This window comes from Somniosus microcephalus, unplaced genomic scaffold, assembly GCF_052327205.1.
Source record: "Somniosus microcephalus isolate GS21.2 unplaced genomic scaffold, FLI_Smic_1.0 scaffold354, whole genome shotgun sequence".
NCBI classification, from domain to species: domain Eukaryota; kingdom Metazoa; phylum Chordata; class Chondrichthyes; order Squaliformes; family Somniosidae; genus Somniosus; species Somniosus microcephalus.
The window spans coordinates 252,115-316,344 of NW_028225541.1; the positions used below are offsets into that span (position 1 = coordinate 252,115).

The window sequence follows — 64,230 nt, forward strand, 5'->3', positions numbered from 1 at the left end:
CTGCTTTCCCTCCCATCTTTGTATCGTCGGCAAACTTGGATACGTTGCACTTGGTCCCATCCTCCAAATCGTTAATATAGGTTTTAAAGAGTTGGGGTCCCAGCACTGACCCCTGCGGAACACCACTAGTTACTGATTGCCAACCCGAGAATGAACCATTTATCCCAACTCTCTGTTTTCTGTTAGATAGCCAATCTTCCACCCATGCCAGTATATTACCCCCAATCCCGTGATTTTTTTTATCTTGTGCTTTTGTAAACTTTCTGCAAGGCAACTGTGAAAAGGCAATTCAAAACTTAAAGGAAGCTGAAAAGATTCTGAGGGAGAATCACGAACATGAATTTGAAAGAAGGAGCTTCATCACCTATGGAAACTATGCCTGGGTATATTATCACATGGGACAAGTGACAGAGGCCTAGTCCTACCTCGACAAGCTGGAGATGATCTGTAAATGATTTATTAATGGCTCTCGGTATACAGCACTGATACCTGAAGTATGCGGAGAGAAGGGTTGGTCAGTGTTGAGTTCTGCTAGTCAATACTATGAAGAGGCATAGGAATGTTTTGATAAACATGGAGGAAGATCCTGATAACACTGAATGGAATGCTGGTTATGCAACTGCTCTGTTTCGTCTGTGATGTATCCGTGTATAATAAGACACAGACTGCAGGAGAACGGTACAACAGGTGTTTACTCAACGTGGCTCACATTGGAACTGATCTGTACAGATTACTACTCAGTGCTATAGACAGGTGTGGTCACTGCCGGTACTGCAGTATACATGAGCTGTAAAAGATAGTTCCCCCCTTAAAGGTACATACATTACAATTCCTCCCCTTTTAGATTACCAGTACCATAACACTCATTTAACAATTAAATATCAAACTAATTACAATTAACACTGTTGGAGGAAATTTTGGTACTAAAGGACTTTGCAAAGCTCGTCGGGATACTTGACATTTGTTACAGGCTAAAACTGGACCTTGAGCTACCCTGGGATGAGTAGTGCCAGCTGCATCCTGTTTTGTACTTCGGTTATTTTGCAAGGACAGACAGTCTGCTATTGTTTTATTTTCTGCTTATCATATCTCACGGTGAAAGGTCCGAAGAAGTTTTAGTTCTGCTGAGCATTGTTTTTCTGCTGAGCCTTGTTTAAAATATTTTACTGCTACACTGTCATGAGGCATTTCTGTGATTAATCCGCTTAACCTTTCATTTGTGTATAAAGGTAAATGCATTTAGAGTGTTAAACGAGAAGCTTGGCGGTTGCACAGGGGTGCATAGCACTTCTCCCAGAGCGCTCTGCAAATAAAAGTGTACTCTCACATTTCAATTATACCACAGTCATCTGAGTCTTATTACTCTATTAAGCTGAGGTTGGGTATACGTCGACCTTGTATATCACTTGGTCCGTTCAGGCTCCAACTCAGCGGTAACAAATTGGCGCTGCGAGCAGGGTCACCGAGTGCTCAAACACCCTGATCAAGTGCTAACATGCTCGAGTGATCCAAAGAACAAAGTAAGTGGGCCATTGGAATGTAAGAAAACACTATGTGGTTCTAGACATTTGAACGTCTGCATTTATTAAGTTTTTGTCTCAGGAATACTTAGGTGAAGGCTTAGGTTGAGCTTGGGAATTTCGGCAAAGGAGTCCGGACAGACTTTGTCACGAGCACGTGACGACACCCATCGCTGAAGGTAAAACGGGGGTTTCGGAGACCGTGATTTAGGGAGCAACTGATGTCGGGTAAGAACCTTAAGAGGGGGCCTCCGGGCTCCCTCATTTACAGTTACATGACAGATAGATGTTCGTTAATTGAGAAAATGCAGAGGGACGGATGGGATGTATCACAGACATTAGAAGCACAAAGAAAGTGGCTAGATAAGCAAAAGAAAGAAAGGACCAAGAAGGTAGGGGTACTCTTGGTCCATCAACTGACTGGATTAATAGAACAGGTTGAGAAAGTGCAAGAATTAATCAAAGCTAAAAATCAGGAAAATGCAGAACTAAAAAAGAAGATAGAAATTTTGGAAAGCATTAATAAAGAACAAGAAAGGACATTAGCGTACCAAGGGGGATGGTCCAGACAATGGAATAATGAACCTCTTCCCCCGTACGTCCCTCTAGGACCAAGTGCCCCTGGGATAGAGGAAAGGAACCTTAAAAAATGCTGGAATTTCAGTTTGTGTGAAAGTGTGTGTTAAAGTGTGACTGTTTTTCTGACTATGAATGTTTAAGAAGTTATAGTATTTTTGTTTGAAAAGTCTGTCTTTAAAAGAAAGATTCTGTTATGTATGTTTTAGCTCCACCCACTTCTCTGTGTTAAAAGTGCTTAAAAATGTTTGTCTTGTCTTGGATTTTGGAAGTTTTAAGAATGTGCGAATAAGATTGTGCCCCAAGAGAAAAAATCTTTGAACTACAATTTAAATTAAGCTGGTGTGTAAAAACTGAGAAGAACAACAAAAAGTTTGTTTAACAAAAGATTAAGTTTCAGCCTAAGATTTAACCTTGGAGTCGTGGTTGCTATGGTGAAATCTTCCAAAGCAGTTTGATTTGTTTAAATGTGAAAAACTAATTTTTCTCCAGTTATATTCAATGTTTTTACAGTGTTTTGGAAAGACATCTGAAGAAAGGACAATAAGAAAATTAATATGACGTAATTTACTGTTTTCTGCAAGAGTGTGCTATTTTGTTTTATTTGTCTGTTCATAGTTTTACAAAAGATGGGCTTCTGCCTTAAAGTTACAGTTGCCAATGTGCTTGGAAGAAAAAATTAATTTGAATGTTTACAAGATCTGGAATAAATTGGAGTTGTGAGGTTAATTAACCTATTAAGACCAGACTTTCATTGTGGCCACGGTGAAATTCTGGTTGGTGTGAATTTGTGTAGACCGAATTGAATAATACTTAGCTTGTGAATTTTGCTCAAATCCCGTCTTTGTCCATATTACCTCCGTGTTCATGTTTAGTTAAAGTGTGAAAACACAACTGTCTTTCGATAGGGAAAGTTCTTTTTGATTTACGTGAATTGACGCAGTTGCGTGCATTTGATAATGTGTTGCTCCACCTTCTTAGAATCCTGCAAAGGAGTTAACCCAACTTTAGTATGAAGTTTAAAGATATTTGGACGTTAAATAATTTAAGTTTCTTAATTTTAAGTTAATATTTCCCCAGTGACAGAAGGAATTTATGATTTGATAACTTAACCTTGGGCTCTAAGCAGAGTCACAATGGAGTCTCTTCTTTCTTTTTGTTATATGGAAGTTACCTTGTAAACTAATTGCAGCACTTCTGTCACTAATGTTAAAACACTGTGTAAGCTACCTAGCCTGAGAATTACTTGTTTCTGAAATTGGAAATGGAGGATAAATTGATAGAAATGAAATTGAACATTGATAAAACCTGCTGGTACAATAATACTGCTGTTTGGATTTTGGGATAATTTTGAAATGACAAAATGGACTCAGGCAATATATATATTGGGTTACTTTTGGGAAAATAAAATATCCTCTAAAATAATGATAAATAAAAAGTGTTAATAACTTGGATCAAGTGAGAACGTTTGAGCTATGTTTTCTATCTTAAATATTGTACTGGACAGTAAAGTTTCTCCAGGACTCATGAATGAGATATGAATGATAATTAAAGGAAAGTGATTGAGAGTGTAAGATGTAGTTAAGAATAATAAAAAACCTGCCGAGTGTGTGCTCATTCATCTTCAGTGTACTGTCCCTTTAAAAGCCTGTGCTTCCCTCTTCGAGGTCACAGGCTGCGCGCTTTCTCTCTCTCTCTCTCTCGCGATCATGACTGCAGCTAGAAGTTGTGATTGAAGTTGCATGGTTCGTGTGTGTGTCAACTAATGTGCAATGAATTATGAAATGAGAATGTACCCGATGGCTGAGAAATCGGCTAAAGATGCGAAAGTAGCTGTGGATAAAGTAGAGCAGGATATGTTAATTACGAAACAAGCTTTTGAACAATTGCCATACGATGAAGCATCAGAGTATGATGAAATTATCACTCAAACGTTGGTGAGATTGGGGGAATTATTGGTTTCAGCTCAGTCTCGGCAACAGCGGTGGATTGTTAAATAGATACAAAATTCATTTTGAACCATTTGTCAAGGGAAGGGTATGTTGTATCAAAAGCAAAGATTCAATTTTGCAAAAAGTGTGTCACGTATTAAGGGCACATTCTGACACCAGATGAAAAAGTCCTGCTCTCAGAAAGGATCCAAACAATATCCCAACATCCGGAACCTACCACTAAAAGAGGAATACGAGCATTTTTAGGATTAATAAATTTCTGCAGGACAGATGGATACCAGAAATCACTAAACTCCGAGCCACCAGAAACCGGACAACCGGTTTGACCCCTTATGAACTAATGACAGGACGAGCGATGCAATTACCTGAAGGCATCATAACAGGTGGGGCCGACGTAGGCCCATTAAAAGATAAATTAAGACGATACGTTTTGGAATTAGGCACTCAGTTAAAAGAGATGCGCAAAGAAGTCCGAGACCACCAAAGAGAGCGAGATGAGGAGTTACGGCTCAATATGCTCCCCGAGGTACCCCCAGCGGGAACAAAGGTCATGGTAAAGATGTTGCCTGCAAAACCAGGTTTCGCTCCAAAATGGAGCGGGCCGTATGAAGTTATAATTAGTGGAGACACCTGTGCCTGTCTGGACATAAGAGGGAAGGGGGTTTGGAAACATTGGACTCAACTGAAGGTTTATGAGAAAAGGGCGGGCTCAGTCGAGCCCAAACCATCAATACAGGAAGAAAATCCCGGGGATGGTAATATCAGTAGAGAACCTCAGCAAAGGGAAGATGAGTCTAGTGGGATACAATGAACAAAAGGAGGGTGTGTGTGTGTAGCAAATTACTAATGACACATCCTTTGTACTTGTCTTACAGATCAATAACGGCTGATTAATGTATGATTCTTTGATCTGTGTGCCTGTGTGGGCATTTGTTTTGTGGCTTATTGCATCATTTGTGCTTATGTGCTTTTACTTAAACGTGTTAATACAAGAGTGTTATCGGGAGGGCCAAAGAAAGATTAAAATAACACCAGAACAACAGTATTTAATAAAAGATGAGGAGGGAGACCGTAATATGTTTAGTTGCGATAATATGCATTGTTACGGTAGCCGGGGGGAAGACCGCTACGTAAGCGGGAATTACATGTAAATACTTATATATATATACTTATATATATATGTCATATGAGTATGCTAAGGAAAAGGGACAGTCCAGCTGTTGGGTCTGTAGTCACATAGTAAAGGAGGAATTCCGTTGAGAGCCATCCCGTTCAATGCCTCAGAGATGGCGGAATGGGTCATGCGCCAGAACGTCAGCGGCGACTATAAAGATTCATACAACCAGGAGGGTGACAGAGACAAATGGAAGTCGGCAGGTTATGACCTAACCATTTTCCAGGGGTGGTACCAGCCTAATTATAATCGGAATAGGCAGCCTCCATTCTTAATCATTACTAATACTTCAGGGGCTGGTAGGCCGGAGGGGCCAATATGTTTAACGAAGAATGTGTCCGGAGGCACAGAAGTAGGACGCAGTAACTGTTTCCAAGAAATTAATATAACAAAATGCAACCTCACCGAAGGCTGTGGCCAAGGTTTCTTCCAATTAAATCATATCGGAACCCCCAATAAAACAACTGGGGGACCATGGGAAGGGGAGGAAATCAGATGGAGGTGGAGGATTCGTAAGTCACTGGGCGACAATCTAACCGCATATAATAGGACCTATTTTATATGTGGTCACAGAGCCTACCCGTGGCTCCCCCGGTCTTGGACTGGATCTTGTGATTTGGGATATGTGCTACCATATGTTTACCATCTGTCCTCCCTAACTGACCACCGTCACTATCGAGCCAAACGCGACATTACAGAAACCGAACGGTATTTCGCCATTTTATTCCCTCCTTATGGGACAGGCAGAGCCATAAAAGAAATCCAGCTTGTCGCGTCATTGTTAGAAAAGGTAGCTAATGACACCGAGGAGGCACTGGCATGAATAAGTGATGAGATGACGGCGATACGAACGGTTGCCTTACAGAACCGGATGGCATTAGACTACCTGTTAGCGGAGCAGGGGGGGTACATGTGCCTTGATAGGGCAGGAATGTTGTACCTATATCCCAGATAGCCCCGAGAATATCACAAACTTAGTAGCCCACATGAGGGATGAAGTGAAGAAACTCCATACCAATCCCGGGCAGGGATGGTTGGACTGGCTAGGACTAACGGGATGGGGCCCCTGGATAATGCATGTGCTGGTCATTATTGTCGTGATATGTGTTGCAATATGCTGTCTGTTAACCATCTTAAAAACTTGTTGCAAAATGGCAATGACACAGTTAATGCCAGTCAGTATGATAGACGAGCTATTGCCTGAAGAACAGCAAACGGAGGACAAAATTAATCCGGCCGACTCCCCCTTAAGTCAGTGGTTGTAAGATCGACACTGTGAAGAAAGAAAATTGGTGGTTGCCTGGAGCAAGAGGATCGTGCTCCAGGACCAAAAGGAGGGTTTGTTGGAGGAAATTTCGGTACTAAAGGACTTTGCAAAGCTCGTCGGGATACTTGACATTCGTTACAGGCTAAAACTGGACCTTGAGCTACCCTGGGATGAGTAGTGCCAGCTGCATCCTGTTTTGTACTTCGGTTATCTTGCAAGGACAGACAGTCTGCTATTGTTTTATTTTCTGCTTATCATATCTCACGGTGAAAGGTCCGAAGAAGTCTTAGTTCTGCTGAGCATTGTTTTTCTGCTGAACCTTGTTTAAAATATTTTACTGCAACACTGTCATGAGGCATTCCTGTGATTAATCCGCTTAACCTTTCATTTGTGTATAAAGGTAAACGCATTTAGAGTGTTAAACGAGAAGCTTGGCGGTTGCACAGGGGTGCATAGCACTTCTCCCAGAGCGCTCTGCAAATAAAAGTGTACCCTCACATTTCAATTATACCACAGTCGTCTGAGTCTTATTACTCTATTAAGCTGAGGTTGGGTATACGTCGACCTTGTATATCACTTGGTCAGTTCAGGCTCCAACTCAGCGGTAACAACACTTTTAACATGCAACATTAGCTGAAAATAGTCTATTTATATATTCAGTCTTTGGGGAGGCTTCCTGGTCATTTCTGGATAGCGCCTTTCCCGAGTGTCTTGCTCTTGGTGCGGAGGCGATTCTGGTCCCCTGTCATTGGTTGGTTCATCAGCTTCCGATGCTACTGTTTCTGGGGTAGATGCGACCTGTACGTTGGGTTCATCACCAGGTACATATGGGTGAGGCATGGGGTTGACTTGTTCCTGTGACTCTAGGATCTGGTCAGCATGGAGTCTCACGATGCTCTCCCCAACGTCCACTGTGTACATTAGTGGGCCCTGCCATGTGCATATCGTTCCTGGCTACAATTTTTCTGTTCAGTAGTCGCGGGCCAAGACTGGTTGCCCTACATTGAAGCTCCTTGTTGGCTTCTCATGGATGTGCTGGAATTGCTTACTCTCAACATCTCTTTGTACGTTTGGTCTGAGCAAATCCAGGTGAGATCTTAACCTTCAGTTAAAGAACATCATGGCTGGGACCTGGTTGGTGACTGCATGTGTCGCATTCTGGTAGGCAAACAGGAAATTGTCCACCTTGTGCTGCAGCGGAATGTTGTCATTGTACATAGCCTTTATTGCCTTCTTAAAGGTCTGAACAAACCTCTCAGCCAATCCATTTGTGGCTGGATGATACGGGGCGGATGTGTAATGCCTTACCCCATTCTTTTTCAAGAACCTCCGGAACTCTTCGGACACAAACTGTGGTCCGTTGTCGGGGCCAATCTGTTCTGGCAAGCCATTCCTGGCAAAAATGGTCCGTAGGACTGCAATAGTTTTCTCTGTGGTGGTGGAGGACATTTTGATGACCTCAGGCCATTTCGAGTGCGCATCCACGGCTATTAAAAACATTGAGTCCATGAATGGACCAGCAAAATCAATATGCACCCATTGCCATGGAGATGAGGGCCACTCCCATGGGTGTAGAGGGGCCTGTGGTGGTGCATTTTGGACTTTCTGGCATCCTGAGCAGCTCTTGGTCAGGTCCTCAATTTGTTTATCGATTCCCGGTCACCACACATAAGCCCTGGCTAGGCTTTTCATTTTTACCCCTCCCAGATGACACTCATGAAGCTCATTGAGCAGTCTATCCCTTAACTTGGGTGCAATTACCACTCGGGATCCACACATCAAGGCCCCCCGGCACACTGACAGCTGTTCTCTCCTTGTTGAGAATGCTGGCAACGGTGAGTCGCCATGTGCTAGCCATCCCTTCACCGTCAAATCATATACCCGAGACAGTGTCGGGTCATTTCGGGTTTCCTTTTCAATACAAGCGCTAGTTACTGGTAGGTATTCAACTATAGTCGAATGGAATATTTCGACAGGATCCACTGCTGGTGCTTCCTCTGCAGTAGGCAGTGGCAGGCGTGATAGCCCATCAGCATTTCCATGCTGTTTCGTGCCCTTATAGTCAATCTCATAGTGGTGCGCCCCTAGAAAATGTGACCATCTTTGTAGTCATTGCGCAGTCATCACCGGAACGCCCTTCTTCGGATTAAAAATGGAAACAAGAGGCTGGTGATCAGTCAGCAAGGTAAATTTCTGCCCGTGCAGATAGTGATTGAACTTTTTCACTCCCCACACTAGGCTGAGGGCCTCCCTGTCAATCTGGGCGTAGTTACGCTCGGCTGAGGTTAGTGATCGTGACGCAACGGCTATTGGCCTCTCTGAGCCGTCCGAGAATTTGTGCGACAGCACCGCTCCAATGCCGTAGGGTGACGCATCACATGCCAACCGAATTGGTAATGCTGGGTTGTAATGGGCCAATACCTCTTTCAATGTGATTAGTGTTTTGCTCTTCTGGAAAGCTCATCTACATTCGTCACTCCACTTTCATGGCACCCCAGTTTGCAGTAGGGTGTTCAGTGGGTGTGGTATTGTAGACAAATTTGGCAAGAACTTATGGTAGTAGATTATCAGGCCGAGGAACGACCTCAGTTGTGACACATTTTCCGGTGCTGGAGCCTTGACTACTGCCTCAATCTTCTCTGGGGACTTATGTAACCCCTCTTTATCGATAACATGGCCACAATATTAGATCAGTTTTCTAAAAAAAACTCGCATTTGGGGCGGTTAGCTTGGAGCCCATATTCCTGCAATCTAGTGAGCACCTGCTCCAGGTTGTCAAGGTGATCACTGTCATTTTAGCCCGTGACCAGGATGTCATCCAAATATCACTAGGTCCCTGGGATCCCTTGCAGGACTTGTTCCATTGCCCTCTGCCAAATAGCCGGAGCTGATGCTACCCCGAATACCAGCCGGTTGTATTGGTAGAGACCTTTATGGGTGTTGATTGTGAGGTATTTTTTTGATGCTTCTTCTACCTCCATTTGCAGATACGCCTGGGCCAGATCAATCTTAGTGAAGCGTTTCCCTCCAGATAGCGAGGCGAAAATATCTTCAATCCGCGGAAGTGGATATTGTACAGTGTGAAGGATCGGGTTCACTGTTACCTTAAAGTCCCCACAGATGCGAACCTTCCTTGGTACCCCAGGCGTGCTGCTCAACGACTTTTTCTTCACAAGGACGATGGGTGTAGCCCACTCGCTCCAGTCTACCTTGGACAGTATACCTGAATGTTCCAGACTCTCCAGCTCTGCTTCGACGGCTGGGCGGTTTGCATAAGGTCTGGCCTTAAAAAATTTTGGGCTTGCATTTTCTTCAATTTTAATTGTCGCTGTCATGCCTTTTAGTGTTCCAAGTCCTTGCTGGAACACTTCTTTCGCGTCAGTTAGGATCTTTGACAGTCAGCCAGGTGTGACGTCGTCATCCTTTTTGTCAGCCACAGTCAGCGCCTGTATGGAATGCCAATCCTGTTGTATTTTCCAGATCCATTCACGTCCCAGTAATGGTGGTCCTCCATCTTGCAATGCATACAGGTCTAGTTTTGGTGTTTCCTTACCGTTATATATAACGGTCACCCTTATTTTTCCTTTGGGGTAGACTTTTTGCCCCGTGTACATCTTCAAAATAATTGTTGTGTCTCTCAAGGGTATGTGTGAGAATAGCCGCTCATAGTCCCGTCGGTTTATGACTATTAGGGCTGATCCTGTGTCCAATTCCATCTTTACCTGGACTCCTGCTATTTGAGAGTGACCCAAATGGTTCGGTGATCCTCCGTTGTGATCACATTATGTAGTTTCAGACAACTCAGTTCCCTGCTTTCGGAGTCGTTATCACTCTTTTGTTCGTCTGAACTATTCTCCGTCATATTATGTACCTTCTTGTACTTTCCTTTGGTAGGTTTCTTATTGCTGGTTTTCTTTCCCGACCTGCAGACTCGTGCTATGTGTCCTACTTTTCCACACTGTCTGCACACTTTGTCTTTGAACCAGCAATCATTCTGGTCGTGTGTTGTTCTGCCGCAGCGATAGCTCTTCTCTGTTCCATATGACATTTCGTTTGTGCCATATTCTTGCCGTCTCTGTTGTATCTCTGCAGCGCTCTGTGCTGCTGCTTCATATGATACCACAATGCTGAAAGCCTTTTCCAGCGTAAGGTCCTTATCAGATAAAAGCCGTTTCTGGGTTCCTTCACTTTGAAGCCCACACACAAACTTGTCCCTTAAGGTATCTGCCAGTCCCGCTCCAAACTGGCAGTGTTTCGATAGTTTGCACAGTTCTGTTAAATAATCAGCATTGCTTTCATCCTTATGCTGGTTCCGTTTGTGAAACTTGAATCATTCTGCTATCAGCAGTGGTGTGGGGTTTAAATGTTCCTGTAGTATCGTTACTATGTCTTCAAAACTTTTTTCCATTGGCTTCGTTGGGGTTACTAGATTTCGTAATAAACCATGCGTTTTTGCCCCCATTAAATTTAACAATACCGACGCTTTCTTGTCATCTGACACCTCATTTGCCTTGCAGTATACCTCTATTCGTTCGACATATGTATTCCAATCTTCGACTTCATTGTCAAATGCGGTGATACTGCCACTCTTCAGCATTTTGGGTGTGGCTTAAAATGGCGTCTCCCAATGGCTTAAAATAGCATGTCCCGCGCTTTCCTTCCTCCCCCGCTGCTGCCAACGCCGCTCCTGGCGGTTCTCGTGGCAATGGCGGCGCTCCCTCTCCCTCTCTCCCTCTCTTCAATGCTGCTCGGCTCCTGAACACCGGCTGCGCCCTGTGCGCTCTGCCCTCTCTCTCTCTCCCCCGTCGATGCTGCTCGGCCCTTTGCTATGCCGCTCGGTCAGGCTCTAGCCCGCCGCTGTCCGGGAAGGGTCTGTGCACTGCCTGTTGCCAGCCCGTTTCGCTGGACCACCTCGACTGGAAAGCCAAGCCTGGCTCTCGATAGCCTCCCCCACAATTCTCGAGTCTCTGCTGGATGACTGGGCGGTTGCCCATGGTCGACGCCCGAGTCTCTGGCCTTGACCTCCAATCCACTGATCTCCAGGAACGAATCCCCGGGAGGTGATGCAGAGTTGCAGGTAGGTTCGAACTTGCCTTGTCGCCAATGTTGTGTCCGTGTATAATAAGACACAGACTGCAGGAGAACGGTACAACAGGTGTTTACTCAACGTGGCTCACACTGGAACTGATCTGTACAGATTACTACTCAGTGCTATATACAGGTGTGGTCACTGCCGGTACTGCAGTATACATGAGCTGTAAAAGATAGTTCCCCCCTTAAACGTATATACATTACAGTCTGGAAGGATATTCTTGTGCCCCAGAGAGCCGTGAACCCAGTCAATCAATGAAGCAGTTGCGACGTGTGCTGGAGCTTGATCCAGATGACTCTGTTGCCATGGTGATGTTAGCTCTAAAACTACAAGAGTTCAATCAAAAGGAGGAAGCTCTCACATTAGTTGAACAAGCATTGCAGAAGTCCCCTGACATTCCATATGTAACTCGTTATGCAGCAAAATTTTTGAGAAGAGGAGATGTGGAAAAAGCTGTGGAGCTGTTGAAGAAAGCATTAGAAATTAGCCCAAACTCTACCTTCTTACACCACCAAATAGGTCTGTGTTACAGAAACAAACTATTTCAACTGATCAACAATCCAGGCAGCAAAAACCTTCGCAATCCTGCTTTTCAACAGAGAGCCGAGTTGATCAAACTATGCAAGTACTATTTTGAAAAGGCATTTGAACAGAAGCCATCATTTGTTTTTGCACAACTGGATTTTGCAGGAATCTGTTCATTAAATGGAGAATATCTCAAAGCAGAGGAGATCTACAGCAATCTACTGCAATTAGAGGATAATCGCCCTGATAATAAGCAGGCAGTATATTTGCAGGCTGGGTTATTTGAATTGTGTCACAAAAGATCTGAATCAAAGGCCATCACACATTTTCTGGAAGGACTTAAAATCCAACATGGTTCAAAAGGTTAGGAATTGTGTCGCGAAAGCTTGAGAAACATTTCAACAAAACAAATTGACAGGAATCCCAGAGACAGCAAGGCCTTTGGTGTATTTGGGTTACTACACCAGCTGGGCAGGGAGAAGTGTGAAGCTATTGAGTGCTTTGAAAAGGCCTTGGATTTTGATCGTGACAATGAAGAATATCTAAGTGCTCTTTGTGAATTACGCCTTTCTATCTAGGTCAACGCTGACTTTCCCAGCTGAAACTACACACAGCGGGGTAGAGTTTCTGCTTCGGGCGCAATCGGTAACTTAGGCGCAAATTATGTTTGAAATTGCACTAGATAGGTTACAGTTGAAGTTTCCGCTAGAATGTATTTGCATAATCACAAACATAAAACCTTCAATGAACCAGTCCAATCGATCAGTGTAATAAAATGTAATCAGTTCCTTTTCTTTCAATTTAAAAATATTCATTGATGTATTTAAGAGTGATGACTTGGTGCAGTTTTATTAATACAGCTGAAAGTGGATTTACCACAAAAAAATAAGCATTTTTAATAGAAGTGTCCAGCATTTCACCGGTGAGAAACCTGATGTAAAATGACTGAAAATGACTTTAAAAAGTTGTACTGAACCATTTATTAGTTTCATTGTTGTCAGTTTGTAAGTAAATTAAAATATTTTATTTGTAATAAAGGAAACTCATTTAAACAGCACCTAAATATCCAGAATTCTCTATTAACCGGCAAAATTCATACTCCAAAAACAACACCTCAATAACCGCTAATGTTACCGAGTCCGAGTCCAAGTCTCCTGCGGTGACCGAGTTAGTCAGTGGGGGTAGTTTTCCAAACTGCCACTACTCGGCTTCTTCGCGCTGTCGGAAGTCTGAACACCTCAATAACAGGAGTCTGACTCTCCCGCGCTGCCGGTAGTCTCTTCCGATCTGCCATTTTTCTGTTTACTGTATAAGTTTTGTTTTACTGTTAAGTAATTTAAGAGTTATGGATTACCCTCAACTGGCAGCACTGTACTTAATCAAGCATCTTCCACTGTCCATTTAACACAACATGTGAGTACCCAATTACTGTATACTGCACATTTCTTGATTTTTTAAATTTTTGTTTGTTAAAAATAGCTTCGGTAGATAACCCTCTCCGTCATCCAGAATTTTTAATGAACCGGCACCATCCCGGTCCCGTCGGTGCCGGATGCCAAAGAGTTTCCTGTACTTTTAAATCATGCCCACTAGTGCCTGGGTGCCTAAGAAAACAAGCTCAATTTGAAAACCCTCCTCAAACAGCCACAAACAGAAGCAATCAGCGGAAACTCACCATCCTCAGGATTCCGATCTGGGGGCGTGGCCAGTTTTGGAGGTGGGGCCGGCTTCGGTGGAATGATTTTTAAACCAGCGTTAAAGATCATGGAAAACTCGAGTTACACTTCACATAAATCATGTCCGAGTTTCCGTGATCTTTTGTGCTGGTTCGGCCGATTTCACCCGGATTGTACGGATAAAACTAACACAAATTAGCGAAAACTCTAACCCAGTATTTGAAAGATGCACTGATGCTCGCTGATCTATGGACAAGTTTGGCAGGATACTCATCTGACTTAACTTGTTTAATATAGACTGTTAGTACTTTCATTCCAAGCAGCCTTTACTTTGTAAACACATAAATATTTGTGAGTACAGTCTCCACCGATTTGCCCGCTATGCGTGATGGCCATTAGCCTGAATAAGATTATTATCTCTCTTTCTCTCTGCAATGAACCACCCGGTTAATAATCAAGCTTTGTAGCTGCTGATACAGATTTTCCAATGAGAAATGTGTACGAAAGGCTGATATTTAGAGATATTTAGTAGGCGAGAATCATAAATGTATAAATTCAAGTGTAGCCATTGACTAACTAATATTATCCATAATTATTCCTGGGTAACTAAAATGCTAAAGCTCGTTCAAAACGTAGCTGCAAAGACAGTCTAAAGTAGTTTTGACTAAGCTTTGATAACAAACAGCCACAGGCTGCGAGTGAAGGTTAAATTGTTAAATGACATATCCTAACACTAAGTAGAAATTAGAGTTCGCTTAACAAAACTGATTGCAAACGATAATTAGTATAAGGACATAAACTGAGAGAGATCATGGGAGTTAAGGTATTTATCTGGTAGATTGAAGTAAGACAGTCTGGATACCGTCAAGCCTAGGGAGACAGTGCTGATATGGGCCCTTGGTAGAGAGAGGCCTTGTACCGCTTGTACCAGGAGAGGCAGAAATGAAAGAGATAAAGTGAATTCCAATGGGGTGAAACACGACAAACAAGATAACAAGACAGCAGGATAGGGTTGTGCAAAAGTACTGTAAAAGGGAGTGGCCAAGATGCTAGCCTTAGTCTGAGTGACAGTGGTATTTTGACCATTAGAACCAATTAAAGAAGGTGATTTTGTTAAAGACCATATATGGACACTGGCCAAACCAACTTATGATAAGAAATGGGTTAAAACCTTGATACTTGAAAAAAAACTTCACACAGACTTACTGCGAGATCAAAGGAACAGACTTAAGATGACGTCATCTATGTCCGAGAGGTTCCCGAGACCAAGGGCTGTGAACTACTCGTCAAAACTATCGCCTATTGTTAAGTATATTACATTGTAAGCTTAATAATTCTTGACCTATTGCTCAAATATGCTGGCTGCTGCCTATTGGTGTCTTGTCCAAGAACTCTGAGAGATCATTAAATCTTACAAATGTTAATTTGCTGTACTATCAGAGACTAGTGTTAAAATAACCAATAAAAAGAAACTGTAGCTATGATTTTATTTGTGTCATTGATCTGTGCTAATGCTGACAGTGTCGCTCATAGTCCATAATTAGAGTTGGTGAACTGTACCAGTTATGTATGGAACATTGGGGGAGAAATTTGGTATCACCCCGTTTGGGGCGCTATTATCGGCCGGGCGCAAAGTTTAGCGCTCGTCGCTAATTATCGCTTCCGACTGCAAAATTGGCCCTGGAGGTGATTTGAGAGATAAATCAGACGCTACACACCTCTCTTAAGGTGCTAACGTCGAGAAGTGAAGCTCTACCTCAGAGCGCTGGCGAAGCTCAGGTGATGTCAGTTAGCAATGGAACACAGACAGACTGGCGCCGGCCAGTTCTTAAAGGCAAGGGTCCATGTTGCTGGCCAGCCACACTCTGCTCATTGCAGCCTTGAATCTTGGCCTGGAGAGACCTCTAAAGCAATTGTGCTGGAACCACTAATGGATAGGCCCAGGGAACGAGCTCAGCGCTTCAGCAACCAGGCCTTGTTGGCTCTGGTTGGCGCTGTGGAGCGGCGATGGGCACTGCTCTACCCACAGAGTGGCAGGAGGCCATTGCCAAGTGAATACAGAAGAGTCTGGAAGGAGGTGGCTCAGCACGTCTCCTCGAGGAACCTGGTGCCGAGGACCCACACCCAAAGTCGTAAGAAGTTCAACGACCTAACTCGGGTGAGTGGCTGCTTTTCAATACCTCTACATCCCTCCATCTCAACTTCACTCCGTGCCCAGAGGGTTTAAAAACCTCAAATTCCCAGCACTCATCCAAGACCTATGGCCATCTCATAAAACACACACGCACATTCCAAACCTTGCATACATTAAGGGCTATTCAACTATAGGAGGCACATCAGGCAAGCACATGGCTGCATACATTAAGGGCTATTCAACTATGTGCGGGCACATCAGGCAATCACATGGCTGCATACATTAAGGGCTATTCAACTATGGGAGCCACATCAGGGATGCAAACTGCTGCATACATTAAGGGCTATTCAACTATGGGAGGCACATCAGGTAAGCACATGGCTGCATATTCACTCAGACGCCATCCTTTTTCTTGCAGGCCAAGCTCTCTCATAACTGGTGGCAGCAGCAATGCATGGGAGGAGGACCGGCTGACCTACACACCCTCATCAATTTGGAGGTGCACGTGCACAGGATCATTGCCAGCCAGGTCATAGGTGCCATGGCCGCTGGAGAGGTCGAGCTAAAGCCACTCTTGTACCTCCCTACTTTCAGAAAGTGAACCACCAGCTGACCAGCCTGTCTCTCAAACTACCAGTGGCAGCAACGCCCCAGGCGAGGAGGAAGAGGAAGCCGGAGCCTCACCATCTGCGCCTCGCGAGGGAGCCCATTCCGAAACTGGAACCACGCCTTCCCTGCAGAGGAGCAGGGGCATAGGGTCTGATGAGGGTAAAGCTCCTGGACCAAGCGGGCTGCAGCAACACCATGGGGGTAGGGAAGCTCGGGGGCCAGCTCCCCGGAGGTTGAGGAGGCAAGCGAGTCCTGCTGCACAGGACTCAGATGAGGACCGCGCCATAGCGGCCATGAATAGCCAGGCCTTGAGCATGCACACTGAGCTCATGGGTGCAATGGCAAGGGTGCCCGAAAGCATGGGTGGACTGGCTAGGAGTGTGGAGCTGTCCACTGCAGCACAGGCCGACACAACGCAATGGCTTAGTGCTGCAATTCAATCATTGGCTGGTGCCATCCAGTCTCAGACTGCCCTCATGCAGTCTCAGATTGATGTCACACAAGCACTGACTGCTGCCATCCTCGCTGGGTCGGCCACATTGCCCCAGGGCTCTAGTGGTGCCGCAGCAGGCCAGCAATCTGTGCTCGAGCAAATTGCTCTGGATGCTGAAGTACTGCCCAGTGGGAGTGCCAGTGTGGCAGTCGAGCAGGAAGGTGCTGTCCTCTCTCAGGATGACAGCATTCCTGCTCCCACCACTGCCACGTCCCCATTGCACTTGCCATGGCCTGCAACACAGCCAACCCAGACTGTTGCCGTCCATGCAGAGTTGGTGTTGTCTGCAGCCGGGCCCTCCAGGCCCAGGGCTGGTTGAGGGCATCCTTCAAGGGCATCTGCAGTCTCTGGAACTGACATTCAGCAGTTTTCCACCAGCCTTGCTGCAGCCACTGGGGCCCCATTACGGAGGATCAGTAGGGTGGGAAGGGGGGAGGTGCACAGGGGATGGAGATCACCCTCGAAGGGCAAACAGTAGGAGGCCTAAAGAAATGGTGAGAATGTTTATGGTAAAGGTCGAGGTTCGTGTGATTACATTTGTTTACTGTTTTGCCGTTTTTCTCCATCTTGTGAGAGTGAGTTCTGTTAGTTCATGATTTGTTGTGTTGGTTCTAATTGTTTGTCCTAAATAAATGACACACACACAGTTTGTTAAATAAAAAAGTTTTTGTATTCAAAATTTACATTTTTGGTCTTTGGAATCATTCCAGCTTTGGCCAGCAGGTTGCTTTCCATGATGTTGTTCTTCATGCCAGAAGCCATCTTCTGAGTAGGGGCCTAGAAGCGGCTTCTTATCAGCCATTCATGGACGGCCCTTGCACTGACAACATTGTGCGCCTCCCTCCCACATTGGTGCTGCTTCTGATCCTCATCCTCATCCTCCTCCTCATCCTCCTCCCCCTCCTCCTCATCCTCCTCCTCCTCTTCCTCCTCCTCATCCTCCTCAGGTGGTGCACCAATCCCTGGTGGCATTGGCTGGGTCCTCAGGATTGCCAGGTTGTGAAGCATGCAGCACACAACTATGAACAGCGAGACTCGCTCAGGAGAGTACTGCAGGGCTCCTCCTGAGTGGTCCAGACAGCAGAACCATTGCTTCAGCATGCCGATCGTCTGCTCAGTTATGTTTCTCGTGGCGATATGGCTCTCATTATACCACAGCTTGGCAGGGGTTTTGGGGTTACGGAGTGGTGTCATCAGCCAGGCGCAGAGTGGATAACCCTTGTCCCTGACGAGCCATCCACTTGGGTGATGCAGTGCCTTGAAAACGTGTGGCACACCAATCTGGTGCAGGATGAAAGCATCATGGCTGCTGCCAGGATAGCGGGAATTGATGGCGAATATGAGCTGTGTGTGGTCACAGACCAACTGTACATTTAAGGAGTGGTAGCCCTTGCGGTTTTGGAATACCTCTGCATTTTCATGCGGTGCCCGCAATGCCACATGCATGCAGTCAATGGCGCCCTGCACCATGAAAAAGCCTGCTATCCTAGCAAAGACACATGTGCATTCATGCTATTTGTCCTGGGTCATGGGGAAAGAGATGTACTGGTGTCTCCTTTTATACAGGGCATTTGTCACCACCCGGATACAACAATGGACAGCTAACTGGGAGATATTGGCATTGTCCCCAGTAGCTGCTTGAAAGGAGCCGCTGGCATAAAAATTCAGAGCCAATGTCACCTTCACTGCCACTGACAGAGTCATCCTGGTCCTGAGTTGAGGCTGCAGATCTGGTTGCAGCAGGTGGCGGAGATCGGTGACCACCTACATGCTGAAGCGCAGCCTGCACAAGTACTGCTCCTCAGACAAATGAAGGTATGAGAACTGCTCCCTGAATACCCTGGGAGAGTAAGGTCTCCTGTGTAGAGACCCGTTGGCCCTCCTCCCTCAGGCCATGTTTGCCACTCTCTCTCTGTGTCTCTGTTGCCTCCGATTCTGCAGGTGCAGGACGACGCCCCGATTCAGTGCAGCCCCCATAGTCTCTTCTAAATCACTGGAATGAAGGTCAAATCAAAATGAACCTACAAAGTGCTGCTCAGCACCCAAAACTCCTTCACACAGCGTTGAATCTCTCCAGAAGCCTCTCTCTCTCTCAGAATGCGTGGTGCAAAAACTTCACCGACAAGAAAAGGCAGGAAGCGTCCGCCTTTAAATAGCGCTCCCCCAGCCCCTTCCCAACTGCAAAACGTTCCGTCTACCTGTTGTTGCTAGTGGCAGGTGGAAAGGCAGGGGGTACAACTCAATATCCGGTCCAGGGCGCTACCGGGGCGTTGCATGCTCGACTGATGTCAAGATCTGTGGGTGGAGGAGATTGTGGCGGTAGTGTTTAGCGCCGCCACAAAATGTCTGGTCAATTTCGCGAGCAGCGCTAACATTGCTGCGCTTGGGTGCTACCTTCCTAGCGCCCCATTAGCGCACCCTGGATGCGCTAATGGGAGGCGCTAAGCAACCACATTTTTTCCCCATTCAGTCCAGCCTTTAACACAGGCAGCAAACTTAACAGCTGTTGATTGTGAAGTGAAACAAGGCCCTTGCACTGGTCGCTGTAGCCATAGTGATATTAGAGAAAGTTTAGGAAGGAATGGTTGGGAAGGTCCAGAGGATTCAGACAATGGAAGAACCTAACATTGGGAGAGGCTGCAGAGGCCTCACACCACCCTTAGACCTATTGGAAAAACAGCACCTGGAAGGGTCCAGCCTTTCTGTGGAGGTATTGCCTTGGGTATGTGCAATGCTGGAAATTGCTTTTAAGGTAGTTGAGGTGCTACACAGACACCTGGGGGGTTAAATTGGAAAGCCCCGAAGACGGGCGCAGGGATCGCGAAGTGCGATTAACCCACGCCCGTTGATTGCAAGCCAACTTCGTGCTGCCTGCTCATTTGAATGATCTCTGCGTCCAACCAGCGCTAACTGCGCTGTTCATTGGCTGGGCGCATCAGCAGGGGGCAATAGAGTGAGCACCACTTAAAGTTAGCCTGCACTGCTTTAAGCTAACCTGCACCTCTTAAAGCGGTGAGGCATTGTGGCTGGAGCAGGTGCTGGGAGCTGTGGTTAAAGTGAATCTGCCCTGGGAAAGAGTGAGAAGTGGCCAAGGTCAGTGAATGCATCTTCAAATGCCATATCTTAGCAACTGCAACACTAGCCTCACACACTGCTCAATTCACCACACCCCCATCACTCACCTACCAACAATCTCTATCAATCAGGCCGCATACCTAACATTTATAGCTTCATCTCACCCTCACACACTTAACACTGCCGCAATCCTCACACCCACATCTCACACCTTGCACACGCTGCCAGCTATTCAACCAACAGTCACATCAACCAAACAGATTGCACGAGACTCACTGATACACTCCCCTCTCTCTTGCTGGACAAGGTGGTGCACAACCAGAGGCTGCAGGAGCCAACTGGAGGTGGACAGGTATGCCTGCATGTCCTCACACCCATGGAGGAGATGGTGCTAGTCTTTATTGGAATGACCAATGCTGAGGCAGTGGCCAGGGGCTGAAACCATCCAAGATGGTGGCAAACTCAGTTCACACATTTGTGGACACAACCATGATGCAGCACCTGATGGTCAATGTCATAGCTTACATTGCAGCACAAGCAGCAGCCACCCAACGTCTGAGTGCTGCAGCCGAAGGTCAGTCAGCTGAGACTGCTGCCATCGTGGCTGTGGATTACTGTGTGCAAAGGGGCTTGCAGGGGGTTACAGCAGTCGAGCAAGCTGTCCTCCAACAGATGGCTGTGAATGCTGAGGCACCACCCCAGGGGAGTGGCAGTGGCTCCATGGAGCACAAACCTGCTGTCCTCTCTCAGGAAGAAAGCATTCTCCCACCCCTGCCACTCCACCAGTGCCCTAGGTGTTGCCCGTCAGCCAGCCAGCCCAGACTGCTGCCGCCTATACCGAGATGGTACAGTCTGCAGCCGGGCCTTCTATGCCCAGAGCAGCTTGAGGTTGTCCTCCAACGCCAACTGGAGTCTTCCCCACTGAAAGTCAGCAGCCTTTCAGCAGTCATGTTGCAGCAACTGGTAGAACTTCGTAGAAGCACTAGGACAGGAAAAGGCACATAGAAGACCGGCAATTAGGGAATGTACAAGGATGATTAGTTCACGTTTGTATGGAATATGGCATGATTTGATTCATAAATTTGGTTTGGAATGTTTATTTTGTGGTGGCTATTATTTTTGCATTGTGGCCAAGCAGATGCTGTGATGGTCAGTGACAGAGGGAAGGTAAAGTGTGGGACTGTTGGTGGAATTGAGAATTGGGGTTGTGGTTACTGGTCTCGCACTCAGATGAGTTCTTCACGGACAGCCTGGGCAGAAAGTGACTGTCTAGGTGCCTCCTCCCTTCCTCTTCCTCCTTTTCCTCTTCTTTCTCATCCTCCTCCTCCTCCTGCTCCTCAGCTGCTCGCTTATAGCTGGTGGCAGGCGCTGTGCCCTCATGATGATGAGGTTGTGCAGCATGCCGCAGGCCACCATGATTCTTGAGACCCGCTCTGCTGAGTACTGCAGGGCTCCTCCAGAACGGTCCAGGCAGCGGAAGTGTAATTTCAGCATGCTAGCGGTCTGCTCCAGCACATTTCATGTGGCAGCATGGCTTTCGTTGTAAGCATGTTACACACCGGAGTCACCAACGATGTCATCAGTGGATTGCCCTTGGCGCCCAGTAGCCACCCTTTGGTTTGCCATTTGGGCTCAAATGCAGCTGGCACAGCGGACTGCTGCAGAATGAAGGCTTCAGGACTGCTGCCAGGCTACCGGGCGTTAACGTGCATGATTCGCTGCCTGTGGTCCTACACCAGCTGAACGCTGAGGGAGTGGAATCCCTTTTGGTTCTGGTATGGGGCCGAGTTGACATGTGGAGCCCACAAAGCAATGTACGTGCAATCAATGGCACCCTGCACCATGGGGAAGCCTGCAATACTAGCGAAGCCACGTGCCCGCTCTGCCTGCTTGTCTCTGGCAAGAGAGAATGAAATGTAATCAGCTCTCTTTGAATAGAGAACCTCAGTGATCTCCCCTATGCAACAATAGGTGGAAAACTGTGAGATGTTGCAAGTATCTCCAGCTCCAGCCTGGAAGGAGCCAAACACATAAATGTTCATCACCACAGTCACCTTCACATCCAATGGTAATGCGATCCTTGCCCTGCTCTGAGGTTGCAGTTGTGGCTGCAGCAGGTGGCAGGTTTCAGTGAGGACGTATTTACTGAAGCGCAGACGTCTCACACATTGTTTCTCGCTGAGGTTCAGGTAGGAGAATTGCTCCCCGAACACATTGGGTGGATCTTGTCTCCTGCTGAGGGCCCTTCTTCCCCTCCTCCTCCTCCCTCTTCCAGCAGATTGTCCTGCTCTGCGTGGCCTCTGTTCGTTCCCCAAGTTATGCTGCATTCCATGGGGAATGCCTACTAGTACCCATATCTGGGAGCGACTGGTTTGTGCAGAAGCCTTGAAGTCATTCCTTCAGCACCTGCCACACCACTCTCTGTAGACTTTTTCAATTTAAAACAACTCTAGAAAGCATTAAACACTTGTAGAATCGTAGCAACAGTCAAAAGAAATCAACCAGTAAATAACCTGTAAGTAGTTGATGGTCCCTTTAAATAGCACTGGTGGGGACTCCTTCCTGCTGCTGAATGCGTGTTCAGCTGTGCGAGGTTAAGAGAGAGCGTTGGTTGGACCGTGGAGTTCCAAAACGGCAAATCTGGTGTCATTATCTGCCTGCTCTGCATACTTCCGGTGGACGTTCACTGCGTGCGCACTAACGCCTGCACCTATATGGCGTCCGGCGGGATTCACCTCACAAGTGTGCGCGCATGCCACGGATGCCATTTTAAAGCTCTAAGGGCAGTTGTAGTGCCCAACAAATGGGCGCTAACGAGCCCAATTTCTCATCTTAATTGCCTTTCATTTTCCAGCCTTTGAGATGGTGACCTGCACCAGCCCTGTAAGGAACATTCAGACCATCCTCTAACACTGGCAATTCAATTTACAGCTCTTTGTTTGTGGAGTGAAACATGGCACATGTGTCAGGAGGTGGCAGACATCTGCAGCATCCTAGAAGAAGACCTGCTCCCTGCTGGACCTGGTGGCCACACGTCACCAGTGGCTGTGAAAGTGACCACCGCCCTCAATTTTTTGCTTCCGAGTCATTTCAAAGTGCTGCCGGAGACATTTCCAGGATCTCCCAGTTGGCTGCACATCAATGGGTTGTTTTTCAGGGCCAGCAATTATATCAATTTCGCCTCTGATAAAGTTAGTCAGTATTGGCGGCCACTCAGGTTTGTGTCTCTGGCTGGCTTCCCACAGGTGCAAGGCATCATCAACTGCACACGCATGACAATCTGCGCACCCCCACCAGGAGTACTTTTAAACCGCAAGGGGATCCATTCCATCAATGTGCAGCTGGTGTCGTACCACAAGAAAAGGTTTATGCAGGTTTGCGCCAGATTCCCGGGGAGCTGCCATAATGCTTTCATCCTTGAGCCGTCTAAGCTCTCTGACCTCTTTGGACCTGCAGCAGATTTAAGGGGTGACTATTAGAAGACAAAGGATACACCCATCAAACTTGGCTGATGACACCCGTGAGAAATCCAAGAGCACTATAATAAAAGCCATATGACAGCTAGATCAGCATGCTCAAGATGCGCTTCAGGTGCCTGGACAGATCTGGAGGCGGCTTTCAGTACTCACCAAACAGGGTCTCCAGAATGATCGTGGAGGTGCAGGAGAAACAAAGTGCTGAGCACATATCATCTGCAGATAAATCTGAGGAGGAGGAAGAGGAAGGCGAGAGAGGAGAAGGAGGGTTAAGATGGCAACCCCAAAGCATCACCATCTGTTCACATTGCTGCCCGTGATGATAGGGATTCCCTTACAGCTCTAGGGTTCAGTTCTCTCCTAGAAGAAGAGGCTACAGATTAGTTGCCACCACTGGACTGATGCAACAATCATATCCAATTGCCACTCTCCCCACCCAATGCCACTGAGACAAAACAGTCCTATGACCAACCCTGCACCCATTGCACACCCTGCATTGCTCTCTGTCAATTCATGTCTTCCCATTCATCAACAAGCAACTGAATAGGGGAGTTGCCACCTAGCAACCAAGAATGAGCAACACAGGAAAGTGGTTCAAAGTAATAATTTTTATGTAATTCTGCTAAACAACGGAAACTTAACAACATACCATTTTGTCAACATCCATGTGCATTGTTTAAGGATGCTAATGGTCTGCTCTATCAGATTCCATGTGGCAGCTTGGCTCTCATTGTATGCATGCTCTGGTTGGGTTGCGAAGTGCACTCATGAGCCAGGTGGTCAGTGGATAGCCCTTGTCACCCGATAGGCACCTCTGTGGCTCAAAGACTGAGGGAACAGCGAACTGCTGCAGAATAAAAGCATCATGACTGTTGCCAGGATACCGGGCATTCAGCATCATGATGTGCTGAGCAAGGTCACACACCAACTGCACATTCAGCGAGTGATAACCTTTGCGGTTGTGGTACATCTCAGCATTTAGATGTCGACATCATGGCCTTGATGGAAACCAGACTGAGGGATGAAGGCCTCTTCCCCCTAAATGAATCTTCCCCGCCAGGCTATACCTTTCACCACTGGCTTCACCCAAACGGCTGTGGTGGTGTGGCTTATCACCAAATTACACCATAGTCTGTCTCCATGCTCCTCTGGCACCTTCTCCTCCTTTGAACATCTCACCTTGTTCTAACACTCTCGCATCTCATTTAAAATCCTCGTTTGTTAATGCCCAGCCAAATATCAAGCCAAATTTTCCAGCAAGATTTCTGCATTGCTTTCCTGCCTTAGTCACTACACCGACTGGCTTCTCATCCTCGGTGATTTCAACCTCCATCTCAACTCAGCATTCTCTCTCCTCTGAGTTCACTGACCCCCTATCCTCCCTTAATCTCTCCCTCCATTTAAACTCCCTGACCCATATTCACGGCCACCCCCTCGACCTTGCCACTTCACCTGGCCTCGCTACTCCCACCATGTCAATCGCAGATAAGGCCAACTGTGATCTCTTCCTTGAATTGCTCACCACCCACTTCCCCCTTTCCCCTCCCAACTCCACTTCCTTCTGTGTCCAGCCCTGGAAAAAACTCTCTTCAACTCACTTACAACTGCATTTTCAAATTCCCAACTGCCTAGCCTCCATTCACCACGACATTTCTGCAGCTACTGATCTGCACAATCACACCCTCACCTCCACCTTTGATGCCCTTGTCCCCATTTAAACCATTACTCTCTTTCACCCTAATTAATCTCCCTGGTATGGCCCTCATCGCCGTTACTTTAAGTCCAAGGGATGCAGACTTGAATTTTATGGTGGACAAATGGTTTAGCTATTCATCACCAGATCTGACTGGACCACATAAAGCACTATCGGGCCCTGCTCTCCTCGGTCAAAGCTGCTCACTATCCCAGGATCATCCTGCAATGATAACCCCTGGCTTCTATTCTCCATGACAAACAGTCTTCTTAAATCCTTCTCCCTGCCCATTCCACCCTCATCTCCAATAACAAGTATAAGAAGGTCATGAACTTCTTTGTCACGAACATTGAGACCATCCGTTCAGCGGCATCTGCCGCTTCCGTCCCTTCACCTAGCCCACCGGGACAAACTTCACCTATGGTTTCCCCCTGTCCTAGCCCTGAACTTGTATCTTTCTCTAGTTTCTCTCCAATCTCCCCTCATGCCATCTCTAAGCTCACCTTGTCCATGAGGCGCACCTCCTGCTCACTCGACCCCTATTTCCACCAAATTGATGACCACCCAACTTCCCTTCCTGTCTCCCATATTAGCTGATATTGTTAAAAGTTCCCTCTCCTCAGGTACTGTCCCCATCCCCTTCAAATCTGTTGTCATCACCCCTCTCCTCAAAAAATGATCCCTAACACCTCTGTCCTTGCAAACCACAGCCCCATCTCCAAAATCCTTTCCTCTCCAAAGTCCTTGAATGTGCTGTCGCCTCCCAAATCCATGCCGATCTTTCCCGCCACTCCATGTTTGAATCCCTGCAATCAGTTTTCCGCCCCAGCCACAGTATTGAAACGGCCCTTATCAAAGTCACAAATGACATCCTATGTAACTGTGACTGTGGTAAACTATCCCTATTCGTTGATCTCGATCTGTCTACAGCCTTTGACACGGTTGACCACAACATCCACCTGTAACGCCTCTCCCCCGTCATCCAGCTGGGAGGGACTGCACTCACCTGTTTCCATTCTTATCCATCCAGTCATAGTCAGAGAATCACCTGCAATGATTTCTCTTCCCGCTCCCACAGCATTACCCCTGGAGTCCCCCAAGGATCTATCCTTGGCCCCCTCCGTTTCTCATTGACATGCTGCCCCTCACCGACATCATCCCAAAGCACAGCATCAGATTCCATATGTACGCTGATGACACCCAGCTCTACCTCACCACCACCTCTCTCGACCCCTTCACAGTTTTCAATTGGTCACACTGCTTGTTCAACATCCGGTACTGGATAAGCAGAAATTTCCTCCAACTAAATATTGGGAGTTTCCAACACAAATTCCGTTCCCTAGCCAGCGACTCCATCCCTCTCCCTGAGGCTGAACCAGTCCATTCGCAACCTTGCTGTCATATTTGGCACTGAGCTGAGCTTCCGACCACATACCCGCTCCATCTGTAAGTCTGCTTACTTCCACCTCGGTAACGTCACACCAATCCACTCCTGCCTCAGCTCAGCTGCTGCTGAAACCCTCATCCAGGCCTTTGTTACCTCTCGCCTTGACTATTCCAACACTCTCCTGGCCGGACTCTCATCTGTCACCCTCCAGAAACTTGAATTCATCCAAAACTCTGCTGCCCGTACCCTAACTCACACCAAGTCCCCTTCACCCATCACCCCTTTGCTCACTGACCTACATTGGCTCCTGGTCCAGCAACGCCTCAATTTTAAAATTCTCATCTGGTGAGAAGGCAGATTGTAAAACAGTGGTGGTTAGTTGCATTTAACAGGTTCAGTTTCTAGTTTCACATTCAGGAAACAAATAATCTGGAAATGATAACACACCGAGCACTGTGCTCGATCAACACACCATTGGAGCGAAAGTTGAAGAATGAATTTGTTGAATTTTCCATCCAATCAGAATTATGAGGTAAAGATCATTTAAATTTATTCTGTATTTAAATTTGCATTTGGACTACTGAGCAAGGAGTTTGTTTCCAGAAATAAAATAACATACACAGCAAGTCAGTTGCCAGCTCGGCTCTCCCTTTCTAACTGACTTTGTGGTCCCAATTTTAAATCCCTCCCCCGCCGCCTAGCGGAAACCGGGCAGGGGGGCAATTAAAATGGAGTGTGGTACTTACCACTCCTTTCCTGTCCTGATTTGTGGGCCAGAAGAGTCACAAAAGGTAAGTTTGCCAAAAAAAATGATTTGGTTTCCTTGTGGACCAGGACAGGAGGGGCAGAACTGCTCCTCAGGGCCCCACAATGAAATCTTGAATCTCCCTTGCCCCAGGACTCCCCCCTCACCACTTACTTGGCTGTCCTACTGGTTTTTCAGCTTCAACTACAGCGTGGTTCCTGGCCAATAATTCACTCTCCCGGGCCGTAGTCCATTTTTCCACAGCTTCTGGATCTTATGGTGAGCTCCAGCCTCGCCACTGATTTCTGGCCCGCGATCGATTCTACACACCTCCTGGCTCTTCATTCCCACGGAAATACCTCCAGCAGTGCATCCTCCGACACTCCACCCTTCAAATAGTTTCTAGACTCACTCACCCTCCACACCTGTCTCCGAACCTGGACATCAGTTCGTCGATGCTCCAAGCTGACTCCACCCAACTACCTCAAATTTATCCCACCACGGGACCTCTGAATTTAACTCTGGACTCCCTCCTATTGTCTCCTTTTTATTCCCCATTTATTACCAGGACAGATCAATCCTAACCTTGCTATGTAACCAAGGCTCTGTAAATGAGTTTCCCTGTGTCCATTCACGTGCGCATTTTGGCTGCCGCTCCAGACCTGAGCCCATCACTTCTATTTCTCCTTTTTTCTCCCCCTTTTTTTTTCTAATTGCAACTGGGCAACCTGGAAGTGCCTTAACAGACTTAGGACCGGTGTAGGTTGCTCAAAGTTGTCACTAAGCAAATGGGGATATTCAACCAGCCGACAACTTGTGAATGTGGAACTGAGGCACAGACTATGCAACATCTCCTGCAGTGCCCATCGTTAGAGGAACCCTGCACTATTGCAGATCTTGCCGAATCCAACAGCAAGCCGCAAAAATGTGTCCAGTTCTGGCTGGGCTATGTATAGACTGTCCGTGGACATAAGAAGAAGAAGACCCCTCCTAGACCCCTCCCTCCTGTCATTTTTCCCCTCTCGGATACTCTGTGCTCCCAAATCCCTACCCCAACCCTTCAGCACTCCTCCACCTTCCTACTCTCCTGCCACCGTCCCAGGCTCGACTCCCTCTTAGATAAGCCTATTGCTCTCTTTGTGCCTCTTGTGGCATTTTCAAGGCACTCATTACCCCCTTCTTAGGAGCAGCAAACCCAACTGCCTCATCCTGCTCTCTCGCCAACCTACCCGCCCAGCGCAACCACTGGGGGGTCATCTTTCCAACTCCTTCCCGTCCCGCTCACCCCTCCCAAGGCTGAACCTGTGGACTCTGCCAGCGGATCAGCTATCAACGCCCCTCTTTGCATTTCCCTCGAGAATGTCTGTTCAATTGTGAACAAGGCCCTTGCCATCCACGAAATTATTGTGGATGATTGCATCGACATCATGGCCTTGACAGAAACCGGCTGAGGGGTGATGACAGTTTCCCCTTAACTGAAGCCTCCGCGCCTGGCTATACATTCCACCACTTAACACGCCCAAACCGCAGTGGTGACAGTGTGGTTCTTAGCACCAAATTACACCTTGGTTTTTTCACCCTGCTCCTCCAGCACCTTCTCCTCCCTCAAGCATCCCCCCTTGTTCCACCCTTTCGCCTATTATTTAAAATCTTCGTTCTCTATCACCCACCCAAGTACCATGCCAAATTTTTCACTGAGATATCTTCACTGCTTTCCTCCCTCAGCCTCTACACCAAGCGACAACTCATTCACGGTGATTTCAAGTTCATCTCAACTCCATCAGGCTCTCTTCACTGTCCTCCTATCCTCCCTTAATCTCTCCCTCCATATAAACTCCCCTACCCATATTCACGGCCACCCCCTCAACCTTGTCATCTCGCTTGGCCTCACTGCTTCCATCGTGTCAATCAAAGATAAGGCCATCTATGATCACTTCCTTGTATTACTCTCCACCCACATCCCCCAAACCCTCAAACCCCCCGGAATTAATTCTCCCCAAGTCACTTACAATTGCACTTTCAAATTCCCAACTGTCTAGCCTTTGGCCCTCCATTCACCACGACATTTCTGCAGCTACTGATCTGCTCAAACACACCCTCACCTCCACCTTTGAGGCCCTTGTCCCCATTTAAATCATTGCTCTCTTTCACCCTGGTCATTCCCCCTGGTATGGCCCTCATCGCCACTCCCTTAAGTCCAAAGCATCCAGGCATTTATAGCGGACAACTGGCTTAGCTATTCATCACCTGATCTGACTGGACCACATAAAGCACTATTGGGCCCTGCTCTCCTCTGCCAAAACTATTCACTATCCCAGGATCATCCTGCCATGATAACCCCTGCCTTCTATTCTCCAATACAAACAGTCTTCTTAAACCCCAATTCCCTGCCTCCTCTACCCTCACCTCCAACAAAACTATGAAGAGCTCATGGACATCTTTATCAGTAAGATTTAGACCATCCTTTTAGCTGCCTCTCTCACTTCCCTCTCTTCACCCAGACCACCAGGCTAAATTTCCGCTAAGGTTCCCCCTTGTCCTAGCCCTGAACTCACAGGGGCAATTTTCCCAGTCCTGGGGAGGTGGGTATGGAGGCCCGACTGCTGGGAAAATGGCAGAATCTGGGTGTGGGCACCCATCCTGCCCCCAACCCGCCTCCGTGCCATATTCCCATGAGGTGGGTACCCGACCCGTGCCGGGTCCTGTCTCCTCAAAGCGGGAAGGGGATTAGTGCCAATTAATTGTTTCTTAACAGGTAGTTAACAGGCAGTTTTTTTTACTAATCCCTATTTTGAGCCCTAAAGTGTGGGCTTCCCAATGGCTTCGAACCTCACCAGGGTCAGCAAGGCGAGCCGTGGGTCTGCAGGGGTTGGAGGGGCCGAAAAGTACACTGTGCAGGTGAGTGATGAGTGCAAGTGTGGAGAGGTAAGTGTGTGAAGTGAGTCTAAAGTGTTTTAATAAGATTACTTACCTTTGCTTCTTCCTCCAGGCTTCATCCCTTTCGGCTGTGGAGTTGCCTCATCTCCACGGCAGAGAAAGAAGAATGACCGCTGCATTCTTAAATGCAGCAGCCTTCTGCTTTCTGCTCAGGAAAGCTTTCTAAGTGAGCCTTGAGTAAAGGACTCAACTTAGAAGACAGATTGTCAGTGTTTGACAGCTTCACAGAGCTGTCAAACGATGACAATTCATCTGTCAAAAAATCTTGACAGATGAAACATCATAGGCTGACATTCTCTGTCACCAGCTTTCCCTTAATTGGCCTGCTAAGTCCGCTGGGCGGGCAAAACAAGGTCACTCAAGGGAAAATAGCGTGGGTTGGCCGGACATCAATAGAGGCGGGACTAATACCCGACAAGCAGCTTTCCCGCCTCCATCACGTCCCCATTGATAAAATCACCCCCTAGATCTTTCTCTAGTTTCTCTCCTTTTTCCCCTCATGCTCCCATCGAGCTCAACTTGTCCATGAGACCCACCTCATGCTCTCTCCACCCTATTCCCACCAAACTGATGATCTCCCAACTTCCATTCCTGGCCCCCATATTAGCTGATATTGTTAACGGTTCCCTCTCTGGTACTTCCTCCTCCCCTTCAACTCTCCCGTCATCAGCTCTCTCCTCAGAAAACCAATCCTTGTCCCCTCTTTGCATACCAGCCTCCTTTTCCTCTCCAAAGTCCTTGAACAGCTGTCACCTCCCAAATCCATGCCCATCTTTCCCACAACTCCATGTTTGGACCGCTTCCATCAGATTTCCTCCACGGCCACAATACTGAAATGGCCCTTATCAAATTCACAAATTGCATCGTATGTGGCTGTGACCATGATAAACTACCCCTCCTCATCCTTCTCGACCCGTCTGCAGCCTTTGACACAGTTGAACACTCCATCCTCCTCCAACACCTCTCCTCTGCAGTCCAGCTATGTGGGACTGCACTCGCCTCATTCCATTCTTATCTATCCAGTCATAGCCAGAGAATCACCTGCAGTGGCTTCTCTTCCCACTCTCGCACCATTGCCTCTGGAGTACCCCAACGACCTATCCTTGGCCCCCTCCTATTTCATATTTACATGCTGCCCCTCGGCAACATCATCCCAAAATAAAACATAAGGGCCTAGAAATTCCCTTGGGTTTGCGCCCATTTAGGGGCGCAAGAGTGGGTTGCACCGGAAGTTGCGTCGCCGCTGAAATTAGGTGGGCCTTTAAATCGGCGTAAGCCGGTAGCGCTGCGCCGGCACCGATGACGTCATCGGTGTGCGCAGCGCCCCGGTACCGCCCGAAACCACGCCGATCCCCATCTTCAGTAGCGGCCGCCTCTTCCTTGGCGGCCGCTAACAACGTTTTGAAAACCTGGCCGTGCTGCAGCCTTAGAGGCGCTATTTAAAGCGGAGGTGCGGCCGGCCGCTTTTTCGGCGGCCACCTGCCCGCACCTCCTTCCCCGGCCTCCTCCATCCCCCCCCCCCGCGGCATTGCCGGCTGGTTTCCGTGGAGCCCGGCACTTCGCCGTTGTGCCGGGCTCTTTTGCCGGCACTTTCAACGGGGTTCCGGCCGTTGCAGGCACCTCCCCCTTAAGAGAAGGGGGAGGCCTGCAGTACAGCAGCCTGCCGCTCCGCATCGGGTGGCGCAGCGGGACCGGCAGCGCTGAAATTCACTTTCAGCGCCCCAAGCGGGGCGGGCACACCCTGTACCAGCGCCCGCTTCCGCTTTGGGGCGCTGAAAGTGAATTTGGGGCGGGCACAACTGGCTCGGCGGCGGGCGCTAAATTTCCGGCGCAAACGTGCTGGTGGGGCGTCACCGAATCTATAGCCCAAGGTTCCACATGTACGCTGATGACACCCAGCTCTACCTCACCACCACCCTCACTTGGCCCCTCCACGGTCTCTAATTGGTCACACTGCTTGTCCAACATCCAGCACTGGATAAGCACAAATTTCCATCAACTAAATATTGGGAAGACCATCGGTCTCCGCCACAAACTCCATTCCCTAGCCACCGATGCTATCCTTCGCACTAGCAACTATCTGAGGCTGAACCAGAGCATTCAAACATTGGTGTTGTACTTGACCCTGAGATGAGCTCCCCACCACATATCTGCTCCATCACCAAGACCGCTTACTTCCACCTTGGTGACATTACCCAACCCTGCCTCTGACTCAGCTCATCTGCTGCTGGAACCCTCATCCATGCCTTTGTTACCTCTAGAATTGTGTAATCCAGTGCTGTCCTGGTCGGGCTTCCATCTTCACCCTCCATAAACTTTCGCTCATCCGAATCTCTGCTGCCCGTATCCTAACTCACACTAAGTCCCGTTCACCCATCACCCCTGTGCTCTCTGACCTACTCTGGCTCCCAGTCCGGCAACACCACAATTTTAAAATTCTCATCCTTGTTTTCAAATCCCTCCATGGCCTCGCCCCTCCCTATCTCTGTACACTCCTCCAGCCCTACAACCCTCTGAGATCTCTGCGCTCCTCCAATTCTGGCCTCTTTTATAACCCCGACTTTAATTGCTCCACAATTGGCGGCCGTGCTTTCAGCTGCCTTGGTCCAAAGCTCAGTAATTCCCTCCCTAAACCTCTCTGCCACTTTACCACTTTTACCTTCCTCCAATTTGAATAATTGTCCTTTACCCCTACACTTTGCTTTCTATTTTTTCACCAATTTGCTACTAATTCATCTATTTGTCCTCTGACTCCACATGCCCTAACCTTTATCATGAGCCTACCGTGTGGTACCTTAATGAAGGCCTTTTGAAAATCCAGGTATATGACATCGGCTGCATTACCCTTGTCTACTCTTTCTGTTACCTCTTCACAGAATTCTATCAGGTTAGTTAGGCATGACTTAGCCTTTTGGAATCCATGCTGACTATTTTTATTACATTTTCTGTCTCTAGATGCTCTACTATCACTTCTTTTAGTATAGATTCCAGTGTCTTTCCTACCACTGATATTAAGCTGACTGGTCGAAAGTTCCAAGGTTTTGTTCTATTTCCCTTTTTGTATTTTGGAACACCATAACTGCCAGCCCTCTGGCACTATCCCCTGGTCTATGGAACTTTGAAATATATAAACTAGTGCCTCTGCTATCTCCTCCCTAGTTTCCTTGAGTCTGTGTGGTCGCATAACTTCTGGACCTGGGGTTTATCATTTTTTAGTTCAGCTAGTTTGTCAATTATTTTCTCCCATTCTATCCCAGCTGTATTAATATTCTTTTTAAGCTCATCCTCTAGTGAAGTATCGATTTTGTTAGCTTCTTTTGTAAAACTGAGGCGAAGTAGTTATTCAATACTTCTGCCTTTTTCTGTCATTACCTGTGAGTTTATCTTGCTCATCCTTCAGTGGACCAATCACTACTTCAATTTCCCTTTTGTTATATATGTTTCTATAGAACACTTTATTAGCTCTTTTTATATTTCTGTTTGTTTTGCCATTCCTCTTTGCCTTACTGATTGTTATTTTAACTTCTCTCCTAAGTTCTTCATATTCCCTTTTGTCCTCCTCTCCTTTAATATCAATTTTCGTTATTCGTCCACGGTGCCCCATAATTAGCTTTTTTGTTTTTAACTTTTAGTGGAATATGTTTCTCTTGAACGCTATCGATTACCCTTTAACGATTTCCCACTGTTTTTCGGTCTCTTTGTTTTGCAAGATTTTTTCCCAATTTATCTTCTTTAGTTCCACCCTCATATCCTCATAATTTGCTCTTTTCCAATCAGTTACCTTAGTCTTTGACCTACTTATGTCACTCTCAATCCTATCTGGTTTGGTTCATTACCCATTACAGCAGCGATTCTTTTCTTGTTGGACTTCTTACGTACTGAGTGAGAAAGACGTCCTGTATACACGGTAAAAACTCAATTCCCTTTTCTCCTTTTGCTACTTCTTCCTGCCAGTTTTGTTGAGGGTAGTTGAAATCCCCCGTGATTATTATTCTATGCCTGCTACTCAACTTGTAGATTTGCTTACATATTTATATCTGAAATTCCCTTCCACTATTTGGTGGTCTATAATATTCCCCTATTAGAGTGATGGATCCCTACTTAGCTTTTAACTCAATCCATTTGCATTCTGTATCTATCATGCTAGTCACATCCTAGGCCCTAAACTAGTTCCATCCTTTATTTCTACTGCCATTATGTTTTCATTAACTACTACAGCTACTCCACCTCCCCTCATTCCTTCCCTTTCCTTCATGAATGTGTTGTATCCTGGAATATTTAGTTGCCAATCCTGTTCTCTATGTAGCCATGTTTCAGTCATCCCGACTATATCCGGGTCCTCTCTACAATTATTGCCTCCAGTTCATCCATTTTGTTTTGAATACTACGTACATTGCTGTACAAACAATTTAAATTGTTTTCATTTATTATTCCTCTCTCTTTGTTTTTAGTAGTTATTTTACCTTTATGCTCTATGTCTTGATCTGATCACTGGCCATTCGTGTTAACTTTGTTCCTTCCATTAGTTTGTCCTTTACTTTCTTTCCCTGGTTCTTTTATTGTTAGATTTCTGTAATTTCTAGCAGTTCCCTCCCCGCACCCCCCACGTCTTCCTCCATGTTATTAGCTTAAAGTCTTATTTAAAGCCCTCGTTATCCTTTCCGCAAGGACCATGGTCCCAGCCCAGTTCAGGTGCAGCCCGTCCCAATGGTACAGCGTCTGCCTGTCCCAGTACTGGTGCCAGTGTCACAAGAAATGGAAGCCCTACTTCCCACACCACTCCTTTAGCCACGTGTTGACTTTCCTAATCTGTTTGTCTTGATGCCAATTTGCACATGGTTTGGTTAATAATCCTGAGATGGAGGACAACAACAGCATCCGCCCCCTCCCTTTCCAGATTCTTTTCCAGCTGTTTTGAGTTGCCCACCTGAGAGGGCAGGTGGGGCCTCGGTTTAATGTCTCATCTGAAAGATGGCACCTCCGACAGTGCAGCACTCCCTCAGTACTGCACTAAACTGTCAGTCTAGAATAAGTGCTCAAGTCTCTGGAGTGGGATTTGAATCCACAACCTTCTGACTCAGAGGCGACAGTGCTACCCACTGAGCCAAGTTTGCTTCAGCTTGTCTTAAGTTGTCCTTCATTTTGAGAATGTTATTGTTAATTTTTAAGCCTCATGAGCTGGTTTTACACTCAGCAGAAACATTGGCGACTTATTTATTATTTGGGTCAACCCAAACACTTTGATCCACAGAACTGGCTCATATTTTGTTGGGGGATTAAAGATTACCCCATTTCTGTTCATACATGTCACCAATTTTGAAATTCAACCAAGCGAAATTTAGCAGGAGGTTAGCGGCGGCACTAACCGTTAGCGCTGCACCACCGCCGATGATGTCATCGCCGTGCGCAGCGCCCCGCTCATGCCCCAGCTGTAATATTGGGTGGCGCCCCCTGACTTACCGCCGGACGCTATGTCCACCAGGGTCAGTGGGGCCTACCTGCGGCCAGGGCAGCGTTAGTTAAAGGGGAGGTGGCGAGCGGCCATTTTTGTTGCTGGCCGCCTTCCAACACCTGCCCCCATTGCTGTCCCCGGCCCCTGTGAAGCCCCCACACGGGGTTTCGGCTGCTCTCTGTGAGCCCGGCAGTACTCTTGTGTGCTGTTTGCTGGCACTCCCGAACCCTGGTGGCACAGCTGGACGCTGGGACGCGATGCGCCAGGCCCCTCCCCTTTAATCTCCAAAGGGGGCGCTACCCAAGTTTTACCTGTAGATCTCTTTTCTCTAGAAACAAGAAAGCTGTTGGGTGACCTGCTCGAGGTCTTTAAGATTATGAAAGAGTTTGACAGGGTAAACAGGAGAATATGTATCCACTTGTGGGGGAGACCAAAACTAGGGCCATCAATATAAGATAGTGACCAGTAAATCCAATAGGGGATTCAGGAGAAACCTGTAGAATGTAGAAGTCTCTACCACAAGGAGTAGTTGAGGTGAGTACCATAGATACATTTAAGGGGAAGTGAAATAAACAGATGAGGGAGAAAGGAATAGAAGGATAGGCTGATAGGGTTTGATGAAATGGAATGGGAGGAGGCTCGTGTGGAGCATAAACAGCAGCACAGGCCAGTTGGGCTGAATGGCCTGTTTCTGTGCTGTAGACTCAATGTAATTCTTTGTATCTATTAACCAACATCACTTAAACAGATAATCTGAACATTATCACAGTCACACGGAACATGGGGAGACTGGGGGAGGTGGCAGTGCATGCAGGAAGGTAAAGAGAGGCAAGAAAGCCCCGAAAGCTGTTTGGAGAGGAGACGAGTTCAAGGGAGAAACTCAAGAGAGCAGCGTAGAGATGACTAGAGACCCGAGAGCAGCCTGGAGAAGGACAGCAGCTGAGAAGGAGAGGGTCTCCCAGCGAGATCAAGGAACCTGCGCTGAATCGCCCTGCAATACTCATTGGCAATAAAGCACGATAATGCCAATCTATTCCTCCCCCTTCCCTCTCACTTTTTCTCTCACCATTTCCCACTTTCTCTACAACAGCAGCTCTGACAGGAAAGTGAAGGGAGCAAATGCAGGGGTTTGGCAGCGGGGAATGGGGGACAATGTAGGGAGAGGTAACAGGGAATGGGGGGTAATGAAGGGGGGGTAATGGGGAATAGGGGTAATAATGTAGGTGGGGTAACGGGGAATGGAGGGTTCTAGTGTTCATTGGTCTTTTAATAATGTATAAATATTAAAAGGGGAGTCAAACGAAGGGTGGGCCCATTAAGGATCAAAAATGAGATCTTCATGTGGAGGATGAGGTATTGAACGAGTACTTTGCATTTGTCTTCATTAAAGAAGAGGATGCTGCCAATGTGACAGTAAAGAAGGAGGTAATAGAGAAATTGGATAGGATAAAAACAGATAAAGAGGAGGTACTTAAAAGGTAGGCAGCACTCAAAGTAGAAAAGTCACCCGGCCCAGATGGGATGCCTCCTAAGTTGCTGAGAGAAGTAATATTGGAAATTGCGGAGGCTCTGCCCTCAAACTCATTGAAACTTATAAAATTCTAACAGGACTAGACAGACTAGATGCAGGAAGGATGTTCCCGATGGCCGGGGAGTCCAGAACCAGTGGTCACAGTCTAAGAATAAGGGGTAAGCCATTTAGGACTGAGATGAGGAGGAATTTCTACACCCAGAGAGTGGTGAACCAGTGGAATTCTCTACCACAGAAGGCAGTTGAGGCCAACTTATTGGCCCAGAAATTCAGGTCTCCACGGGTGAGTACGCACTGGGTACTCACCCGTAGGCCCAACGAAAGTGTCGGTTTCGTGCATGCACCGGAAGCTGGAAATTCCGTTCCCTTAAAGGAAGGGGTTCAGGGGTCAAACGCGTATGCCGGAGAGGCAGGGCGTGCGCCTGGAACTTACGTTTTTTTCCAAGTTTCTCCAGGAGGGTAAGTCTCTAACAGTTAGGCCTAGAAATTCGGTATAGCCGCGTTTGGGGCGCTAGTCCCGGCGATGCGCAAAGTTTAGTGCCAGGCGCAATTTAGCACCACCTAGCGCGATATTGGGTTGCAGCGCCCCTAAAGGTGATTGCGGCGCTAAATCAGGTGCTGCACGCTGCTCTTAAGGCGCTAACCTGGCGGCGCAACCCAATTTCGCGGCGGCGGGGCGCAGCAAAGATGCTTTCAATAATCACTTTCCCTGAGACACAGTGGCGCCGGCCAGCTCTTAAAGGGGCAGGGCAATTGGCATCACCAGACACACTCACTGCCTTGTAGGCCTTCAAAGCGGTGGGAGCCTACCTGTGGTGCACCAGCCTAGCAAGACATGGAAAGGGTGAGGCAGAGGGCGGAACGCCTCACTGATGGGGCATTGGATGCTTTGGTTGGCGCAGTGCAATCAAGGCCAAGGAAGATGGTCGTATTGTGATTTATGTTTTGGACAGTCTCCCGGGTGTGAGAGTCAGTTATGTGTCAGTGTATTACTTTTGCTTTCTGTTGCCATAGCTTTCTCATGTTTGAAGGAACCACATTTTGTGTAATGAAACACTTTCTTCATTTACAATGGCTATGCCTGCTATTTACATGCATTTTGCCCTTCACAGGCTTGGGGGTATCAGACCGGCTCCATTCCTCTTCTTGGAATGGCAGCAAGCATTCCATGAGAGGGGCCTAGAAGCTACATCTGATCAGCCTCTGACGCGCAGCCTGAGAAGAGCCGCTCGCGTAGAAGTTCAGGCCAGCAGACATCTTCTCAGCCACCAACAGAGATGTCCTGCACCTTATCTGAGGCTGCAGATCTGGCTGAAGCAGCTGGCACAGCTCAGTCACCACCTCCTTTCTAAATCGCAGCCTTCTGACACACTGCTCCTCCGGCATGTTCATGTAGGAAAACTGCTGTCGGAAAACCCTGCCAGCGTAAGGTCTGCTGTGGCGATGTCTGTTGGCCCTCCTCCGTCTGGCAATGCCTGCCCCCCTCTCCCAGCGTCTCAGTGCCCTTTCCAGATGATTTAGCAGCAGGACGTTCCCCTCCAATGCAGCCCCCATAATAATTGCCCACAGGAAGGTTCCCCATTGTCAAGGCTCACCAACAGCAAGGTGATGGTCAGAAGGCTGAAGATCATCTGCCTGCGCTGGCTCGGTGGTCAAATGGCTCTCAGTGTGCAGCTCAGCAACTGTTTGTAGCTCTCGAGGAAGTTGTGCTCCAAAAATGGCTGCCGCTTTTAAACCACACCAGTCCCCTTTAAATAACGCTCCTCCAGCCCGAGAGCGACTTGGTAAGGTCCAGGTAAGCTGTCACTATTAGCGCCAGGCGCTACGGAGGGGAGCGGCGCCACCGAATTTCCGGTCCGGGGCATCCAAAAGGCGTTGCACACTCAAATGACGTCACACTCAGCCTGCGCCCATGAGCGGGCACTAAGATTTAGCGCCGGCGCTAAATGCATGCTCAATATGGGGCGAGGCGCTAGGTGCCTTGCGCCCACCCGGAAATTGGCTAGCGCCCCACTTGTCGGCCTCTTTAGGCGTTAATCGGTGGCGCTAACAACCGAATTTCTCCCCCTTACACTTTTAAAAAGCAGGTGCAATCCTTCTTAGATATGGGAGTGGTGCCAGAGGACTGAAGCATTGCAAATGTTACACCCATGTTTAAAAAAGGGAAGATGGATAAACCTGGCAAGTACAGGCATTTGATAGAGTACCACATAATAGACTTGTTAGCAAAATTGAAGCCCATGTGATTAAAGGGCTGCATGGATACGACATTAGCTAAGGGACAGAAAGTGGAGAGTTGTAGTGAACGGTTATTTTTCAGACTGGTGTGAAGTGTACAGTGGTGTTGCCCAGGGGTCGGTATTAGGACCACTGCTCTTTTTGATATATATATATGACCTGGATTTGGGAATACAGGGCATAATTTCAAAGTTTACAGATGACACGAAACTCAGAAATGTAGTCAAGAGTCAGGAGGATAGTAACAGACTTGAAGAGGACACAGACAGATTGTTGAAATGGGCAGGCACATGGCAGATGAAATTTAACACAGAGAAGTGTGATTAATTTTGGTACGAAAAATGAGGAGAGGCAATATAAACTAAATGGTACAATTTTAAATGGGGTGCAGGAACAGAGAGAGCTTAGAGAAGGGTCGGTAACCAGAGGAAACAGTTTAAAGGTTTTAAGGACCTGTCCCACAGACTAGTCAAGCAACATAATCATACTCATAGAATAATACCTTTCAGCCAATGTCCCAAACTCCTCCATCACCATCCCTGGATATGTCCTGTCCCACCGGCAGGAGAGACCCACCAGGGGTAGCGGCACAGTGGTATACAGTCGGGAAGGAGTGGCCCTGGGAATCCTCAACATTGACTCTGGACCCATGAAAGAAAGAAAGACTTGCATTTATATAGCCCCTTTCACGAATGTCTCAAAGCGCTTTACAGCCAATTAAGTACTTTTGAAGTGGAGTCACTGTTGTAATGTGGGAAATGCAGTAGCCAATTTGCACACTGCAAGCTCCCACTAACAGCAATGTGATAATGACCAGATGATCTGTTTTTTTGGTTATGTTGGTTGAGGGAGAAATATTGGCCAGGAGACTCGGGATAACAACCCTGCTCTTCATCAAAATAGTGCCATGGGATCTTTTACGTCCATCTGTGAGAGCAGACAGTGCCTCGGTTTAACATCTTGAAGGGATAATTACTAGTCCTAACCCTTTTAGGGCTACCCCGGATCAGGCGTATTCCCCAGACGTTCACCTTCAACTAAAGTTAGAGGTAGCCGAATCCTAAAGACGCTTAATTGGGTCTAAAGGTCCGGACTACCTCTCCCTAAAGGAAAGGAACAACCTGAAGATGTTACAGTCCTCCAGAAAGCATTTTTAATAAGTTTAGCTATACTGTAACCTTCCGGATATTATGAGGGTCCAGAAAACTCCTGCAGAATTCTGCAACTCCTCACCAAAGAGTGTACAGAGATTGAGTTCGTGAGTTTGATACAGAAGTACTATGTGAGACAATTCTAAAAATATATAGGTTTAATAAAGAACCGACATGTAATTTACAGTTGGTGATTCAATCACAGAATTAACAGTTCCAAATACAACAAGCTTTTACAATCTTATTATCAGAGATCCTTATTCTCAAATCTTAACTTCGTTACATTTCTTAGTCTTATTCCAGGATACCACCAAAATCAAATACGGTACCTTTTTGATCCCCGAGACTCAAAGAGTTGTAGACTTACAAAGCTTGCTTCTGAAGCCGAGAATCGCTTTGCCCCTTTAAGCGGATCTGTCTTCCTATTTGAAAGTCTAATTTTTATACCCTTTCTCAGTGGTATTTCCTTTGAAGTTTTCTGCTGATGTAAGCTAATTATCTCTAGTCATTTTTCTGTTGACCCTTGCTATTCTTACAGTCAGATCAGCTGGTACCATTACAGACTCGTGTCTCTACCTTTAGGTGTTCAAAGCTTATCATAAAAAATGGTGTGGAGCAGATGCATCTACTGATGTCATTCTTACCAAAGCCTTCTGTTTGTGTCTCTTTCCAAAGTGTAAATTAAAAACAGCTCAATCAGGGGCACCATTATCTTCTTAGTTACCTCAACTGGTTGTAACACAGACTCATGTCACCGTGTTTCATTTGATGTTACTTTTACAAATATCCCCATACACAATGATGGAGCCCAGCATGTGAGTGTAAAAGACAAGGCTGAAGCGTTTGCAACCATCTTCAGCCAGAAGTGCAGAGTGGATGATCCATATCGGCCTCCTCCTGAGGTCCCAACCATCATAGAAGCCAGTCTTCAGCCAATTCGATTCACTTCACGTGATATCAAGAAATGGCTGAGCACACTGGATACAGCAAAGGCTATGGGTCCCGACAACATCCCAGCTATCATGCTGAAGACTTGTGCTCTACAACTAGCCGTGCCTCTAGCCATGCTGTTCTAGTACAGCTACAACACTGGTATATATCCGACAATGTGGAAAACTGCCCAGATATGTCCTGGGCACAAAAAACAGGACAACTCCAATCCAGCCAATTAATGCCCCATCAGTCTACTCCCAATCATCAGCAAAGTGATGGAAGGTGTCGTCGAGAGTGCTATCAAGCGACACTTACTCATCAATAATCTGCTCACTGATGCCCAGTTTGGGTTCTGGACCACTGGGCTCCAGATCTCATTACAGCCTTGGTCCAAACATGAACAAAGGAGCTGAATTCCAGAGGTGAGGTGAGAGTGACTGCCCTTGAAATCAAGGCCGCATTTGGCCAAGTGTGGCATCAAGGAGTCCTAGTAAAACTGAAGTCAATAGGAATCGGGGGGAGAACTCTCCACTGGCTGGAGTCATACCTAGCACAAAAGAATATGGTTGTGGTGGTTGGAGGTCAGTCATCTCAGCCCCAGGACATCGCTACAGGAGTTCCTCAGGGCAGTGCCCTAGGCCCAATTACCTTCAGCTGCTTCATCAATGACCTTCCCTCCAACATAAGGTCAGAAATGGGAATGTTCGCTGATGACTGCATAGTGTTCAGTGCTATTCACGACACCTCAGATAATGAAGCAGTCTATGCCCACATGCAACAAGACCTAGACGACATTCAGGCTTGGGCTGATAAGTGGCAGATAACATTCGCGTCACACACAAGTGCCAGGCAATGACTATCTCAAACAAGCGAGAGTCTAACCACCACCCCTTGACATTCAATGGCATTACCATCGCCGAATCCCCCACCATCAACATCCTGAGGGTCACCATTGACCAGAAACTTAACTGGACCAGCCACATAAATACTATGGCAACAAGAGCAGGTCAGAGGCTAAGTATTCTGCAGTGAGTGTCTCACCTCCTGACTCCCCAAAGCCGTTCCACCATCTACAAGGCACAAGTAAGGAGTGTGATGGAATACCCTTCACTTGCCTGGATGAGTGCAGCTCCAACAACACTGAAGAAGCTCAACACCATCAGGACAAAGCAGCCCGCTTGATTAGCATCCCATCAAAAACCTTAAATATTCACTTCCTCCACCACCAGCATACCGTGGTTGCAGTGTGTACCATCTACAAGATGCACTGCAGCAATTCGCCAAGGCTTCTTCAGCAGCACCTCCCAAACCCGCGACCTCTACCATCTAAAAGGACAAAGACAGCAGGCGCATGGGAACACCACCACCTCCAAGTTCCCCTCCAAGTCACACATCATCCTGACTTGGAAGTATATCACTGATCCTTCATCGTCGCTGGGTCAAAATCCTGGAACTCCCTCCCTAGCAGCACTGTGGGAGTATCTTCACCACACGGACTGCAGCAGTTCAAGAAGGCAGCTCACCACCACCTTCTCAAGGGCAACTAGTGATCAGCAATAAAGGCTGGCCTTGCCAGCGACACCCACATCCCAGGAACAAATAAAGCAAAATTGGCAAAAGAACCAGAGGTGATATGAGGGGGAAAAAAATTAAACCGTGAGTTGGAATGCACTGCCTGAAAGGGTGGTGGAAGTGGATTCAATAATAACTTTCAAAAGGGAATTGGATAAATACTTGAAGGGGAAAAATTTCCAGGGTCTGTGGGGAAGGAGCAGAAGAGTGGGACGAGTCGGACAGCTCTTTCAAAGAGCCGGCACAAGCACATTGGGCTGAGTGGCCTTCTTCTGCGCTGTGTCATTCTATACTTCTATGATTCTGTGAAATATTGTGATGGGATCTTTCATGTTCACCTGAGAGTTTAAAATATCATCCAAAAGAATTCACCTCTGCCAGTGCAGGACTGCCTCAGTACAGTGCTGAAGAGGCAGCTTGGATTTTGAGCTCAAGGGCTCGATTTTCCAAGCCCTGAGGAGGTGGATTTGGGGGCGGGAGTGGTGGGAAAATTGCAGAATCGGGGGGGCAGGAACCCATCCCGCCCCCAACCCGCCTGCGTGCCAATGTCCCAGGAGGCGGGTACCCGACCTGTGCTGGGAGCCGCCTCCCCGAGGTGGGAAGGGGATTAGTGCCAATTAATTGCCTGTTAACAGGTAGTTAATAGGCAGCTTTTTGCCTAATCCCTATTTTTAGCCCTGAAGTGTAGGCTGTCCGACGGCTCCGAACCATGCCAAGTTATCGAGGCGGACCGTCGGTCTGCAGGGGTTGGAGGGGTCAAGATGTCCGTTGTGCAGGTGAGTGATGGGTGCCTGTGTGCAGAGGTAAGTGTGTGAGGTGAGTGTAAAGTTTTTAAATAAGTTTTACTTGCCTTAACTTTCTCCTGCAGGCTTCCTTCCTTCAGTTCTCGGGAGTCCCTCAGCTCACCGGCACAGAAAGCAGAATGGCCGCTGAACTGTCAAAAGCTGCAGCCTCTGCTTTCTGGTCTGGAGAGATCTCTAACTGAGTCTCAGTAGAAGGACTCAAGTTAGAAGACAGATTGTCAGTGTTTGACAGCTTCACAGAGCTGTCAAATGCTGATTTTTCATCTGTCAAAAGCTCTTGACAGATGAAATGTCAATCGCGGATGTCACCAGTAACCAGGTGTCCCTTATTTGGCCTGCTAAGCCCGCTGGGCGGGCTTAACAAGGTCAATCAAGGGAAAATAGCATGGGTTGGCCACAAGTCGATTGAAGCGGGAATACAACTCAAAAAGTGGGAGTCCCGCCTCCAAAAGCTCCCCATTGACAAAATCAAGCCCCAAGTTTCTGGAGTGGGACTTAAGTCCACAACTGTCGGACTCAGAAGTGACAGAGCTACCACTGAGCCACAGCTGACACAGGTCCTTGTTCAATTGAATGAGTTTGGTTTTCCCAATGGCTCATCTGGTTAAAGCAGTGAGTAGCTCAGCCATGTAATCAGAAAGATCCCAGGATCCGACTCTGGATTCCTGCTGGCTGCAAGTTCCCTAGTATCAGCGGCCTGAGCCTTTGACAATCTTTGCTGGGACCCTCTTGTGCCTATTTTCAGGGGGGCTGCGAGGCTGGCTGGTGGGGAGGGGCAATGGGGTTGTGTTGTTAAAGTGCAACATGATGGTATGGGACAGGCTCTATGGTCCAGCTGGTCTTTTCCTGTCTGTTGTTTTCATTTGTTCATGTGTTTGAGCTTCTGGTTGTAATTTGAGTTGTCAGCTTTTTTGGAGCTGCTTATTCCTTTGTTCCTAGGTTGGCCAGAGTGCAATCATTTCCCCATCACTATTCCTATCTGAATGTGTAACAAAACTGTTATAAATCTCATCGTCATAAAGAAACTACTCATGAAATAAAGCTGGACGGCCAGCTGGTGGCGCCGTCCAAGGAGTATAAGTACTCGGGCATGGGCCCAGCTTTCCAGGGACATTTTGTAAGACAGGAACTGGTGAAGTACAACTAGACCTCCATGTTCTGAAACAAGTTGATTAAAGCCTTGCTTTATACTCAAACCAAGTGCGTAGTGAGTTTTATTACGTCAAAAACTGATAAATATTTAAACATATTTCTTACAGTGATATTGAGAGGAACTCACTGAAAGCGAAATTACTTCAGCTACAATGTCACTTCACGTGGAATCTGCAGGTGGAAAAGGTTGAGTGGGATGATTTGCAGGAACGACTAAATTATACAATAAAGTCTGATATTGTGAAATATCAAGCCATGGCTTACAATCTACTTGCTTTTGTAAACTGTATGCGAGGCAACTGTGAGGAGTCGTTCAATAATTTATGGGAAGCTGAAGAGATTCTGAGGAAGAATCACAAATTTGAAATTGAAAAATGGATCATCATCACCTATGGAAACTATGCCTGGGTATATTATCACATGGGAGAACTGGCAGAGGCCCAATCCTACCTCGACAAGCTGGAGAGGATCTGTCAACAATTTACTGATGGCTCTCAGTATACAGCACTGATACCTGAAGTATACGGGGAGAAGGGTTGGTCACTGTTGAAATTTGGCAGGAAATATTATGAAGAGGCAAATGAATGTATTGTGGCGACACGCCACCACTGGACATAATCCACTCACGGCGGCACAGACAGTCTAAGCAGAAGCCCCCAGCCGGGGGCCCTTTCCTCCAGCAACTTGTTTCCCGCAGGGACAGGCTGCCGGGAGCACTTCCTGTCTGGGAAGTATTTAAGTGGATGCGCGGGCTTTTCTAGTTCCTGTTTGTCATGTGGTTGAAATAAAGCAGTTGTGTTTTCGATAGCTCTGGTCTCGACTCCCACGTTTGCCGCGGTATCTCAACACTGGTGACCCCGACGCTCAGGACGAATCCTAAGCTAGCATGGCGGATACAAACGCAGTCACGGTTAAATTACCAGACTTTTGGGAGAACCTCGCCGAAGCCTGGTTCATTCAAGCTGAGTCCAGATTCCGGCTGAAAGGCATTACAGTCGACGCCACGAAGTACGACTACCTCGTCGCCTCGCTCACCTACGCTACAGTCCCCAAGGTTTGGGCAGCGCTGCAGAATCCACCAACGGAGGGCAAGTACGAACATCTGAAGGCTGCGCTACTTAAAAAATTTCAAACATCCTCTTACCAGTGCCACTGCCAACTCCTGGACCTCCCCGGCCTTGGTGACACTTCACCATCAGACCTGCTTTCCCACATGCTGTCCCTCTCAGACGACAAAAATCCCGGCGCCCTTTTTCGCACGCTTTTCATTCGGCAGCTCCCCGCCAGCATCCGCCCGGTCATTGTGGAGTCTGAATCCACGGACCTGAATGATATAGCCGAAAAGGCCGACCGGCTGCTCTCTGGACAGGCCGCTCGCGACGTCGCGCCCGACCTCACAGCAACGACCACGCGGTCTTCCCGGGCCGCTAGGCCCGACCGCCCTACCACTCCGGGTCACTGCTACTACCACACCCGTTTTGGCGCTAGGGCTCAACGCTGCACGCCACCGTGTTCCTTCAAATCCCCCCCCGCACCGGCCCCCGCGATGGCCGCGGGGCAGAAGGAGCCCCTACTGTACGTCACTGACGACAGAACCAACCGCCGATTTCTGTGCGACACAGGGGCCCAGCACAGCATCACCCCCGCCTCCGCCCTCGAGATCCAACGCGGCACACGGGGTATCACACTGGCTGCAGCCAACGGCTCTGAAATCCGCACATATGGCACCCGCATGGTCACGCTTGACCTCGCGGGCCGCCACTACCGCTGGGAGTTCCTCACAGCCAAGGTCCTCTGCCCACTCATCGGCGCCGACTTCCTACATGCCCACGGCCTCCTTGTCGACATTCCGAGGCACCGCCTCGTCGACATCAACACTATGGCCCCCATCCCCGGCGCCTTTACCCCGGCCCGTTCGGCCGGCCTGACGACCTACTGCCTCGCCAGAGCCACGGACGACTACTCGGCACTCCTAGCTGAGTTTCCCGCCCTCACTAACCCGACCTTTTCGGCCAAAGCTGCCAAGCACGGTGTGGAACACTATATCCCCACCACCGGCCCCCCAGTTTCTGCCCACGCCCGCAGACTCAACCCGGCCAAGCTGGAAATCGCGCGGGCCGAGTTCACCAACATGGAACAACTCGGCATCATCCGCCGCTCCAGCAGCCCTTGGGCCTCGCCCCTCCACATCGCCCCCAAGCCCGGCGGAGGCTGGCGCCCTTGCGGGGACTACCGCCGCCTCAACGACGCCACCACCCCCGATCGATACCCGGTGCCACACGTCCAGGACATCTCGGCCCGACTGGCCGGACGAACCGTCTTTTCCAAAGTCGACCTGGTGCGCGGTTACCACCAAATCCCAGTACACCCCGCGGACATCCCCAAAACGGCCGTCATCACCCCATTCGGCCTGTTCGAGTTCCTGAGGATGCCCTTCGGCCTCAAGAATGCAGCACAGGCTTTCCAGCACCTTATGGACTCAGTCCTCCGGGACCTGAACTTCCTATTCGTCTATCTAGACGACATTTTCGTGGCCAGCTCCTCCAAACAGGAACACCTCGAACACCTTCGCATCCTGTTCGGGCGCCTAGCCCAACACGGGCTCATCCTCAGCCCAGCGAAGTGCCAATTCGGCCTAACCGAGATCGATTTTCTCGGTCACCACATCACCCCTGCTGGGGCCGTCCCCCTGCCCAACAAGGTGCAGGCCGTCCAGCAATTCCCCCGCCCCACAACCATCAAGGGCCTCCAGGAGTTCCTCGGGATGGTGAACTTCTACAACAGGTTCACCCCCAGAGCCGCAGCCCTCATGAAGCCCCTATACGACTCCCTCCGAGGAAAATCCGGCAAGATGGACATAGCCTGGACCACTGACACGGCAGCCGCCTTCGACGCCACCAAAAACGCGCTCGCTGACGCCACACTGCTCGCGCACCCGAGGGCCGATGCCCGGGTCGCGCTCACCACCGACGCCTCCGACCACGCGGTCGGGGCCGTGTTCGAGCAGTGGGTCAATGGCGCGTGGCAGCCACTTGCCTGCTACAGCCACCAACTGCGCCCCCCGGAGGTCAAATACTCCACTTTCGACCGCGAGCTTCTCGCACTCCACCTGTCGGTCCGCCATTTCAGGTTCCTCCTGGAAGGCCGCCCCTTCACCGCGTATGTGGACCACAAGCCACTCACATACGCGATGGCCAAGCACACTGAACCCTGGTCCGCTAGGCAGCAACGCCAGCTCGCGGCCGTCTCCGAGTTTACTACGGACATTCAGCACGTCTCCGGTAGAGACAACGTGGTCGCCGACTGCCTTTCCCGTCCCGCCGTCTGTGCGAATCACCTCGCGGTCGAATACGCACAACTAGCAGCGGGCCAGCTCACGGACCCAGACCTCCTCTCGGCGGCTACCAGCCTGCCAGGGCTATGCCTAGCCAAGGTCGCGCACGGGCACGAAGCCACGGCAGTCACGTGCGACGTCTCACTCGGCCAACCCAGGCCGGTCGTCCCTGAGACCCGGCGCCGCCGCGTCTTCGATGCACTCCACGGGCTCGCTCACCCGGGTTCCCGCGCATCCGTCAAACTCCTCTCCAAGCGCTTCGTCTGGCGCGGCCTCAGCAGAGATGTTCGGACTTGGGCCACCTCCTGCCTCGCCTGCCAACGGGCTAAGGTACAGCTGCACACCAAAGCACCCCTGGGAGACTTCGAGGTACCCAGCCGCCACTTCGACCACGTACACGTCGACATCGTCGGTCCCCTGCCGCCATCGCAAGGCCAAACTTATCTCCTCACGATGGTCGACCGCTACACACGCTGGCCTGAGGCAGTGCCGCTGACCTCCACCACCACAGCCGACATCGCCAGGGCGTTCGTTAACACCTGGGTTGCGAGGTTCGGCGTACCGGCCGACATAACCTCCGACAGAGGCGCCCAGTTCACCTCCGAACTCTGGACGGCCACAGCACGCAACCGCGGGTTGACGCTCCACCACACCACGGCGTACCACCCGCAGGCCAACGGACTTTGTGAACGCTTCCACAGGTCACTCAAGGCCTCACTCTGCGCCGGCCTGCAGGACAGTACCTGGACTGACCGCCTACCGTGGGTGCTACTCGGCCTACGCACCGCGGTCAAGGAAGACCTCCAGTCCTCGGCAGCGGAGTTAGTCTACGGACAACCGCTGCGCGTCCCAGGCGAATTCCTTCCGGAGCCTACCAAGCCTTGGTCGGCCGAACAGCAGTGGCTCGACTCTTTCTCTTCTGCTCAGCAGTTCGCCCCACTTCCGGTCAACCGACACGGCGAACTCGCACCTCACGTCCCGCCAAATTTACAGCAGGCGCGCTTCGTCTTCGTGCGACACGACGCACACCGCGGGCCCCTGCGACCCCCGTATGACGGTCCGTACGAGGTACTACAAACCGGGGACAAGGTCTTCAAGCTGCGACTCGGCGACAGGGTCGAGACAGTCTCCATCGACCGGCTCAAACCAGCACACACAGAACCAGGGGAACAGGTCCCCATGGCCCAGCCTCCAACTAGAGGCCGTCCCCCCGGCAAGCCAGCACAGCCGGCGGCGAACCGCCCGACCCAACCAACCAGACCGGCGACCACTCAGAGCCGCTGCGGCAGAACCATTAGACCACCGTCACGACTCGTCCACTCCTCCTAAGCGGATTCTGGGGGGAGCTCTGTGGCGACACGCCACCACTGGACATAATCCGCTCACGGCAGCACAGACAGTCTAAGCAGAAGCCACCAGCCGGGGGCCCTTTCCTCCAGCAACTTGTTTCCCGCAGGGACAGGCTGCCGGGAGCACTTCCTGTCTGGGAAGTATTTAAGTGGATGCGCGGGCTTTTCTAGTTCCTGTTTGTCATGTGGTTGGAATAAAGCAGTTGTGTTTTCGATAGCTCTGGTCTCGACTCCCACGTTTGCCGCGGTATCTCAACAGTATTGAGAAGGGTCTGGAGGGGGATCCTGATGACATTGAATGGAATGCAGCTTATGCAACTTCTCTGTTTCGAATTAAAGAAACCTTTGGATACCCACAGCGTCCTGAACACTGCAAGGTAGTGAAGCAGTTACACCGCGCGTTAGCACTGAACCCAAATGACTCTTTTGTCAAGATCATGTTGACTCTAAGACTACAGGAATTCAATCAAACAGACGAATGTTACGGATTACTTGAAGAAGTAATGCTGAAGTCTCCTGATGATCCATATATAATTCAATAGGCAGCCAAAGCTTTAAGAAAACAAGGATCTGTTGAATATTCCTTACAGCTATTGAAAAAGGCACTGAAGGTTAAATCATCTTCTGCACTCCTTCACCACCAGATTGGCTTATGTTACCAAACTAAGCTGATTGCACTGCAGAGAAAATCTTCTCAATACTTTGCTCGTGAAGATAGCAGAAAATTGATTAAACTTTGCAAGTACCATTTGCAAACAGCGTTTGATCAGAAACCCTCGCTTACTTTTGCAATACTTGATTTGGCGGAACTCCATGCAAAATGTGGAAAATATTCCAAAGTCAATGATATCTACGCCAACCTGCTTAGAAATAAAGATTACAACCTTTTGAATAAACAATTAATACTTTGGAACTATCGACAGTACCACCTGTATGAGAAGGGATCCCAGCTGAATGCCATTCATCATTTCAAGGAATACTTAAAACTCAAAGTTAACACCTGGAAGAACGAGAAATGCCGTGCAAAATTGAAACAAATTGCTGAAGATCGAATGAATAAATATTCAAGAGACAGTGTAGCCTTTGGTATATTGGGGCTAATACACCAGGTTGATGACAAGAAATCAGAAGCCATTGAATTCTTTGAGAAAGCCCTGGAGTGTGATCGCGATAATGAAGAATTTCAAAGTGCTCTACGTGAGCTGCGTCAAGCTACATAGAGCAATGTTAAAATGTGTCTCCGATTTACCTGTGAAACTGAGTCCCATTTTCAATGTGTTGTTTTGTAGTAAATAGTTAAAAATAATCTTAAGATTAGTTGACAGACTTACCATTTGACACTGGGTTATGTTGCTATTCATTTACCCTGTCATTCTGCATTCACGTTTCCACTTGCTGTGGCCACAGTAATGGTAACCTCAAATTTCTGAATTTATGACAAGGTTTGAACATATTATTTTATACTGATTCCAATGACTAAAACTGAAATGGACATGGTTGGATCTTTGGTCGATGGTGTGAACGGGCACTATCGAATTAGACGCCCATTATACTCCACACCTGATTTTCCTTTCCATTGTAATCAATAGAAGAGAAAATCGGGTGGGGTGTGTAATGGGCGGCTAATTCAATATCGCCTGGTTTACCCCATCTCTCATAGTTAAAATTACCCATTGTGAGTTTGTATGCCTTCCAACTTTTATAGAAGAAAAGACCAGAGAGCAGTGGTTAGTCAAGGGTTAATTGATTGAGTTGCTTTGTCAGTTTGTGTCGGTTACAGTAAGTCTTTGAACCATTGTTAAAGCAGTTTAGTGACTAATCAGCACCATTGCCCTTTTGTAATCAAGGGTGTTTCTGTGGAAGGGTGAACCTTGTTTGGGCCGTCACTGCTGGTCACGTTGTTTCAATGTACTTTGAATAATCGTGCTTCATTTCCTGTTTTAGAAGGTTTGATAATATGTCAGGATTTGCTGTGGATGGAAATTTGTAAATATTTGTGAGGAGCCAAACGTGTGCCTGGCACTTGACTCTGTGAAAATTCCTCATTAGCATTCAATAGTATTTCCTCTAACATTGTATTTAATTGTAGAGAACTATTAGAAGGGGTTACACCTTTGTTACTGATCAAAACTAGAATGGTTTCTTTAATCTGCATACCTGAAGTCAAAGAGAATTTGAGTTTAAGAGCTGACCCTTGAACTTGTGATGGGAGAGAGATCATCTGACCTTTCACTGAGAAGAGGAGCTCCGGTAACGTTAACCAATCGGAAGCAGCAGAAAGAGGAGTATTTGACGGAAGAAGAATTTTGAAGCTAAATGGACTATTGTAGGAATCTCTGCACTCCTAGCAAAGAATCTATAAACTCACTAGTAGTTAACAAACTGAGTTTAATGTACTGAAACTTTACAAAACAAGAAAATGCAAGAGAAGCTCTAAACAGGCCTATTCACTATCACTCCACACGAGAACTGGCTGGAAACGCCCTCTACCACTGACATCATGACGTCATCACGCTTCCTGCCGTTGAGGACGTCACATGACCCACGTGATGACGTCATCGCATCAGATCGCGATTTTGTCGATCTAGCTCTGTTTAACCAGAGCCAACATTAAAAGGTAATAAACATGATTAAAGGCAATTATACAAGTCACTGTGAGAGTCTCTTAGTGGCTTTGCCACATACGCCCCCCCAGAATTGTCTTTAACGAGAAGAGTCAATCACTGAGGAGGTCGGACAAGTCTGTTGGACCAACACCTAAATTCCCGGAAGCGCCGATCGCCATCGTGGCCGCGGGGGAAGTACCGGAACCGTCGTGCTTGACTCGCGGTGGTCTATTCGACGGTCTGGTAACGAAAATGCACGGTGGGCGGCAGCAGCGGGCCTTCGGGCCGAAACGAGCATGGAGTAGTAACAGTAACCGGTCGTCGGAGGCACCGAGGTCGGAGCCAGATCCGGGCCCCTCGTGGCGGGGCATTGCGCGATGGCGCAGTTTTGTTGCCGGACTGCATAAGTCTTATCCGTCTCTTCGGCGAGCGTGACGCAGTCTGCGGTTTCTGCTTGGGCGAGGGCTGCCTGGACTTGCTCGGGCAGCTGAGTAAGGAACAGCTCGCGAAACAGAAAGCACTGGGGCTCGGACCCCAGGAGAGTCAGCATGTGGCTCATTAGCTCCGAGGGTTTGGAGTCACCTAACCCTGGTAGCGTCAGTAAACGGCGAGCGCGCTCCGCTTTGATAAGACCAAATACCTGCAGCAATCGTGTCTTGATGGCTACATACTTGTCAGCATTCGGGGGACTCTCCAGAAGGCTGATGATTCTCGACGCCATCGAGCTATCGAGGGCGGAGACCATGTGGAGATATCTGGTCTGGTCCTGTACAACGTTGCGGAGTTAAAATTGCGCCTCGGCTTGCACAAACCAAGAGGCCGCCTGTTGTTCCCAGAATTGGGGGAGCTTCAAGGCCACTGCATTGGCCTCCATTACTGGCCCGTGTTCCGCGTTCGCCGCGAAAAACGATCGCGAGGATTCGGGGTCACCAATGTAGGAGTCTCTGCACTCCTAACAAAGAATCTATAAACTCACTAGTAGTTAACAAACTGAGTTTAATGTACTGAAACTTTACAAAACAAGAAAATGCAGGAGAAGCTCTAAAGAGGTCTATTCACTATCACTCCACACGAGGACTGGCTGGAAACGCCCTCTACCTCTGACGTCATGACGTCATCACGTTTCCCGCCGTTGGGGACGCCACATGACCCACATGATGATGTCATCGCGTCAGATCGCGATTTTGTCAATCTAGCTCTGTTTAACCAGAGCCAACATTAAAAGGTAATAAACATGATTAAAGGCAATTATACAAGTCACTGTGAGAGTCTCTTAGTGGCTTTGCCACACTATAACTATATTCTATGGTTGCAAAAGCACTGGAGAAAATGAACCAATCCCTTGTGATCTCTGTAAAGGGCAGTTATAATTAATCATTGTGTTCTACATTAATTAATTATGAATTTACTTTAAAGTGTAAATAAATGTTTGAATGATTCTAAGCCTCTTAATACTCAGATCTGTCTGTATAGGTTCCAGTGCCTGAAGATCTACTGCAAAGGTGGATATTATGTTGCACGAGGGTTGCCTTGTTTGCGAGGGCACCCACCCCCTAGGAAAACAGTGCAATATGCCTCGAGTTAGCCTGAGGTCTAAAGTTTAAGGGCCAAAGTGATCTTCACAGCTACTGGCAGTGCCCTGTCTGCCCTCATGTTTGCCTACAGGGCAGATTGCAGCACGTGGCACAACTCTGGCACTGCCTCCTTGGTGAATCGGAGCCTACACACACCGAGTTCCTCAGACAAGTCCAGGCAGGTCAGCTTCTGCCTGTGTTTGCATGTGGAAGGATAATAGCAAGTGGGCACAGGTCCCTGTGATGTAACTTCACATACCTGACATCCTGTATTCCTTCTCTTCTTCCTCAACAAAGCGTCAGCATAAGAAATAGGAGTCGTTAAAGGAGCAGCGAGTTTTTAGGAAAGCTCTTTTCCTGAGGACCGTTCCAAATAGGCTAACAAAGCAAATAACATTATCCACCATCAAAACTATCGCTGAGTATCCATTCCTCATCGATGGATCATCTTGGGACATTTACTGTAACATTAAAGGCACTAAATAAATGCCAGCTGTTATCCGTTATTGTGAAAAGCTACCTCAATATGGTATCTGTGTGACTCGCTTAATGAAAATATTGGTATAAAAGTCCATAAATTAACTGTTTCAATCTGCAGTTTAAGCAAAAAGTTACAGAGCAGGCTAGAATTACAAATGCACCCTCAGAAAACTGGAAACAACATTCCAAATGATTTACACTGGCAGAGAGACCCCTAGTGGAGAAACACATGGACTGGATTTTCAAACATAAGAACATAAGAAATAGGAGCAGGAGCAGGCCATTCGGCCCCCGAGCTTGCTCCGCCATTCAATAAAATCATGGCTGACCTGATCTTGGCCTCAACTCCACTTTTCTGCCTGTTCCCCATAACACTTGACTCCCCTGTAGTTCAAAAATCTGTATATTTCAGCCTTGAATATATTCAATGACTCCACCTCCACAGCTCTCTGTGGTAGAGAATTCCAAAGATTCATGACCATCTGAAAGAAGAAATTCCTCCTCATCTCCGTCTTAAGTGGGCGACCCCTTATTCTGGAACTAAGACCCCTAGTTCTAGATTACCCCACGAGGGGAAACATCCTCTCAGCATTTACCCTGTCAAGACCCTCAGAATCTTATATGTTTCAATAAGTTCACCTCTCATTCTTCTAAACTTCAATGAGTATAGGCCCAACCTGCTCAATCTTGCCTCATAAGACAACCCCTTCATCCCAGGAATCAACCGAGTGAACCTTCTCTGAACTGCCTCCAATGCAAGTATATCCCTCCTTAAATAAGGAGACCAAAACTGTACACAGTACTCTAGCTGTGGTCTCACCAACACTGTGTACAGTTGTAGCAAGACTTCCCTACTTTTATACTCCATCCCCTGTGCAATAAGGGCCAACATTCCATTTGCCTTCCTAATTTCTTGCTGTACCTGCATGCTAACTTTTTGTGTTTCATGTACGAGGACACCCAGATACCTCTGTACCGCCGCATTCTGTAGTCTCTCTACATTTAAATAATATTTTGCTTTTCTATTCTTCCTACCAAAGTGGATAACCTCATATTTTCCCACATTATACTCCATCTCCCAATTTTTTGCCCACTCACTTAACCTATCTATATCCCTTTGCAGACTTTTTGTGTCCTCCTCACAACTTGCTTTCCCACCTATCTTTATACCACCAGCAAATTTGGCAACAGTACACTCGGTCCCTTCATCCAAGTCATTAATATAGATTGTAAATAGTTGAGGCCCCTGCACTGATCCCTGTGGCACACCAGTAGTGACAGTTTGCCAACCTTAAAATGACCCATTTATCCCAACTCTCTTTTTTCTGTTAGTTAGCCAATCCTCTATCCATGCTAATATATTAACCCAATGCCACGAGCTCTTATCTTGTGCAGCAACCTTTCCATGGCACCTTATCGAATGCCTTTTGGAACTCGAAATACACTGCATCTACTGGTTCCCCTTTATCCACCCTGTTCGTTACATCCTCAAAGAACTCTAATAAATTTGTCAAACACAATTTCCCTTTCATAACATCACGTTGACTCTGTTTGATTGTATTATGATTTTCTAAATGTCCTGCTCCTACTTCCTGAATAATGGATTCCAGCATTTTCCCAATGACAGATGTTAGGCTAACTGGCCTATAGTTTCCTGCTTTCTGTCTCCCTCCATTCTTGAATATGAGCGTTACATTTGCGGTTTTCCAATCCGCTGGGAAATTTCCAGAGTCTAGGGGATTTTGGAAGATTCCAACCAATGTACCCACTATCTCTGCAGCCACTTATTTTAAGACCCTAGGATGCAGGCCATCAGGTCCAGGGGACTTGTCAGCCTTTAGTCACATTAGTTTGGCTAGTACTTTTTCTCGAGTGATAGTGATTGTTTTAAGTTCCTTCATCCCTTTTGCCCAAACAAATGTAGAAACAAATACTAAAAGTTAATTTTAAGATGTAAAAACAAGAAGGACTATAACAATAAATGTGAAACACAGGACTCTGGCTTACTGGATATACCATGTGCTGCCATGAGATCTCATCGGTAAGTGGAAGAATAATATTATCAGATCACAGCTCAGCCTATAAAGCACAGGACAAATTCAAACAAATATGTGAACAGTTAGAACATAAACAATAGGTTTATAGTAAATGTAGACTTTATTCTTCCTCTGGGAATCAAAACAAGAAGGAATCTTCTCCGGCAATCTTGACATTAAATTTGCACTTGACACACTCTTGCTCTATTTCTTACATACCACAGAGTTCTCTCAATAGTCCTGTATTTCTACTTGCTTCAGACTGGGCAGGCGGCCAAACACAAGTGTTTCCTCTGCCCACCTGGGGCTCTCATGCCATGCCGGAGCTCCGAGTAGAGCGCTTGTTTTGGGAGTCTCGTATCGGGCATCCATCGGAGCTGATTGAGCGTGGTCCAAGCTTCGAAGCTGGGGATGTTGGCCTGAGCAAGAATACTGACGTTAGTGTGCCTATCCTGCCAATGGATTTGCAGGATCTTGCGGAGGCAGCGTTGGTGGTACCTCTCCAGTGCTTTGAGGTGCCTGCTGTATATGGTCCATGTCTCTGAGGCATACAGCAGGGCGGGTACCACTGCTGCTCTGTAGACCATGAGCTTGTTGCCGGGTTTGCGGTCCTGGCCTTTAAACACTCTCTTCCTCAGGCGACCGAAGGCTGCACTGGCACACTGAAGGCGGTGATGGACTTCGTTGTTGATGTCTGACCATGTTGACAGTAGGCTCCCGAGGTATGGAACGTGGTCCACGTTTCCAAGGCCTTGTCGTGGATTTTGATAATCGGGGGGCAGTACTGTGTGGCGGGGGCAGGTTGGTAGAGGACCTTTGACTTACGGGTGTTTATTGTAAGGCCCATGCTCTCGTATGCTTCGGTGAAGGTGTTGACAATGGTTTGGAGTTTGACCTCCGAGTGAGCGCAGACACACTACTTAAAGGCAGTCTACACGTCTTAAAGGGAAGGCGCATTCTGCCTACATTAGCTCATTCAACTGGCTGAGGACAGGGGGAAAAAATAATTAATAATGGCACAACAGGCAAGAGAGCATGCACAAAGTTTCTCTGATGCAGCACTGGAGGCCTTGGTGCAGGAGGTCTATAGGAGGAGAGGGGTCCTCTTTCCACAGGGGCCAGGAGGTCCTCCAGGCAACAGACCAAAGTGCAGCGGGAGCAGTTAGACACTGTGGTGAATGCCAGTAGCGTAGCCCCGAGGATATGGACGCAGTGCAGGAAGAAGTTTAATGACCTCACACGAGCAGTCAAGGCCAGTGAATTCATCATCAAATGCCATATCCCACGAACTGCACCAGTAGCCTCCAACACTGCACAAATCACCAAACCCCCATCAATCACCGACCGACTATCTCTATCAATCACAACTCATACTTCACATTCATAGCTTCAACTTACCCTCACGCATTTACCACTCCTGCAAGCCTCACGCCCACATCTCGCAGCTTACACACACTCACACACTTCCCTTTCTCTTGCAGGAAAAGGTGGCACATAACCGGAGCAAGCAGAACTTAGCCAGTGGTGACAAGCTCACCTGCATCACCCCACCCCCTTGGAGGAGACGGTGCTGGCCATTCTTTGGAGGGGCTTGGCTGAGCACATGGACAGGGGCGTGGCGGAAAGAGCACAAGATGCCGGTATCCTCATACGTTATCCTCCATCTCAAATCTCACTTCTCCCTCATCCTACAATCTACTCTGATTTACAATCTGCACATGGTGTAAACATGCACCTCTTGAATTCCCCCCTCCCCTTACCACAACCTACCTTTGTGCCTTTTTCAGATACCCAAGTAATCCAGCCTGCTCAGCCAGTGGTTGTAGAAGAAGAGGGAGAGGAGAGTGATGAAGAAGAAGACACACGATCACTCGAACTGAAAGTCGCAGCCCCCAGCTCAGATTCTGACACTCCGTGCCATTTAAATGGTAGATTAGAGGCGGAATCTACATGTGGTGAGTCACCGGGCACAAGAGGGCTGCAGTGAGGGCAGAGGACAAGGGTAGCTCAGGTGCTAGCTCCTCGGAGGGCGAGGTCACACACGAGTTCTGCTTCACAGGACTCAGATGAGGACTTCGATGGGGCGGCCTACAGAAGAACACTGATGGGTATGCATAACAAAATGCTTGGTGCAGTGGTAGGCCTGCCAGAAAGCCTGAGTGCAATGTCAAGGAGCATGGAGGAGTCCAGCACCAAACTTGCACAGGGCTTTGCACACAGCTTGGAGCCCATCCTTTCCAGCATGGAAGGGGTGGACAGATACATTAGCACACTTGTGGACCCAACCATGATGCAGCATCTGATGACCGATGTCTCAGCTTCATTTGCAGCACAAACACAAGCCACCCAACGTCTGAGTGCTACAGTGGAAGCTCAGACTGAAGTCATGCAAGCTCAGACTGCTGCCATTGTGGCTGGGTTTACCAGTGTTGAAAGGGGCTTGCAGAGTGTCACAGCAGTCCAGCAATCTGTCCTCCAACAGATGGCTAGGAATGCTGAGACTCCGTCCCGGGGGAGTGGCAGTGGCTCCGTGGAGCAAGAACCTGATGTCCTCTCTCAGGGTGACAGCATTCATCCTCCCACCCCTGCCACTCCACCAGTGGCCTTGCTGCTGCCTGTCAGCCAGCCAGCCCAGACTGCTGCTGCCCATGCTGAAGTGGTGCCCTCCGCAGTCGGGCCTTTTGTGAAGGAATAGCCATGATTCAGAGAAATACACGATACCATGAACAGAATTCTGATATTATTAATAAAAGACATACTGGGTTTAAAAGACACAAGTCTCAGCAGATAAGGCTGTAAACAGAATTCAGGCTTCTGAGAAAAGATCAGTTGATAACAAAGCTGTAAACAAGCTTTGAAATGGGAATTAGTTAAATATTCTAAAACAATGAAAGATTGAAGCAAACCATTGGTGGTTCCAAAAGGTCTATGGTTTGCAACGAACACCATGAGAAGGCCCAGTTTAAGGTGTTACAAACTAACACGTTGAAACAGAAATACTAACATTAAAAGAGGCATGTGCATTTGAAACATGACATCAAGAAAAGAAACATCTGCTGGTCAAATAGTTTTATGTTAAACTTAGAAAGCAGGAACCATAAGATTAAATATGCAACCAATTGAGATAGCTAGAAATGCATGAAAAATTCAGTTGAAGTGTCTTTAATTTAGATATAGTAAAAACCATACCAACAAGACTTTGAAGATATAACTTCAATAGAGACACCAAGCAACTGCATTGTGTCTTTATGCATTTCTCCACTTCACCTGAAGAAGGAGCAGCGCTCCGAAAGCTTGTGATTTCAAATAAAGCTGTTGGACTATAACCTGGTGTTGTGTGTTTATATTGAACATGGAGAATAAGGAAAGACACATGTCTGCAAAAAAGCAGTTAAGCCAAAATTAAGAATTGAATGAAGAATCTTCGCTAAGAATGATATCAAACAGAAACCATAGCTGTCATTGTTTTTATGATGGTTTTTGGAACACCTAAAATTAGAGAAATAATTATGCATGTAATAGTTGAATTGATAGTAAAATAGAAAGCATTCAAACAGAGGTATTGATTAAGACAATTAACTAACATCAACAGAGAACATCATAGAAGAAACCAATGCCAAAAGGGTATAAAAATAAGACCTTTTTAGCAGAACGTCAGAACACGCTGAACGGGCAGGGCGTTTCTCAACTTTCCAGAGGCATCTCTGTAAGTTTTTAACTATTAGTCTCGGGAAGTTAAAGTATTGATTTTTGGTGGATGTTCTGGATTTAGAAATAAGAAATAAGAAATGTAACGATGTTCTGGATTTAGAAATAAAAAATAAGAAATGTAAGGATTTAGAAATAAGAAATAAGAAATGTAACGATGTTCTGGAGTTAGAAATAAGAAATAAGAAATATAACAAAGTAAAGATTTGAGAATAAGGATCTCTGAGAAATAAGAAATGTAAGCTAATTGTACTTTGAATTGTTAATGTTGCGACTGATTCAACAGATGTTAATTGAATGTCGGCTCTTAAATAAAACTATATATTTCTAGAATTGACTCAAAGAGTGAATCTGTATAGACTCGCGAACCCACAAATTCTGTACACTCTTTTGTAAGGAGTTGCAGAAATCTGGGGGGTATTCCAGACCCTTTTAATATCCGGAAGGTTACAGTCCAGTTCAACTTATTAAAAGTACTATCTGGAGGATGGTAACATCTTTAGTCATTCCTTTCCTTTAGGGAGAGATAGCCTGAACCTTTAGACCCATTTAAGCGTCTTATGGAATTCGGCTATCTCTAACTTAAGTTGAGAGTGAACGTCTGGGGAATACGCCTGATCTGGAATAGCCCAAAAGGGCTAGGACTGTAATTAACCCTTCACTTTGTCATGCAAGGCCTTCCGCAGTTTCCCCCACTGAATGTCAGCAGCCTTCCATCAGTCATGCTGCAGCCACTGGGGTAGCACTGCGTAGGAGCACCAGGACAGGCTAAGGCAGAGGGAAGACAGGGACTAAGGGAATGCACAAGGGTGATTAGTTGACTTTATTTGGTTATATTGGACGGATTGATGGATAAAGTTGGATTGGAATATTTCTTTTGTGGGGGCTTTTATTTCCTCATTGTGGCCAAGTGAATGCTGTGATGGTCAGTAACAGAGGGAGGTAAGGAGTGGGACTATTGTTGAATGAGGAATTGGGGTTGCGTTCACTGGTACCATAGACACATGAATCGATCATGGATAGTGTGGGCAGAAAGGGGATGTCTGGGTTGCCTCCTTCCTTCCGCTTCCTCCTCTTCCACTTCCCCCTCCTCTTCCTCCTCCTCCTCTTCTGATTCGTCCTCCTCCCCCTCCTCAGCTGGTTGCCTTATACCTGGTGCCAAGGGCTGTGCTCTCATGATGGCGAGGTTGTGGAACATACAACACCACGACGAATCTTGAGACACATTCGAGTGGGCTCTGCAGGGCAGCAGAAGCCTTGTTTAAGGACACAAATGGTCTGCTCTATCCGATTCTGTATCGCAGCATGGCTCTAATTGTACACATGCTACCCATGTGTAGTTGGGTTGCGGAGCGGAGTCATGAGCCAAATGTTCAGCGGATAGACCTTGTCGCCCATTAGCCACCCTCTGGTTTGTGATTTGGTGGGTTGTTTTGCAGCTCATTTACACTGTCCAGTCATTGATTGCTGCAAATCATTTCCTGAATGTGATTAGAAACATAACCTGGAAAATGAAACTAATATCCATTAGTTTCCAAAACTGAGTGAACAGTGGACTGGTGCCGAATGAAAGCATCATGACTGCTGCAAGGATACCGGGCATTCAGCATCATGATGTGCTGAGCATGGTCACACACCAACTGCACATTCAGCAAGTGGTGACCTTTACAGTTGTGGTACATCTCAGCCTTTGGTGTGGCACCCGTAAAGCCACGTGCATGCAGTCGATGACACCCTGCACCATGGGGAAGTCTGTTATCCTGACAAAGCCACGTGCACGCTCTGCCTGCTTCTCTCTAATCAGAGAGAAGACAATGAAGTCGCCTCTCCTGGCATAAAGAGCGTTTGTCACCTCTCTTATGCAGCAGTGGACAGCGAACTGGGAGATGTTACAGATGTCACCTGCTCCAGGCTGGAAGGATCCTGCTGTGAAAAACGTAGGGCCACAGTTGCCTTCTCAGCCACTGTCAATGTTGTCCTTGCTCTGGTGTGAGGCTGCAGGTCTGGTTGCAAGAGGTGTCAGAGTTCAGTGAGCACCTCCTTCACAAAGCGCAGGTGCCTCGCACACTGCTCCTGGCTCAGGTTCAGGTAACAGAATTGTTCTCGGAAGACCCTTGGTGGTTAATGCCTCCTGCTGAGAGACCTTCTCCCGCGCCTCTTCCTCCTCCCTCTGCGAACAGATTGTCCTCTTCTTCGCTGCCTCTGCTCCATCTCCCTGTCATGTTGCAGCCCAAGGGAGATGACAACTAGAGCAGCCATGACTGGGAGCAAGTGGTCTGACTAGAACCCTTGAATTCAGAACCAAGGCCCTCTCCACTTGCAGCACCACTCCCTGTCACCTCACCAACTTTAAACATCTCTAAAAAGCTCCAAACACTTCCACAAATTTACACAGAGCCAGTAGAAATGAATCAATAACTGACCTGAGAGTGGTTGATGATCTCTTTAAGTATCACTGGTAGGGGGTCCATGCAGCTGCTGAACCCTGTTCAGCTGTGCGAGGGTAACACAGGGCATTACCTGCATCATTGAGGATGAAAATGGCAGCATTGGCATCAAATCAGCATTGCCCACTGATTGAACTCACGATCTGCCTATTCTACATACTCTGGCACCGCTCCCAGCGCCGACGCTAATGCCCTCAGAAAGATGGCATCCAGCGCGGCCCGCACCAGAATTGTGCGAGCGCGGCTCAGACACCATTTTTGACCCAAAGAGGCACCCGTAGCGCCCAAACAACAGGTGCTACACAATCGAATTTTTAGCCCCAGGTGTCTGCTTAGCACCTCCAGGCAAGTTCAAATTATCGTTATCACCAATTAGGAACAAAATTGCGTGCTAAAGCTGGACTTTCAAACAGGCGTGTCTTACTAGCACGGCACCCATTTAGCACCTGTTTTCATCCTTTGGCCAAAATAATCCCCGTTGAATCTTCGTTTCATTTTCCAGGTTTAGTTTCTAATCACAGTCAGGAAATGATTCATAGCAATTGAAGACTGGACAGTATAAATGAGCTGGAAAACAACACACCAAACACTCTTCTCGATCAACTCACCTTTGGAAGTACAGTTGAAGCTGCAGAAGGAATTCAACGCATTTTCCATCCGATCAGCATGATGAGGTAAAGATCATTGGAATTCCTCCTGTATTTAAATTTACATGTAGACTATTGAACAACGAGCTTGTTTTCAGCAATAAAGTAGCATACATTACAAAGCAGTTGAAATGCAGAGAGCTGGGATTATCTGTTCACAGTGAGACATACCGATAAGGGTATACTGCTGCACCAAGACTGGTGATAGTCAGAGGATAGGAGGCAAAAGTTTGTTCTGTTCACAGTATTATATTTGGTAATAATTCAAATTAAAATTAAAATTAGTTTCCACTCAGAATTTGTATCAGGTACAAAGTTAAACTTGAATTTTACACTGTCATAGATTCCCTAGATTCTAGAATGGTCCCAGCGGATCGGAAGGTCGCAAATGTAACACCGCTATCCAAGAAAGGAGGGAGAGAAAAAAAAGGGAACTGCAGGCCAGTTAGCCTGACATCAGTTGTCGGGAAAATACTGCAATCCATTGTTAAGGAAGTGGTATCAGGGCACTTAGAAAATCATAACATGATTAGGCAGAGTCAACATGGTTTTATGAAAGGGAAATCATGTTTGACAAATTTATTAGCGTTTATTGAGGATGCAACAAGCAGGGTAGATAAAGGGGAATCAGTGGATGTAGTATATTTGGATTTCCAAAAGGCATTCGATAAGGTGCCGCATAAAAGGTTATTAAACAAGATTAGGGCTCACAGGGTTGGGGGTAATATAATAGCATGGATAGAGGATTGGTTAACGGACAGAAAACAGAGAGTAGGGATAAACTGAGCTTTTTCAGGTTCATAGCTGTAACTAGTGGGGTGCCGCAAGGATCAGTGTTGGGGCCTCAGTTATTTACAATCTATATTAATGACCTAGATGAAGGGAC

General features: G+C 47.6%; 1 long non-coding RNA gene and 2 pseudogenes across 1 annotated transcript; all 3 read left to right on the forward strand.

The window, feature by feature from the left end:
* The first annotated feature begins 3,847 nt into the window (after positions 1-3,847).
* Positions 3,848-6,999, forward strand: LOC147081800 (uncharacterized). Its single transcript, XR_015076444.1, has 2 exons — positions 3,848-4,033; positions 4,924-6,999. It is a non-coding gene; the product is annotated as an uncharacterized LOC147081800 (long non-coding RNA).
* A 4,770-nt stretch (positions 7,000-11,769) lies between these two features.
* LOC147081801 (interferon-induced protein with tetratricopeptide repeats 5 pseudogene) lies at positions 11,770-13,244 on the forward strand (annotated as a pseudogene).
* A 10,429-nt stretch (positions 13,245-23,673) lies between these two features.
* Positions 23,674-51,066, forward strand: LOC147081802 (interferon-induced protein with tetratricopeptide repeats 5-like; annotated as a pseudogene).
* Positions 51,067-64,230: the final 13,164 nt, after the last annotated feature.